The sequence below is a fragment of the Sander vitreus genome, chromosome 6, assembly GCF_031162955.1.
Source record: "Sander vitreus isolate 19-12246 chromosome 6, sanVit1, whole genome shotgun sequence".
Lineage (NCBI taxonomy): Eukaryota > Metazoa > Chordata > Actinopteri > Perciformes > Percidae > Sander > Sander vitreus.
In genome coordinates this window covers 8,352,970-8,416,147 of record NC_135860.1, presented here as the reverse complement: position 1 = coordinate 8,416,147, position 63,178 = coordinate 8,352,970, and the positions used below count along the sequence as shown (strand labels likewise).

The 63,178-nt window shown below is 40.2% G+C and overlaps 5 protein-coding genes across 16 annotated transcripts in view; 2 read left to right on the top strand and 3 right to left on the bottom strand.

The window, feature by feature from the left end:
* Positions 1 to 2,769: 2,769 nt before the first annotated feature.
* Positions 2,770 to 14,558, bottom strand: LOC144519318 (uncharacterized). Of its 9 annotated transcripts, none has more exons than XM_078252364.1 (6): positions 14,273 to 14,293; positions 8,294 to 8,472; positions 7,370 to 7,735; positions 5,416 to 5,655; positions 3,392 to 3,488; positions 2,770 to 3,168 (listed from the first exon to the last, which is right to left on the bottom strand). In XM_078252364.1, the coding sequence occupies exons 2-6, from the start codon at positions 8,427 to 8,429 to the stop codon at positions 3,108 to 3,110; spliced, it is 900 nt and encodes a 299-aa protein (XP_078108490.1). In that variant the 5' UTR covers positions 8,430 to 8,472; positions 14,273 to 14,293; the 3' UTR covers positions 2,770 to 3,107. The 9 variants fall into 9 exon arrangements, with proteins under 9 accessions (XP_078108490.1, XP_078108493.1, XP_078108489.1 ...); XM_078252367.1 differs by having other exon boundaries at positions 8,294 to 8,356; positions 14,273 to 14,291; XM_078252363.1 differs by lacking the exon at positions 14,273 to 14,293 and adding an exon at positions 8,811 to 9,164.
* Positions 13,948 to 26,862, top strand: LOC144519311 (uncharacterized). 2 transcript variants are annotated; one of them, XM_078252347.1, is made up of 9 exons: positions 13,948 to 14,045; positions 14,271 to 14,328; positions 18,943 to 19,293; positions 20,428 to 20,694; positions 21,697 to 21,984; positions 22,338 to 22,451; positions 22,573 to 22,637; positions 22,793 to 24,610; positions 25,021 to 26,862. In XM_078252347.1, the coding sequence occupies exons 2-9, from the start codon at positions 14,289 to 14,291 to the stop codon at positions 25,048 to 25,050; spliced, it is 2,973 nt and encodes a 990-aa protein (XP_078108473.1). In that variant the 5' UTR covers positions 13,948 to 14,045; positions 14,271 to 14,288; the 3' UTR covers positions 25,051 to 26,862. The 2 variants fall into 2 exon arrangements, with proteins under 2 accessions (XP_078108473.1, XP_078108472.1); XM_078252346.1 differs by having other exon boundaries at positions 25,003 to 26,862.
* Positions 26,863 to 44,660: 17,798 nt separating this feature from the next.
* Positions 44,661 to 47,696, top strand: LOC144519313 (free fatty acid receptor 2-like). Of its 3 annotated transcripts, XM_078252354.1 has the most exons (3): positions 44,661 to 44,744; positions 45,404 to 46,348; positions 46,769 to 47,696. In XM_078252354.1, exons 2-3 carry the CDS (start codon positions 45,649 to 45,651, stop codon positions 46,771 to 46,773), a joined length of 705 nt encoding a protein of 234 aa, XP_078108480.1. In that variant the 5' UTR covers positions 44,661 to 44,744; positions 45,404 to 45,648; the 3' UTR covers positions 46,774 to 47,696. The 3 variants fall into 3 exon arrangements, with proteins under 3 accessions (XP_078108480.1, XP_078108478.1, XP_078108479.1); XM_078252352.1 differs by having other exon boundaries at positions 45,404 to 47,696; XM_078252353.1 differs by having other exon boundaries at positions 44,671 to 44,744; positions 45,407 to 47,696.
* Positions 47,696 to 52,769, bottom strand: LOC144519316 (tyrosine-protein phosphatase non-receptor type substrate 1-like). The gene is made up of 6 exons (XM_078252359.1): positions 52,609 to 52,769; positions 51,615 to 51,929; positions 50,050 to 50,481; positions 48,708 to 48,794; positions 48,577 to 48,618; positions 47,696 to 48,423 (listed from the first exon to the last, which is right to left on the bottom strand). The coding sequence occupies exons 1-5, from the start codon at positions 52,661 to 52,663 to the stop codon at positions 48,587 to 48,589; spliced, it is 921 nt and encodes a 306-aa protein (XP_078108485.1). The 5' UTR covers positions 52,664 to 52,769; the 3' UTR covers positions 47,696 to 48,423; positions 48,577 to 48,586.
* A 6,032-nt stretch (positions 52,770 to 58,801) lies between these two features.
* iglon5 (IgLON family member 5) overlaps positions 58,802 to 63,178 on the bottom strand; it is a 101,137-nt gene continuing 96,760 nt past the window's right edge. Inside the window, exon 8 of the mRNA XM_078252355.1 lies at positions 58,802 to 61,756. Coding sequence (XP_078108481.1) covers positions 61,653 to 61,756 — 104 coding nt within the window. The 3' untranslated portion in view covers positions 58,802 to 61,652. The remainder of the gene's footprint in view (positions 61,757 to 63,178) is intronic.

Below are 63,178 nucleotides of genomic sequence, written 5' to 3'. Positions count from 1 at the left end.
AACGCAAGGGGGCACAGGATAGACTATACAATGTAATACAATGGAAGCAGTGCTAATGGGCTTGTGATGGGGGATCTTGGCACAAATCTGGGTGAGGCATGTTCTGCCCTTCTTTTATGCTTAAACTGTCAAAAGTGCTCTTTGGAGGGATATTCTGCACACTGTATGTTTAATAATTTATGTATTGCCTACATTTGAGACTTAACAAACTCACATGAAACTGACATTTGTTTCACATAAAGGTGCATTTAGAAGGTGCATATAAACTCAAACAGTCTGTCTTCAGGAGTGAGTGATCTGTATTCCACCCCTATCACTCTACAGTTTTCATTCCATTTTCATAATATTTCATCATTGTCTTTTTCACCTTGGGATATAGCCCCAGGGATTTTTAAGCTGTAGCTACTATTCTTGTATCAGTTTTAAGGTCTGGCAATATTGAAGACTTTTGTAGTTGCAAATAGAGCATCTTTTTTTTGGACATATTTGAAATTATCGTCTAAGGCAGAAACAATCTTTGGTTAAACTCTCAGAGGCACACCTAAACTTTCATGGCAGATGTTCAATTGCTTTTTCCTCTCACACCCGATATAACTTGTCCTGCATTTCACCTCTGGTTCCTCTGGTCCCGTTTCCTCCATGTGGTCCGATGTAGATCCACGCAGCATAGCCATAACACTGCTGGAGGTTAGAGGGTTCATTTTTTTATGTGGCGGGATGGGTGTACTGTGAAAGTTACCACTGCCAGTGTAGATGATAGTGTATTCAGTGTGAGTGTTGTCTTTCACCGCAACCTGCTGTTTCTGGATTAACACCAAGAACACTTTAACAAAAAAATGAACAGGGATCCTAGGAGACACAGTAAATCACTGAAGTTGTATCCACACTGGGAACATATTGAACTTAAACCAGAACAAATCAAGACGTTCTTTATTAGGAGTAACCCCTTGAGATGCACCATCTCATTTTCAAGGTGGTCCTTAACAATAATTGAATCTACAGTACAATCATAATTGGACACAACAGTTAACAAAAAAAACAAAAACAAAAACATAATCAGTTAGTCATAATCAAGTTTGTGACCAAGCAAGAATGAAACTGGATACTACTCATAATATTAGAAGAGGTGTTACGGTGTTGTAGTGGATTAAGGACAGGTACAGTTGGTACTGTAATAGGAAAACAGGGCATTTTTAAAGGATGGGAAAGATAAAATGGACCGAATATTTACAGGTAGATTATTCCAATCTGAGGGGGCTTTAAACCTAAAGGCTTTCTTAGCTGTTGAGAAACGTACAGCAGGAACAGAAAAAAAAAAAGTTGTGTAGAGTGTCTCAAGTGGTAGTTAGAGGAAAAGAGTACCATAAGCTGTTTAAGATAGCTAGGGTAATTGCAATGTATACATTTGTAAATAAACAGCAACCAATGCTGATGTCTTCTTATTGAGGGTGATGGAAGAGCAAGTTTTTCATACATAATACAATGATGAGTAGTAAAAGGACATCCAAGAACAAATCTACAGATTCTATTGTAAGCAACATTGAGAGGGAGCAGATTAGTGCTGGGTGCAACCTGATATACAACATCAGCATAGTCCATAATTGGTAAGATAAGTTGTTGCACAAGTTTCTTTCTAACAGTAAGAGAAAAACATTTTCTGGATCGGTAGAGAACACCAAAACCAAAATTGATTCTTTTTAAGATATAATCAATATGATACTTAAATGAGAGCTCAGAGTCTATCCAAAGTCCGAGGTATTTGGTGTGTTCAGCTTTTTGCAGTGAACTACCATCAGAACATGTAATTACACGTGTGACCTTTTAATTTGGATTTGATGGTCCCGTGGAGTTCCAAAAATCATAATGTGAGATTTGGTTTTGTTAAGTAATAATTTATTTCTTATGAGCCAATGTTGTAGGCTATCAAAGTCAGACTGCAGAGCTGATTCGATTTGTAATAAATTAGTTTTGGAAGTGTATAATACTGTATCATCTGCATAAAGATGTATTTTAGGACTAAATAGGCAACAACTGATCAATGTAAAGGATTTAACATTGATTTCTATTAGATGCACAGAGCCACCAAAAGTATTATTATTATAGTGCTCAAACACCAAGAAATGTTCTCCAATAAATAATCTAATTTCAGTTCTAAATTTCCATTCTTGCAGGTGTTTTGTATACTTTCATGTGCCGTATACATTTTCTTGTCTATTACTGAGTGATAGAGAGTTGGTTATATCTATATCACTGGCACCCCAAGAGATACAAAACAAATACAGACTCTTTTTTATCTTTACTCTTGTGTACTTGTGTATGTTTACGAGATGAATTACTGTGTTGTACTTTCTACATTTTAGGACTGTTTGGGGACTTGATGTCTTTCACCGCTGATACTTTGTTTCTTCCCGGCATGAGGGACAATGTGACTAATTTGACAGTCAATATACTTTTAAGAATCCATTTGCCTTGTTACTGTACTAATTAATTTTTACAATATGCTCTAACTCTTGCTCATGCCTGTATCTCATTTTTTCAGATTTTTAAATCCTATCATTGAATTTGTTGAAAATTTGAAATACTGTTTTCACAGTTTCATAATTGCCTAATTGTCTTCAACCTTTGTTGAAACTAATCCAACATCTACTGTAATAAGTAGATGTAAGTTGATGAGAAAAAGGATAATAGAGAACACAACTTCATCCTAACCTTATAAAAAAGTTAAGCCCTGTCAAAACAATTTTCAAACCAAAATATCTGCTGAATCAGTTTTGTCACATTCTTTGAAGGGATTTTATTATGAAGGCAACATTTGACGGTACATTTCAATACAATGCACAGCTGATACAAGATAATTACTTTATTAAATACACAGTGTCAGGTGCAGCCCAGCAGGAGGCAGTGTAAAGACATTGCTGGCACTTCAAGCTGAATATCAATTTTTAGATATTTTTTATTTGCCAGCGAGCAGTTCACTGGCCACATTGTTCCAATGCAGTGTAAGGTCATACTGCTCACAGGACAGGAAGTTCCAGCCTCACAAGTCCAGTCAATTTCCTATTCTCCTCTCTGAGTAACAGAAGTGTATCTTGGGCCTTTTTTTCTGTTTAGATGGTGTCATCCAAATGATCGTGCAGCCTCTCTCCTCTGTTACTATATCTGTGTCGCCTGAAAAGAAACAAAGTGTCCAAGTTAAATCAAACAGCAGTGACAAACTGGACACTGGCTCCAGTAAACATGACAATGGTTCATTTTGTACCCTTCATTTTTCTTTGCCGTTTACAACAGTTCCTACCAGTGTCTCTTTTTCCTCTCAGTGTATGGCTTTATTATCACAGCCTGAAATGAGATTTGTGTCTGTGGCCGCCAATGTCTGTGTGCATCACTGTACCTCCACAGCAGATATGCCAGCACTCCTCCAAACAGCAGAAGGAGGAGGGAACACACTACAGCCGCTGTTGTCCCTCTGCCCTCTGTCTCACAAGGTGCTGTCAGCCAGGAAAAAAAGACACCAGATAAGAAGGGCGACATCATCTGACATGGCTCCCTTGCAACAAGTCTGTACTGTCACGAAACTGGCTGGAACAGCAACAGCTAACAGGAGGAATCCTATCCTGTCTTTGGATCATCACGCCTCTTGGCAGATACGAAGAATTGCATTTGTCTCGCCTGTTAAGCAACAGTGGTAGCAGCAGTAGTGACGGTAGTGATTTATTGACCGCACTGTGGAAAATCCTTTATCACTGAAACACCACCGGTGATACAATACACACGAACAAAGTGCAATCAGGACACGGCTCAAGACAGACACAAGGCAGGGTATAAAGAAGTCTGATTTGTGAATATCCATGACACAACACAGTGAGCTGAAGATAAATAAGATGTCAATAGGCACAGCAGCCTTCTCATCCAATCAACTAGCTTAGACAAATAAGCATTACACAATTGTAATGATCTCATAATCTTCCGTGGTGAGATAAGTATTTAGTAGGGGTGTTGAAAATGAACCATTGCATCGATGCATCGCGATGCGGACCTAGATGATTCTGCATCGATGCAGTGACAGACCATTATCGATTATTGCCTGATGATGTTACTTGTTGATTTTCCGGCTGCTGCTTTTTTAGTGGTCAGACTCCGCTACATTCAGGAAGTGCCTTTTTTTAAGAGCAGATACAATAAAAAGAGGAGTTCATATAAATCTGACTTGAATTTGTTGATGAAAACCATGTGTAGCAATATATAACAATAGTGAGGAGGTGACGCATCGTGATGCATCGGGATATTGAATTGATTCGAATCGTTGACAGGATCATCGTAATCCAAATGAATTGTGAGGCCAGTGAAGATTCCAACCCCTAGTATTCAGGTATTTTTTTATGTAAGTAAAAGTAGCAATACAGCAGTGTGAAAGACTTTACAAGTCAAAGTCTTGCATTCAAATATTTTACTTCAGTAAAAATACATAAGTATTATCAGGAAAATGTACTTAATCTTAATTAAGTAGTAATTAGGCATCATTGGAGAACATCACATTTGGGTTAAATTGTTATATTTATTATATTACTGCAGGTCATTATTACTGATATATTAATGTGTATGCAGTATTTGTCATTTTGTAACTGGGACGAAATGGAGTAAATTCTACTATTTCACATACAACTGGTTAGTTTAATCCATGACAATGTGTGATATGCATCTATTTTATAAGATGTCACGTTAATGTAGTGGAGCAAAAAGCCTGATTTTATTCTGGAATTTAGTGGAGTCGATGTAGCATACAAAAGAAATACACAAGTAAAGTAACTACTTCACAATTGTATTTGGGAGCGTTTTCAACAAGCTGTACGCAACATTGACTTATTATCACATTTAAAAAGTTTATATGGCAAACTGTTTCCTATTTACACATCCAGCAGACATGGAGCAACATTATCATTCTCCACCAACTCCTGAGGAAAATATCTTTCTCTTCAACTGCTAAACGCATCACTATGTTCACTAGCTAGCTGCTACCTTTGTGTGTCTGTCATATGGTGTTTGACGTCTACACAGGTTTTTTTTTTTCTTTCAAAGCTTTGTTTCCTGAAAACTGGAAACAATGCTAATATGAATCTGTGAACCAAAACAATAATGCTGTGGGGCTGTAAAACCAAAACAATGAGCGGAAATATGCTTCGTAGAGCTGAGAGAAACTAAAAAAAGTTATGGGTTTGTCACTACAAGTGAGCCCTTTCCTATTATTTTTAATATTTGTTTTCATTGTTAATAATTGCTAATAAAAATATTAATTACTGCAGTTTTAAGTAAGGTGAATAAATGTGACTTCGCTATCACAAACTGTACTCTAGCTGTGCATTTCTAAGAATTATTTCTTATAGAAGAACAGAGAAAAGATATGTTGTCAACTGGTACCTGCAGTGTAAGTGGCCGAACTGTGACCCAGCTTGTTGCTGACCATGCAGGTGAAGTGGCCACAGATAGGAGTCTTGGTCACAAACAATGTCGTTCCATCTTTGGAGACTCTTCCCACAGTCTCCGTGATGGCGACTCTCTCATGGAGCCAGTTGAAGTGGGGGTCTGTCCCCCAGGCCTCGCCACAAACCAGCAAGGAGTGGGACACGTTGATGCTGACTGAGACGTGGTGCACTGCCTCTGTAGAGACAGATGAGAAAAGGAGAGGATAAGGATGAAAAGAGGTGACAAGGATGGAGGTCAAAAACTCAGAACCGCATTAGAAAGAGGAGCCGTGGGCATCTCTCTGTTAAGAAATAAGAATAATGGCACATGGCTGTCCAAGGACGTCTTAGACAAAGAATCATGAGAGAGGTTTAATGCAGTCAGGAGAAACTGGCTCAGTTTCAGAGACAATAATGAGACCGGAGAGTCAGGCGTAATGTCGGTGTATGGAATGATGGAAAGCCCTGGAAGCTGAGAGAGCAGATGTAGAGAAGAGTGGAGCTGATGAATTGATACTGTTAGAGCAGACAGATGAGAGTAAAAGCATAGAAGCTTTGACAGAAAACTATAAAGCTAAGGCAAGACCGGAATCATCTAGAAGCACAGAAACAAAAGGAAGACCCAGCCAGCAAAGCCCACAGGCAAATTTAATTTCAAGTGTTTCATGATTAAATGAGACATCCACAATCAGAAAGAAACAATGCCTGCTGGTGTGGAATTAAAACACATTCATTAAAACATTGGTAATTGTTGGCGTAAACACTATCACTCATATCCAGAGATTTTTTTTTTTAAGACCGCATGTCTACATGAACTACGTTTGTAAGCTTTTCAAAACTTATAACCTTTTTCTTGCCTATTGTGGAGGACACAATAATCTATAATTAGGGCTGCAATTAAAGATTATTTTCATTATTCATTCATCTATCAGCTTATTGTTTTTGCAATTAAGCAATTGTTCAGTCTATAAAGTATCAGAAAATAAGGACAAATGAAAATGCAAGTTTCACAGAGCCCATGTTGTGGTCTTTGAATGATTTATTTTGTCTGAAAAACTGTCAAAAAAGCCAAAGGGATTCAACAGGGAATGTTGTTTCCAGTGTTGTTCCTTTTGAAACTCAACTTTTCAGCCAACATAGATAAAAAAAATGCTTTAAATTATCTGTTGATAAAGATGATATAATATGATTGAAAACTACTAAATGGACCTTGAGGTGAGATGGTTTTGTCGACAAAAAAAAACAACTTGCAAATCTTCTAATTGCATAAGTTTTTGCTGGAACCTTCAAATGTTTCAATTGATGAAGAGTTAGTCCTGCTCACCACTGTCTCCGCTATCTATTTTGCAAAGGGCACCTTCGTGCATCTGGGGCTTAGCGACGCCCAGGACGATTTTGATTGGTTTAAAGAAATACAAACAAGCCAGAGCGTTTTTTTCTCCTATCACCGAATAGATCAACGGTGTAGCTAGACCATACTACAGCGGTGAAACAGCACTTTGGACATAGGTCTGGCAATGCGAGACTACTTAAAGAGCAACATCACTTTCCATTTTAGCCTGAATGCGCCCCTTTCACAAATGATGCCTCCCAATTCAGGGGCGTGTTATACATGTCATAGATTTGTTGTTACGGATTTCTTCTAGACAGAGTTGTTGGGGAAAAGACACTCCTGTACTTCCACTACAGAATGGGACATGCTTCAATTGATAGCGTAATAAAGTGACTGTATGCATTCATTTAAAAAAAATCAAGGTACTCTTTAAAACCATTGATGGATTATTAAAAGTGTTGATTAGTTTTCGGTCAATGGACTTATCGGCGAATTGACTAGTTGTTTCAGCAATATCTATAACATTAACTTAAGACTTCACAATGAATTCCCTCACATGCTGCGTATCGTACTGTACCATATTTCCTGACGATGCATTGTGCACTGGTCTTGGCACCTTTGTGATCCGTCACAGTCACAGTGTACACGGCGCCATCCACTCTGCTGTATCCATTAATCTGAAGTGTAGTCTCCTGCTGCTCCACGTTCACATGGACATTTGGCCTCATACCAGCACACTTGAGGCTTCTGCCAGGGCACGTGGCCAGTGTCACTCTCTCGGGGGAGATTCCAGTTTCGGGCTCCCACTCCCAGGTTACCACAGAGACCTCTTCCAGGGGTCCCTGCTCGATCCGAGCTTTCAGAACCAGACTGGAGTCTGGCATTACATGCACAGGCTCCTCATTGAGAATGTGCACTGACATACACTGGAGCCCACATGGCACTGAGGACAGAGATCGGACCATTTGTTACTGCTTTAGAATGGTGCTTACGTGCCTCATACAATTTGTATTTCTATTCAGATCACACCAGTATGATCCACAGTGTTTCATGTTCATCAGTTTTGACCTTTTGGCTTTTGGAGGGTTTGCATTGTTTGGGCAGAACGGTAAGCTAATAAAACAAACAATGGCATGATACTTCATCCCCGTCCTCAGCAAGTACTTGAATATGTATGGCTGCTTTCTTTCAAACAACGTCAAGCAATGATTTATAGCCCATGACAGCCATGCGTAATGTCATATTCATCAAACCACATCAATATCTTAAAATCTGTGTCAAAACAGCAGTGGACCTGGTACGCCTCCGTGCATTCACCACATGGAGAATTAATCACACGTCTTAACTTGATAGACAAAGGATGAAGGAGATGTAAATAATGCAAGTGCGGCATTAATGAAAAAGGCAGATTACAATTTGCAATGCCGAAAATATTCAGTTTTTCTTCCTGTAGTTTTAAACAGAAATCAGTAGGATGGTGGGTTACAACAAAAAGCCTTACTCAAGTGGAGAAGCAGCAGGGCAACTTTCCAGCTCAGGAAATACTGTCGATCCATAACACCTACTGATGTAGACAGAGAACACAGAGAGAGGAATTTGTCCATGACCTCAGCAACAGTCCGCCATTTCCTCTGCATTTATGCAGCAGGGGTGCCACTGCAGCAAGAATAACAACACCACCTCCAGAGAAAATGTGAAATTAAAATGAGAGCAAAAAACAATTAAAGCAGCATGTTCCTCTATTCCTCCAGAAAAATGTATTCCAAATGTTAAGGGTATTCTTTCTTCCTTAATTTATTTGTGAAATACCCAAAGAACAACAGTATTGGCATTGCAGACTCCAATAAAAGCACAACTTGGAACTATATAGGGACGGGTCTACTGCCAAAACTAAATTGAACCCCCTCAAGCACAGCTGCTACAACAAAACACACAGAGAGGAAGCAGTGATAGCCGTGCAGGAACACAACCCAACCTGCATGCATTAAATGTAACCTGGAATTCCCTTTTCTGTTTACCTTGAAGTCATCCACATCAAAAGGCCCCAGAGTGGGATTCACCTACCTCTCCAAAATTAAGACAAAAAAACGCAGTCGAGCCAGAGCTCCTCCACTTCACTTTCTTAAGGTTAAGGTACAGCACAATTCACTGTGCAGGTAGATTTATGGCCCAAAACAAAACAATATCTTCAAAGCAGTTGCCATTGCATTGTGAGCAATAATCTATTTAGTGACGCCAGTTTCTAGATCTACAGCTGTTGCTGCAAAACATCAAACAAGAGTGACGCTAAATGTTTCAGGACTTTCTTCCCCTTTCTGCTCTGCTTGTTGTCTGCCTGTCAGGTCTAGTCAGTGAGTCACGTAGGCAGTTTTCTCCCCTCCCCGACTCAGCCACTTCCTGTACAGTAAAGTTAACTTTCCATTGTAAAACCAACAACCTGCTCCGCCTCCGCCTTCTCTGACCTGTGTCCAAACACATGCTCCCAATAACAATACAACATGTTTCAATTTTGATTTCCACACCCCTGTTGTTGTACTGTTTGTAAACAGAGATAAAATGCAGTGGTATTCTTTTGAAAGGAAACCAGTGACAATGTTGAAACTCATTATAAAATGGTCTTTGTACTGCAGGCTTCTTATCCAGCATACACACTATTTGCCCTGCAGACATAATACATTTCCCTGACTTTGGAATGTAAAGCAGAGTTAATACATGAATTACTCTATTCTTATTTATTTTTCAATAATTGTCTCTCGCAGGCAACTGATAAACACCTTCAAACATGTAAATGGGAAATGCCAATGATTTTAACTTTGTTCCACTGGGAATATTCAGTCTCGGTGAAATTGGAGAAAAAACATGAAATTCAAAGTCTGCTTCATAGACAATATGAGTCACATTAAAGTTCAAATTCTGGCCTTTCTAAGACATACAAATCAGAATTTCAACCCCAGCTGGTTGCAAGAACTCTCAGAAAAAAAATCCTCTGGCCGAACAAGACTACGTAATAGAATTGAAAGCTCCAGAAGAGCCACTAAATAGACTTTGAGATTGTTAGGCCTGCTGCTACTAGGTAGCTTCTTTGTCTCTCCTCTCTCCCTCGATCTGTCTGTCCTAATTGCAGGAGTGGAGTCTGGTGTGCGGGAGTCAGGGTTCCAGCTGCCTCTCATCTACCACAATCAACATCCGCTTCATATACCCGGTCAATCCTTCACTCTGTGTTGGATCATAGTCAAGACGACCAAAGTCAGGGTTGCGCCTGGCAAACATTGCTGCCTGTTTAGTCATTTGTGTGTTTGCCTGTCCTGATCCTTTCTCTTGTGCCAGAGCTGCCATTGGAACCTGACTTCTGCTACCGCTTCACTCCTGCCATCCACCGGACCAGACAACCACCACTGGATCCCACCACTAGCCGGCCAATTGTCTTCCTCTGACGGACCCGCTCCTTCCCGGAAACCACTGGACCTGTTCTCCACCCTGGAAACCTGGACTTGCTTTTCCCCTCGGAAACCTGAGCTCGATACTTGAGTACTTTAAATAAACCCTGTTAATTCACACTCCTGGCTCTATGTTCTGTCTGCACTTGGTTCGTTTCACCATTCAAACCTAATATGGTGAAATATAACCGAGAGGAGATGTTTTGTCAGTTACACTCCTTTTACACTACTAGAGCAGTGAAACATAATGACATCACTTATTCAGGGGTTGGCTCTGCAGTTTCTCACTTCATGAAACGCATCCTGGGGTACAGATGTAACGAGTGATTTAAAACTGATTATAAATCCATTTGTATTTGCAGAGGCAGGTTTATGAATAATCATGGGAATCGCAGCTGTGGCTCCCACTGAGTTCTTTGACTATAGAGGAGTGCGGTTAGCTGGAATTAACCAGTGGGTGGCACTAATACATCAGCTGAAAATATCAATACTTTGTTCCCACTTGAGCCTTTTTTTTTTTGAGCATGCTTCTGTTTCCATTTGCAAAATTTTTGTCTGGTTTTGCATTAAATGAATCCATAGCATTGCACATGAGCCAATTAAGCAAACAATTGTAGTAATTTAATCAACCACTTCATCAGATCCTAACACTGTAACCAGAGCAAATAAAAATGACCTTCAATCATTAAAAGTCTAAAGGAAAATGACCATGCTGAGTAAATGGGGGGGGGGGGGAAATGATATTCTCTGCAAAGTGATCTGGTCTCTGCATACCTGATCTCAGTGTGACATAAGCCTCTTTCTGACAAAGTAGTTACAGGAACGTAGTTATAGGAACAGTCCACTTCTTAAACAGTTCTAACTACCCCCAAAACTTTTTTTACATTTGCATTCAAAGTGGCCATAGGAACTGACCTTTTGTTATAATCACATCCATCTAACCACCACTATAGGGAAAAGGGAAAGACCCTGCCCTGAAGTAGGAGCTGAAAGAGTTACAGGAACTGTGGCCAGAGGAAGTTAATAATCCCCAAATTGGTCCAGTCGGAACACGAGAAAAAAAGGGTTCTACGAACGTTATGTTCTAGGAACTGCAAAAATCCCTCCGGTCAGAAAGCGGCTATTGTGTCTCATCAATTTGAAGTTTAAATCCACTACATTTATACTTTTGTCTCACACTGCGTTACCGGAACCATCTATTCACCTAGCACTGAGTAGTGACGACTTCATGAGTTTCTTTAATGATAAAATTATAACAATTAGGGATGGAATTCATCACCTTTTGCCCTTAACTTCTAACGGTTCACCTTTGAATGCAGGAGTGCTAGAAAAAACGACAGGACCTGACATATACTTAAACTGCTTTTTTCCGATAGACCTTCAACAATTAATACTAAAGGTCTCTTCAGCAAAGCCATCTACCTGTCTATTAGACCCCATCCTCCAATAAAAATAAAAATCCTCCAAGTACGCTAAAGTTAGCCATGGCGTTCCACAAGGCTCAGTGCTTGGACCAATTCTTTTCTCCTTGTATATGCTTCCTCTAGGCAATATTATTAGGAAACACTCAATTAACTTTCACTGTTATGCGGATGACACCCAATTATACTTATCAATCAAGCCAGACGAAACCAGTCAGTTAGCTAAACTTCAAGTATGCATTAAAGATATCAAATCATGGATGACCTACAATTTCCTGATGTTAAACTCAAACAAAACTGAAGTTATTGTGCTGGGCCCTAAACACCTCCGAACATCATTATCCCAAGATATAATTACTCTAGATGGCATTGCCATGGCCTCCAGCACTACTGTCAGAAATCTAGGAGTTATTTTTGATCAGGATATATCCTTTAACGCCCACTTAAAACGAACCTCTAGAACAGCCTTTTTTCACCTTCATAACATTGCCAAAATTAGGACCATCCTGTCTCAAAATGATGCTGAAAAACTAGTCCATGCATTTGTTACTTCCAGGCTGGACTATTGTAATTCCCTATTATCAGGATGCTCAAATAAAACTCTTAGGACTCTCCAGCTGATCCAGAATGCTGCAGCGCGTGTTCTGACAAGAACTAAGAAAAGAGATCATATTTCTCCTATACTATCTCTGCATTGGCTTCCTGTAAAATCCAGGATTGAATTTAAAATCCTTCTCCTGACCTACAAAGCTCTAAATGGTCAAGCACCATCATATCTTGAAGAGCTCATAGTACCTTATTGTCCCACGAGAGCACTGCCCTCCCAGAATGCAGAGTTACTTGTGGTTCCTAGAGTCTCTAAAAGTAGAATGGGAGCCAGAGCATTTAGCTATCAGGCTCCTCTCCTGTGGAACCAGCTCCCAGTCTGGGTTCGGGAGGCAGACACCGTCACCACCTTTAAGAGTAAACTTAAAACTCTCCTCTTCGATAAAGCTTATAGTTAGAGAGTGAGGAGTTGCAGCGTTCGCCTAGACCGGCGGGGGAAGGTGTGTAGCCACAGTCATGGCGCACCCCCACCCTATCTCTTCTTCTCCCCGTAGAAAGCTTACATATACTTAGGGAGTAATGAGTCGCAGCGTTAGCCTAGACCTGTGGGGGAAGGTGTGTAGCCACAATCACGGAACACTGCCTCCCTATCTCCCCTTCTCTGCAGCTCTTAGTTATGTGGTTATAGTTCTAGACTACCGGGGTACCTCCTTGGACACACTGAGCTTCTCTCTCCTCTGTCTTTCCATCTGTGTGTATTCGTGTCACAGAAATGCTTGTTACTAACAAAGCTCCGGGGAGCTTATTCCCCAGAGTCCTTATGTTCTTTTTCTGCCCAGCATCATCATCTTGGATCATGATGGCACCTACATCATGGTGGCAGCTGTCGCCGTGGTCCTTCCCTACGCCCTGCTGTGCCCTATTACACCCTGCTACGCACTGCAATGCCCGGCTTTGACTTGCTATGTCCGGCCACGCCCTGCCACGCCCTGCTGTGCTCTACTACACCATGAACTATTATAACTATTACAATATCTTTATTGTGACTATTATTGCCATTGTTCATCATACCCCCAACCGGCACCGTCAGACACCGCCTACCAAGAGCCTGGGTCTGTCTGAGGTTTCTTCCTAAAAGGGAGTTTTTCCTTGCCACTGTCGCACTTACACATTCATGCACGCTCTTGGGGGAATCACTGGAATTGTTGGGTCCTTGTAAATTATAGAGTGTGGTCTAGACCTACTCTATCTGTAAAGTGTCCTGAGATAATTCCTGTTATGATTTGACACTATAAATAAAATTGAATTGAATTGAATAGTATGTGGAGCGTACATATCTTATACCTTTGTTTATGGTATTTGCTCCTTGATACTTACTGTAGTGTTATCATTGTGTAGGTGGAGTATTGGAAAGAATCAAGGCACATTTATTCAAGCACTGTACTCAATTGAGGTACTTATTTATGTTTAATGCTATTTTATACTATTATACTTGTAATTTAATTTACAGATTACATTTTATTACAGATATGACACTGCATTGATAAAAATGCACCAACACTATATATGCGGACAAATGCCAGTTTAATCTTTGTTTCGTAAAGTTCATCATGTTTTTATGTTAAATTGTAACGTCTGAAAAGTTACTAGTAAATAGAGCTCTCGTCTCCAGGCTGCAGCCATACACTCTTGGACCTATCGCAGGCTGCGGGCTCTTTAAGAGAACAGGTGATTGTTACCTTGACAGGTAATAGTGGAGAAACAGGAAGTAGCCTCATTTGTTAGCGAGCACAAACCGACACGGTTCCTTTTTTCAGCATAAACATGAAGGCAAAGGGAAAATACTTTGGTAAGTTTCATACAGTTTACTAGTCTTATCACTGCTCAGGAAAGAATGCTAGGCTAAATGTTTGTTTTTGTCAGGTAGGCTATAATCTGAATTGAATAGCATAATGTTATAGCACAGTAATAATGTGTATAGCCTTTATTGGAGAAAGTTGGTTAATAATAAACCTGTTTAAAATCCTCATATAAAAAAAGAGTTTGTATATTAAACAGTTACATCTCTCTGCAGACCTGCCTGACTGAAGACATGAGACAACCGTTGCTCCTTATCAGTCTGTCGCTGGCAGGTAAACAAACTGCACTCACAGTTTCTTCTCCTCCTGCTCCGACAGTGACGTTCCAATGGTTCAAACAAGCTCACAAACGTCTCTAAAGAAGAGTATCGGTTGTCTTGTTCTGTGGGGAAAAAACAGGCTAGGGAGGGGCAGATGTGGTATTCTAAACACGTATATAAAACAATTACATTTCAAGCAAAAAGCTCGCCTTAAACCTGCGCGACTGCATTCCCGTCTGTGCACTGGCTACTGAGCCCTGATGCCTTCACGGGCTCCTACCAAGCTCGTAGAACTGATTTCTTTTGGTAATTTTGAATGACTTGGAGGTGATTGTTTCTCGAGGCCTGTTTGTATGCCATTCAGGGGCGGATTGACCATCTGGCAATTATGGCAAATGCCAGAGGGGCAGATATATATTTTTTTAATATACAAATAAATTGTCTATACAGGCTGACAGCGCGTAGGACGGGTTTTTATCGCTTGCACGATTTCACTATGGTTATAATAATAATAATAATAAATATGAAGCATTTGGCCAGTCGGCAACGGCCGTCGCGTTAAATAGTAGTCTAATTCGGTGTTTTGGTACAGTTGGTTTTAACACCTGATGCGAAGTGTAGGCCTATAGGAGTACACATGAAAACCCTGAACAAGCAGCTCTGTCTTTCTGCTGTGCCCCATTCACGTAGTGTTTAGTTCTGCAATTAATCCCTGGTTCACATGTATGCATGAACTGTGATGGTCTATTACACTGTAGGCTATATTCAACATTACTGATAATTTTTGATCAATAGAATGTAGAAAACATTACACTTCACAACGTTTTGTATCCATAACATGATTGTGTTATTGTACAATTTAGCAGTAAAAGCAGTAACCTCTGTAAGTCAATCCTACATTTTTCAACTTGGGAGCAAAACGTGCTCCTTAAGGGAAAAAAAGTGACCATAATGTTCATGCTATTTTAAACAACTGGACCTTGGGGTCAAGTGTTGTCGTATCCGGCCCATGTCCCAGATGTGAAAGCCCCCTTAATGGACTACTGAATATAATAATATTCCATTATATGTTGTATTTTGAATTGTTACCTACCACCAGAATTTTGTGATTTGTGTTTTTACCATAAATTGGTGCCTAAAAGTGTATCAGAATGTAGGAATTGAAGCCTTTTACCCCCAAAGGCCAATTCTGAGCAAGGAAAAACCCTGAAGTATAATCACAGCCATAAAAACATTTAAATTGCAGAATTAGAGAGTTAAAACAGATGAAAAGATGGAGAACCAGACAGACAATATGTACAATGTCAACAGAGAGAAACACAGACAATCAAACAGACAGACAGTGGCAACAAAGAACAACATACTGTAGAGAATGACAGTATACAAACGGCATAAACAGGCAGTATGTGTAAATTTGTTATAAACGTGTGCTCTTTAAAAAGTAGTAAGCATTGTTTGCCAGTTACTTACATTAAATGTTAAAAAATCTGTTACATAAGGTACTGCTTATATTATTTCACCATCTGTACACAAATGTAATTAGTGAATGTCCGTGGGTGGGGCTGCATCATGGATGTATTAAGAGAAGGGCTGCATGGGTGTGATAATGTGGGCTGGTGTGGCTACAGTGCCAGGGCTGAATTTTTGTCCCAGTCCGCCCCTGATGCCATTTGGTAATTTGTCGATAGGGATGGGCCATACTGCAGTTTTTAAATACAGTTATGATGAGGTTGTTGCTCATGCGTGAACAATAGGCCAACTGCCAATACCGATACTTGGCTATTGTTTATGAAAATATGTAAGCCTTATTATTATTATTATTATTATTATTATTATTATTATTATTATTATTATTATTATTATTATTTTTCAATCCTAGTCAGCCTGCTTTTAATGAAACAAATCACAGGGCATGCATAACCACTTGGTTACAACATAATGAAAATAAACAGAATTACATAAATATACTACAATCAAGATAACACAAACTTTTACTCTTTCAAGAGAATGTTTAATCGGTGTAATACATAGATATACTACATAGATATGAAAAGTAGTCTTGTCATTGGCATAGGATGCACACTTTAAAAATAAAGCTGGTGCTGTTCTGTTTTCATTATTATTAATAAATCCCATGAAAAGAAAACCAAACCAAAACCAACAATGATTTCATCCTACTAACAAGTGCTGTCTGTGTATCTAAAGCCTAATATATCTTATTCCTCTGTGCCATGGACATTCACTGCTGTCCAAAAACAATTAAAAAACACATGAGCAAATATGTATTACCCCGCAGATGAAAATAGTCCCCAACAGATGATTTATTCCTGTTTGAGTAACAACCACAGTGCCCGGCTGCTGGAAATTTCCCCTGAAGAAATGTATTTGTGAGTAGTTTTTAAAGACTTCAGTGACGATCTTGCATACCATATATCAAATGAGTAGTGTATATATTGTGGTATCAATTTTCCTATCCAAAATTAGATCGCTACTCCCTACCCTGGTATAATACAGGGTTGGATGCATAAAAATGATCTAGTTTAGGTGTTTGTGCTGCACAGTAAATTAGCACTAGGAATGTAAATGATATTTTAATATGTTCATTAACTAAGGCCGGTCGTTCATGCATGAAAGATAATAATTAAAGTAAGGATCTGCAACATTTTCATATCATTAAATATTAATTTTGCGGGCGCCTGGATAGCTCAGTTGGTAGAGCAGGTGCCCATATATGGAGGTTTACTCCATATATTCATCAACCTGCACAGTTAAGTCTATTCTAAACGCTTGCGGTTTGGTGGACGTGTCTCTGACAAATGTCCTTTGGTGCACAATATTTTACATTTTACATTTTCAGGAACAGCGGTTAGTTTGGAACAAATAGATTGTTAGAATGAACAGTTAGAGCCATTAGACCCACCTACCAGTTGATCTCTGTGGTTTGTCATCAGTGGTTTATCATCAGTTCAATGTTACTACAGCTGTTGGCAGTACTTCTGGGCCATTGTTCATTCAACGTACATATCTGCAACTAAATCATTTTATAAGTTACATAGTAATTATAGTTATACATTAAATTATTAAACATGACTCTTACAGTCCTACATACAGCTTATTTGAATTACTCTTAAACAATCCAACAGCACATGAAGGCATCACTGTGCTGTATTACTCATGTGTGTTTCTCTCTTCTGACTCATGACTCTTTCTTTCTGTCTCTGCTGAAAAAGCAACAAGGCCAGTGGTATTTTTAATCAGGTACCAAAACACTTTTTGATGTCTTTAACAACTCAGTGTGGGAATCTGAACGCAATCCATCTCGCTGTTGGCTCTTGTCATTTTATACTTTGCTTTCCTGTGAAAATCATGTAAAGGCAGTCCAGCGAGACTGATCAGGACCATATTGATTTGATTCACTGTAATTCCTTGGCCAGAGCATTCTTGCGTGGTAGCTTCATATGCCAGTAAAAGTGCATTGAAAATTTCGCTTGAATCTGTAATACCAACACAAACAAGGGGAAAGGACTGGCAGCCAAATACAAAACACAGTTTTTTTGTCCCATCTTCACTCACATACAGACAACAAATGGACAAACAGCATACAACAGTTTAATGCCTGTAAAATCAATTATTCTTTACAACATTGTTTTTGAAAAATTGCCTGATTCTTGAAAAGAGAGACAGCAAATATGATTTCAACACGGCTTACGTTAAGTCAGGCTAACAAAAACACAAAATAGATGTTTAGCTTAGGATCACTTAAAATCCAAAAAACATGGGGTGAAATCTACGAGGGAGAATAGAGTGTGTACCTTACTAATAGGTTTTTACCCCCTGAGCCCAGTCTGTGTGTATCTATAGATTTTGTTCTCTGCAGTGGTGAAAGAAGCATTCAGAGCCTTTGCTAAATACATTGATTTAAAAATACTCTACAAGTAAAAGTCCAGCATTGAAAAAGTACAGAAGTATTATCAGCATAATGTCTATAAAGAATCAAAAATAAGTACTCGTTCTGCAGAAAAATTGCCTCTGTAACGGATTATTACATACAGTATGAAATTATTACATTGTCAATACTGATGCATCAATGTGTGTAAGCACCATTTTACTGTTGTAGCTGTCTAATGCGAAGACTTTAAAATACACAGTTAGGTAGTTTAATCCTGTGGTGCCCAATCTAGGTGTCGGGCCCCCTCTAAAAGGTCACAAGATAAATCTGAGGGGTCGTGATCGTCGATGCATTATTCATGATATGACAATTTGACAACTCATATTCATTGAAAATGTAAAAAGGGCTTCCCACTGTTCTTTTGGGCAGGCAAAAAACAAGCCAAGAAGTTTGGGGAACACTGGTTTTTAACAATACATTGTATTTTGTATGCTAATTTTATGTTTTTAATGTTCTTCTTTATTAGCAAAGTATGAATAGTAACCTGTCTGTCAGAGTATAAAATACAGTATTTCCCTCTGAAACATGGTTGAGTAGAAGTATAAAGTAACAGTAATAAAATGGAAATACTTAAGTAAAGTATATATGTAACTCAAAATTGTACTATAGCACTTGAATGTATACATGTACCTAAATACTTTCCACTTCTGGTTGTCTCTCCGGTTATTTTCTGTCCAGTCCTCCTCTCTGACAATGTGCTGGCTCAGAGCCCGGTGCAGATCCAGTTCCTGACAGACCCGGTGCTGGTCCAAACTGGTACTGAGATAGTGTTCACGGTGCTGACAGTGCCCCAGGTTTTTTCCATGGGATGGCAGTACCAAGGAGGAGTCACTGTGGGTACTTGGACCGGAGGAGCCGCATATGTTAACCCGGGGACCCAGTTCCAGGGTAGGGTCACCATCGCGGCCACCCAGCTCCGAATCGGAGGCGCCCAGCTCCGAGATGCAGGGAACTACACGGTGGTGGTGACCCCCACTGCTACAACAGGCCTGGCCACTAATTCCAGATCGATACAGCTGAGCGTGTTTGGTAAGTGATAAAGAAGTGTGCCTGTGAGTTCACTTAGGAGAGAAGAAGAAGAAGAAGGTGGGAGGGGTAGTGAAGTGTGCGGTAGAGGATGGTTTTAAGGGAAGCTATAATGTTAAGGAGGAACAGAAGGGAGTGAAGAGAGACAAGGGAGGATTTGGAGAGTAAGAGAATTAGTCTGGGAGGTGTAATGAAATTAGTGACCCATAGTAGGCGAGGTAAAATGAATGAAAAAGGAGGAGGGGATGAAGCTACTGACTCAGGGCATTATGCTAATAAAACCCATTTGATATGCAGTGCTCATGCTCTTAGAGTTTTGATGTTGTAGCTGTCTACACATGTAGCGTTACATTTACATACAGTACATCCAGTATTTGCATTCATTTACATCCAGTACTGTAATGAAGCCTGAACAGCTGGCTCTCTTTATTTTCAGTTATCAGCCCACACTGGGTCTTTCTCATTCCTTTTACCAGCAGCGCTAATAGGGTGTCAGGGTGACCAAATTGTTTGAGGCACTAGTCTATTATTACTGAAAGGTCACATCCTCCAAACTCACAGCAGCTAGTTCATGTCATGGAACATCCGTGTCCTTGAGCACGACTCTCAGCCTCCTACTTACTCACTCATAACTTACTCTGGTAATGAGTAGAAGCTGAAATCCTGAAATATAAAATGCCTCGCTGAATCAAAGCAAGTGGAAAGTCTGCAAAAATGCATGTGATTAAAGCTGTGTGGTGGCTGTTCGAATGTTTTTGTTTGTTTGCTGTTGCTGCTGCAGTTCTCTCTTAGTCACAGCCTCCTCCGTCCGCACGCCCCCTCTTCTCCCTCTCCAATTATTTAACTTAGGCTGCCCGCCAAAAGGCATCTCGGTTACCACTCACACCGTCTGCCCCGTTATTCACCATCTGTGCTTCTATCTGAATCCTGTCCCTTCTCAGCTCTCACTTGCTTTGATTACAACAAATTATCCTCAACAGAAACATAAAAATGCCCTTTATTGTTCTGTCACTCCAGCTTTTGAAGTGAGCTCTCTCATACTCTAATGCTCCATACCCACAGTAAAAGTGCCTTTAGAAACCTTTTCTGGGTAATTCTGCAGCATTTCTGGTAAAACATGTTTTACTCTCCCTGTAGATGCAGTGGCCGGGGTGAGTCTGTTTGTTCCCTCAGTGGCGGTGGAAGGGAAGAATGTGTCTCTGATGTGTACGTGGACTGCTGGGACGGATATTACAGTCCAGTGGGGCAAAGGAGGCGCAGCCATCATTGCTGACTCCAGGATCTCCATCTCAGGTGGCTCCCTGGTCATCAACCCAGCCATACGGGGTGATACCGGGGCGTACACATGTACCGTCAGCAACCCTGTCAGCGCCCAAACCGCCACACAGAGCCTCACTGTCTACTGTGAGTTTGCACTGATCAAGACAAGTGGCAGCTAACCTGCTGTAGCCACTGCAAACAGCAGTAGCTTATCTACTTTATCTACATTGCACTGCACACAGACTGTGCTGAATTGCACCCGGGTTGCACAGGACATTTCTTCCATACGCTTGTTGTACTGCTTCTAGTTTTGTCTTGATCACATCCTTAATTCTAATGTGACACAGTAATAGCCAACACGTCCAATCCCCCCAACGGCATACTAAATTGGCTCCACATGGTTGTTCTCTAACATCAAACATAGTTTTTTTTTAAACCTAGATAAAGAACACACCAGATAGTGGATGTTGGGCTATGCATGCCAAAAGTGTACGCACTTATAGAAATGTAAGTCACGTCTAATTTTGAGTCACCACTTCATGTGGCCACAGAAGTGTTGATCACAGACACCAGACTTTGATTTGCTCATGTAACGTGAATCTGTGATATCACAATCACAGGGGCTGTTGCAGTCCTGCAGTCTGATTGAAGCTCCTAGCACTAGAGGTGCAACTAACCCCCACTTATTTTCATTTGGAGATAAATTGTAGAATCACTGACACCAAACTGAGTTGAACAGCAGGCTGCAGTAATGTATCTGTGAAGTGTCTTCTCATTATGCAGGACTTTGAATGCACAATGCCCCAAGCCTGCCAATCAGGTTCCATTATAAATATGACTTGTTGAGACACATGTTTATGCAAGAGGTGGCAGCCATTGGGATTTTAGATTTAACATCCAACCAGAAAGTGCACAGCTCCTTCATTAGCTCAGTCATATGCCGACCGGATCAAGGAAGGCTCATCAAAATGCTTTAGCCAGACGAAGTCACTTAAACCCAAAATTGCCTAAATGATAAATCCTTAAGCAGAATATATCATCTGTGCATTAGAGTCAGCTTTTTTTGGTATACATATTTTCCTTGTTGTACTTGTGAACCAAATGTTTGATGCTTATAACAATGCCCTCTGATCATCAACAAACCAGATGGCCCTGACACCCCAGTGCTGACCATGGAGACCGGGAAAAACTGTGTTGGGGGAGGGAATGTGTTGGTGGGACAGACGGTGCAACTCACCTGCATGTCTGACTCGCTGCCCCCTGCCCTCTTCTCATGGCAATATGACGGACAGCCGGTCGCGTCCGGCCAGCCGGGCAGCGGGGTGCTCAGCCTTCAGACTTTCTCAACGAATCAGAGCGGCCGGTACGTCTGCACGGCCACAAACGCCATCACTGGAGGCACGTCGCAGCAAGGGACAAACTTGGCTATTGTAGGTGAGTTATGGTGGGCGCTGACCTCTCTGTGACTGATAATGATGACGGTTGGTTTTGGACTCTTTCCCTGTATCTGTCTTCACGACAGGAGAGGGACAGAAAGTATCCTGGGAGATTGATCTGGTGAGAATGTGGGCAAAGTCATTCAGTGACTTTCACACAAATATTCTCCTTCTTTATTTTCATTTCTTTCTCTCTCTGCTGTTACTTTATCATCCTTGTTTTTTTTTTGGAACCTTCCCCTCCTCTCCTCAATCACTTTTTTTTCTTCTTTTCCTCCTCTTGTCTGTCTGAGCTCCAGACTCATTATCTTTATTAATTCTCCCCCTTTGACACCATTCTTTCTATTTCAGCCATATGTCTAAATGTAGGGGAAGTGGTGGGGATTGTGATCGGCTGTTTGGTGCTGATCCTAATCATCGTGCTCCTCATCGTGCTCATAGTCTGTCTCGAGCGAAGGAGGAGGGGTAAGTCTGTGTGTGTGTGATCATGGACATGTCTGTCCACTATTTTATTGTATATTATGCTGAGTCACACTGTGTTGTCTTGCACTACAGTGATTTCTTGTTGTTATTTCTATTATTACAGCACAACCGAGACAAAATGATACTGCTGTGCCTGTGCACAAGACCAACCCAAATCCCAGGCCTATAGTAAGCCACAGTAAAGTTTACATATGATTCACCATTGATTTTGTCTTTATCTTGTCCATGTGATGGTGCTAAAGGGCTTCTCACAAATGAACATTCCATTTTTACTTTGCTGTCTCTTCTCTCCCTCCCCTCGTTTTTCATCTGCTCCCATTAAGCCTCCAGATCCACAACCTAATGGTGCAAGGGATATGGGCCAAGGTCCCGTTCCTCCCCTTTATCACTTGAACACATACACACGCCACCCTGGCCGCTTATACACAGCCCTGCATGAAAGCCGTGGCAACCCACAGACACTGCCACTGCCTACCTCCGACACACACCAACACAATGGTCGTACCCACACAAATGGACTCCTACACAATGCTTCTCAGAACGGCAATTCATACCCACACAATGCTATTGACAACCCTGCTTTCACACAGACTGATGCTCAGAATGCAAACATACTCCCAAACACACAGCAGCAAAATCCTAACATTGTGATACAGACTGGCGCTGCGCAGGGCGGCGCCCAGCAGCCGGCGGTCCACGTCAGCCTTAACACGCTGCCACAAACTGCCCAGCAAAACAACAATGCGCAAATGCCCACCATTCATGTCAATCTTAACTCGTACCCAATCAACAGCCAACAGGCTCAGCAGGACAGCTCATTTCCTCCACAAACCCAACAAAACCTGGAACATACAGGGCAATCACATCCAAGAATGCAAAGTGGGCAGTCCTATCCTAGTGACATCCGGCCGAGTGGTCACATAGAAGCAGATCACCATTCAGATCCGTCTGGACTTATCCCGACTGGATACACACACGTTAACAGTAATAACACCTCTCAGCAAAACGCCAACACACAGACGTACCAACAGGAGCCAGAGCCTCATCACAGGTCTGATAGAAACTCATGGGACCTCCTCAGAGGGACACCACCGTATCCCAACGGCACGCTTCAAAGAGGACAGACATCATCTGAGTATACCTCTGACACTACAGACTACACTTCCTATCCTCCCATACGAGAAGGTAGAAGCCCAAACAGATCCAATTCTCGACCTCGGAACCAAACCACTTCGCGGAGCAGAGCTTCACCCAGACAAGATGCACCATCAGTGGACAGACAGACACAGAGCCGTTCAGCTGATCTTCGACGCCCAAACACTCGCAGTGTAACACAGCTTGAGGCTGAAAACCACACACAGAGAAGCGGCCACACACAAAGGCAGAGTGCTCAGCGCGACATCAGAGGTTCGCTTGGTAGCCAGATCGCCCCCAGGCAGGAAGCCACACACAGCAATAACCCCCAGGCACTGACTCTTATAATCCAGCAGGCCTCTGTCGGCCGCTCTGCTGTGGCACAAGGACCCACGAGACAACAGGGACTGACTGCACCGCGAGGTGCAGATTCAAGAGCTTTGGCTGATCCTAATCACCTTCCGCAGGCATACATGGCCCAGCAACACACAGCAGTACCGATCCAAACACCACCACAACGCCTGGGCAAACAGACACAGCCTGTTATAAATGGAGCCAATCAACCTCGCCAAGGAGGCACTGCTCCAGTCCCGAACTCTTCTGCCCAGAGTAATCCCAGTAACCTAACCCAGGATGCACTTGCAGCCCACACCGAGAGGGCTCAAACATTTCAGAATCGGAAACAACAGACCCAGGCTGCCCTGCTTCACCCTGGTCCACAGGCACGTGTTGGGGATCAGCACCCACCAATTCCTCCTCCAGTTATCCCCCTCACACAGTTCAAGACCCTCCCCAAAAAGCACACCCAGCACAAATCTCCAACTAGAGGTCCTGAGCCCCCCAGGCCTCCTGTTAACATACCTGTGGCTCAACGACGCACACAAATACAACAGCGGCCCGCCAACCATCATCACCATTCTAGAAATGGCCACATGCATGTCAGTGCACAGAGGCATGCCCAAGCCCGTGGAAACGGGCACCCTGCCCACTTCACCCACCCACAGCAGGTGAGTGAGACACAGCTTGATGGTGTTAATTGGCAGCCAACAGTAGCCATATGTTTATTGCAGCACACGGTTTTCTCTCAGATGTGCACTTACGGCTGTCATGTCATGCTTCCTGTGTACTTGCATGTGTGCAGTATTACAGGCCCCGTTTCTACCTGCAACTGTCACCTCAACAGCTTGTGCTTTTGTCTGTAGTGTGCATTTTCTTGAGGGAAGCTTGACAGCACTTGTAAATGGATGTTGCATTTGGACGATTGACAGTCTTCCCGGTGCCATCAAAATTGATTTAGTCTTGAGTGTTTGTGACACTGTGACAGTTTTCAAAAGTAGCATTGTGTGTGTAAGGTTCCTCTTTTTTTCCTCTTTTTCTGCATGACATGTTGGCAATGAAGGGCTTGTTGTCTTTCCAGCATCAGGATCACAGAGGGAGACCAAGATGATGACAGATGTCAGCAGACTACACTTTACAACTGTCCCGCATCCACAGACACAAACAGTTGACAGACGTGATCCAATATACCACCAAGCAAGACCGACTGCAATAGCTGTCATAACCTGGTATCTCTGTCCTAAAGTCAGTTTTTTTTATGAAAGAAATGAACATGTCTCCCATTGGCATGAAATATTTTTTACTTTTTTTAATTGAAGATATAGAAAGAAACGACAAATTATCTCAGAGGAGGCTTGATTTGCCCTTTTTAAAAATGTACTGAATTAAATAAGCTGCATGGTACTGAATGATTTTTTAAATATAAAATGCTACCCAATCAACAATCCTTCCACACACACACACACACACACACACACACACACACACACACACACACACACACACACACACACACACACACACACACACACACACACACAAACCCACATGTATTGCACTATTTTGACTTCTGAAGCACTGGTCATGCATCAAACTTTGCCAAGAGCCTGCTCAGAGTAGACAAGTTCAGTGATCCATAGCTCTTGACCAAGCTCACGTCCCCTCATCCATTCATCATCAAAACTAAACAACACTATCTTAACAAAAAGCATTTGAGGTGCTTGCATGAATATCTGTGTCGGATCTACACTAATAGTGACAGAGAGTAAATGAGAATGGACTTGGCTCATGGGAGCAGTGACAACTATGAAAGTAGAAATTAGACAAGGGGTGCTCTTAATGTACATGGAGCTATTTATTTTGCACCTTCTGTTTACAGATGCCTCCTATGACACTTCTCAATTAAGGGGATTCGCCTCAGTGGCGCTCAGAAGTAATGCTCAGCTAACTATGAAGGGGAACCCACAAATGGATGGGTGCTTTATTAATTTAATGCTTTTATGAGAATTAAATGATTTGGAAAATAATCACACCCAGGCATGAATGAGGTCAGCACAAAGACTTGAGCTGCCATGCTTTCTGATGAAAAAGCACAATGTAACAATTCCCTGAAATATGGGATGTCATTATTACTTTTACAGATAATGTATTTATTGATTTATAATGTGTGTGTTTTTTTTTTTTAACTCAGGAAATACTTGTAAAAATTGATTATTTTTGCGCCAGTTGACATCGATGCTATTATTTATGAATGATTGGTCAATTTATATGGAATTTCAAGGATAAGGCTCTTGATATTCTATATGTTCATTAATGCCAACAAATCCTGAATGAACTGATCCAACTCACAAGGGATATTTCCTCTGTGCCGTAGAGCTCCATTGTTGTCATAAATACACATCAATGAGCCACACAGTTGCACTGGATGACATGGTCCATCATTACCATAAACATGGGCACTGGAGTTTATTGGAGTCGATCGCATAAACACTATCCTGCTGCTGTAAATTCTCACTGGAGCACCAAATGCGTATTAATCCGCAGCTGAAAATAACGTGCACTATTTACTGCTGTGTGAGTAACAATTCTTAAAAGCTACAGTGTCCAGCTGTTACAGGAAATTACACTCCAACATATTGAGTCTTGCAACATAAGTGGGACATATAACAATAAAAAAAAACCTTATAGTATAACATCACAATACAAAAACTCAATATCCAAATTTGAATTCCAACATGAACATCTGGAGCGAGATTTACTTTACTACCTTGAAAAATTTTAGTTTTAGGAAAATGAATGCTTGTATATAGTTGATGTTGAATATTCATGTTAGATGCTACAAGCACAGTATTTATGTATTGTGCTTTATGAATTGTTCCAAGATCTTATTTTCTCAATGATAATAAAAAATGTTTTGTTATTACCTGTTTTGCATATAACCTGGGTGAAGTCTACTGTTGAACAAAACCAAAAGAACTTCCAAATTCGCCACATTTTCTTATTTCTATCACAGTAGAAGTTGTCTATTCACAGCACAATGCACAATCACATCCTTATGTTGCCTCTTTTTTCAAAATGAATGCAATCTTTTGATTTTCAGTACAAAACATCTCCTGCATGTTGATAGTAAGTCAGACCCCTAAAACACATATTTATTCTGGTGTTCCTCTGAATCACAGAGCTGTTTGCAGTCTGAGCATATTTCTGCTCACTGTGTCTATAATGCTAATTATGCATGGTGCCTGTGTACGCCGAGCATCGTTGTGGATTCTCCTCAGATGAATCTTCCTTGTTGTGGAGGTGCAGAGCGTGTGTTTGGATCACAGCTTCATCAGTCTCCCAATCCCCTGCTCCCACTTGTACGTCACCTCTGATGAACAGCACTGCTGCTCAGTATTGGAGACACTTCACGGTAGTCTAGCACTGTAATGAGTGGAGATGGAGTGCATTTGAGTACCTGGTGCTAGAAAAGGTTGTGGCATTGCCTACCGGTTCCAGATGAAAGCTGTGATTTATGAAAAGTTTCGAGCAGTTTTACAAATAGTACTTTATAGTGTTCCTGCTGTCTTTGGAGTGAAGTGTGTTGTTTATGGCCTAAACAACAGAAATTACAAGAACCTCTGTAGTCTTGACACACACAACACAGTAAACCACAAATGCTGATGTGGCCTCCTTCCCTGGGCCAATTTGCATGTAAATCTGCTGGTGATTTACCATGATTTACTGTAACGGCCGCAAGTAATTGTAATTGTTTACGCATCCCTTTGGAGGCATAAATTAAAGGCTAACATAACTCAAGCGTGGTGTTTGCAAATAGGGCATTTTTTTGTATTGATGACTGCTCGTTTTGGTGTGTCAAACTGCAGCAGAGAGCTTTCCGGCCTTAAGTGTTTGGAGAGCCAGTGTTGATTTGACTCAGGAGACTGCAGTAGATTTGCACAGGAAAACTTAATACCACAAGATGTATAATCTTAATAATAATTAATTATTAATTAATCCTAATCCAATTTTAATTTAAATTCAATCCAGCTCAGCAGGCACACATACTTTTTGTAGATTTGATGGCATTTCATAGTTTGAAAAAACATATGAGGCTCAGACAGAAATTGGTCAAATTACCTAACAACTCTAAGTGAATAAAGAATCATGATGCCACCTTTCTTTTGTTCACTGCAGCGATGGTGATTATTCTCCATTACCGGGGAAACAAAAGAGGTCAAGCATGATAGTCCTTATAAGTCCATATCATCATTGAAATTAATTAATTAAGTCCTTTGAGAACTGTGTGTCCATCCTTGTCATAGTGTCCTTGAGCAAGACACTGAACCACTGCCTCTGTGCACTGACCCCCTTTAGTGAAATGTCACATGAATATGAGTCTCAGATGAATATGAAATGAAACAGATTTATGATTAAACTTTACACACCAGGGCAGCTGAACAAAAAAACTCAACATTTTTAGAGTGTGACAGCATGACCCTGAATTTATAGCTTCAGTCTGTGCCACAGCCAGTCAACATGTCCTTGAGCAGGACAGTGAATCCCCAACAGTTCACTGACTGTAAATTGCTCTAGATGGGGGTGTATAAAGTATAAATCATACTACCAAACTGCACTGGGGCAGCCAGGGACTCCATGCTTCATCATCCCACAAGGGGGAGCCATGTGAGAGGATTTTTGAGGTTATCTATTGATCACTTGCCACCATTTTTTGTCCTCAAGGCCTTCACTATCTGTGCAATGCACGCACGCACGCACGCACACAGAGTACAGTAGTGTGAAGCAATAAGGAAATCCTCAGTTGTCACAAGCTTGTTTAAAGATGCTTAAAGGTGAACTGCTGCCTTCAGGGATACATATCAAACACAAGAACTTCAAAGAGTTTTGTGTTTTATCGTAATCTTTTGTTGATTCGGCTGAGCGTATCATGTTGTGTTTCATATTGTCACCATGCTTTCTCTTTTAAATAAAGACTTATTTCTGATATTTCTTAGTGAAATAAATCAAAAACATGCCCGAGGAGTTCTTGTTGAAATTCAGCATTTGAAAGCATTTTCCAATAGATCTTTGATATCCTCTGTGGAGGAAAAATCTATTTTTCACAGATACTGTAGTGTAGATACACATTCATATTTACAGATGTTTTCCCTTGTTTTTTTTTTACAGATGTTTAAAGAAATGGCAATATAGGTTTAGCATAAATGACAGCTGCTTGGAACAGGGGACTGCAGTGAAAGAAGGACTAAAAATGAAACCAACAATAGTCATCACACCCACCTATAGATAAATATATATACAGTAGTTTTCTTTTTTTCAAAGATTATTTTTTGGGCATTTTAGGCCTTGCATGCAGTGACATGCAGCAAAGGGCCGCAGGTCGGAGTCAAACCTGCAGCCGCTGCGTCGAGGAGTGAACCTCTACATATGGGTGCGCGCTCCACCAAATGAGCTACTAAGGCACCCATAGACATAGATTTCTAGGAACAGTTCAGACTGAAACCAGAAGTAGCACAGTGCACGTTATCTTCTGTTTGAAATTCTAAGAAAAGAGAGCAGATACTCTTCTCGTAATTAAGCCATGTGTGCAAAAATCCAAATTCAGCAGAAGGAAAGATAGATGATCGTACAAAACAAAGCAGATGCACAAGTCACTGTATGTGAGCCAAGAACAGAAAGGAAAGACTCACAGTTAGAGAAGAGATAACTTAACAAAATGGGGTTCATGGCTTTTGTGTGTCTGTGAATTTCATGTTCCATTTAAAGCATTTTTGTCCAGTCTGTGTACTTCAGCTCTGTCCATCTACTTGTTTTCTGACATGAACAGAATTAGTTTTTGACGCTTACGGAGGCCTAACATAAACATTTAACAAGGAGGAATTAGTGTTGTCAGAGAAGATTCCCTGTCCAAAAACATGTTAATGGATGTTACAGTTAGATCTTCGACTATGTAACTTCTGCTGAACAATGACCACTTTGACCACAAGTGACATTTACATAACAAAGTAACAAAGGTAAATGCTAAAACATAATTGTAACACCAGCACAAGTAGAAAATAGTCAAGTAAGTGAACTGAGAGAGCTAACATTAGCCACCATATGCTAGTGGTCAAACAGAAGTGAGGCAGTAGCAGTAGGCCCAAGAGTGTATTGACTTGAGCAGGAGTATGTTCTATTGCTGACAGATTTTTCATTTGTAAGTAGAAGTATGTGTTATTTATTCTGTCAAAAGTTACATAGTTCTGCTTGTACGGAAGAGGATTAGGGCCACATGTGAAAAATGTATTTGAGTTCAATAACTTAATGAATTATGAGACTTTTTTCTTAGAATTCTGAGACTTTATTCAAATCAGAGAAATCTGAGAAAAAAGTCTGACTTTTTCTCAGAATTCTGACTTTAATACTCATAATATAATTATAATAAATATAAACAATAATTAATAATATAATTTTTCTAGGGCTGTCAAACGAAAAATCTTTTTTAATCGTGATTAATCGCAGAATTTCTATATTTAATTGCGATTAATCGCATATTTTATTACTTAAAATTCTATTATTTTGCATTTCAGAACTGTTTTTAAGTACATATTAACAATGGAAAGTAATTCTTACCAGTGTATCTTGATTGGGAATCAAATGAATGCAAAGAAAGGTACTTTATGAACTTGATTTTAAGATTTGTATTTGTTTATTATTTATTTATTTACTGTAAACAAAAGAAAAATGTGTGAATCTAGTCACACATTTGAATCTAGAGTCAATATAGTGTGCAGTAACTCCTAAATAATTTGGTTTACTCACTGACATCCAGTGATCACCTTGATTCACTTTGCAGTAGTTCCAGTTTGGCTGCTTTCTCCGTGTCGTACAGGCTGTATATGCGTGAAACTACTGTCCCCCTCGACGGCAACGTATCTTCTACGATGCTGACAGGTCTGCAGTTAGTTGCCACCCATTTTGCAAGAGCGGGAGTCATTTTTGGGGATTTGGTTTCATCCGCAGGTCGGCAAGTAGCACTCTCCAAAATAGTGCTTTGCCTGAGCCTGCTAGCATCAACCTGAGTCACGTTAACTGTACTACTATGCTTAGCTCGTAGGTGGTACCTCAAGCTTGACGTGATTTGGTGATATTTTAATTCGGCTTTACACAATGTGCATATGGCTTTCGACCTGTCCAGGAGTTTTGGAAAATAAAAAGCGCCATTCAGAATTTCGTTGCTGCTGTCTTTCTCCATCATGCCTGCAGCCTGCAGCAGCAGGTTGTGTTGTTACGAGGAAGTATGGCAAAGTGCGGCAAAGGGTCAAAATAGTAGCCTGTTAGGCACGACGCGAAGCTGAGTAAAAATAAATGATTAAATGGCGGCATGCGATTAATGCGATTAAAAAAAACTGAACTCGTTATGCTCGGCCCTTAACCGCATCGCGATTAACGCGTTAATGCTGACAGCCCTAATGTTTTCACATGTGGCTCTAATCCTCTTTCGTATGCGTGCAATGCATGCACAATACACTACAGTATGTTGCAGAGCCTTGTTCAGACTCTGCATTACACCAACATAGCTACAGGCCATGCAACCAACCCACACACCTTAAAGTATACAAGAGATTCAAATATTCCAACATACCAACCAGAGGTGACAGAGATCTGTGTATAAATCCAGTAGGAAAACTGCAGCGGTTGCAAGACAAACAGCTTAGCTGAGTTTCGATAAACTGAGTGTGTTTTTCTGTGTGCTGTAATATGCGCATATAAATATGGGAGGGGATGAAGAAGAAACAAAGACGTTTGCTTTATCAGTTCAGCCTTTAGCCTCCTTTGAATGTGTCACGTGAGTAATGGTGCTGTATGTGGCAGCAGGAGCCTGATTATATGAGCATTGCTGTCCTACATGCCACGCCTGCAGTGTAGACCATATGCCTTTTTATTATAAGGCCGTCAGTTGAATTGCAGGACACAGGCTGTACTCTGCTTTTAGCTTGACTTTTATTGCATGACACTGGTTGAATAGATTTCAGTTACTCCTTCACTGTTGAATTCCACTGGCCTACTTTCTTGTGACCGTAAAGCAGAGCACACACAATCAAAAATACTCATGACTCAGATACGGTGTGTTTGTGTGTGTGTGTGTGTGTGTGTGTGTGTGTGTGTGTGTGTGTGTGTGTGTGTACTGAAGGCAGGTTTTTACAGCTGAACTACAGTATAACTATCTGCACAGCTGCTCTGCCAGCTTGCATGCTGCAATTAATATTAACAATAGAGTCTGCTTAACAGTAATGGTGTGCTCATATGCTGTTCCTGCACTGTACAATGTATGCATTTTTAGCCATGACCCATGCCAATACAAATATCAGTAACCAGTTATCAACCACTATCATTGGTCAAGCTTTTGTGTACAAGCCTACATCCTCATTAAATGCAATATGTGGCCCCAGTATATGTGAATGTGTTATTTGATATGGATGTGTTGCCCCACTTATTTGTGCTCAGCAGCTCAGCCTAACTACGTTTAAATTCTAAATATATCTTTTTACACCCACAGGAGGAAATGAGAATGGATTACGTGACAGATTAGTCAACCGTAATGAATTTATTAATTTTATACTTTCAGCAACTCATTAAACATTTCTGATTACATAATCACATCAAGTCACATTGATTTGCATTTGTCTTAGTCAGTTATAGTCTAAAATAACTTTAGTGGTTAAAAACAATGTATAAAGAAAATATAATAATGATGACAATTTTTACAGGTATATCCTGAAAAAACACTTTATTTATATAATAATAGATATTAATAAAAGTACACCATCATGATTGAAAGATTTGAATAAATGTTGAGAATAATATGACATGCAAAATATAAAATTGCCTATGATTACAGCTGTCATTCTGTGTATTCAATCATTCATGTTCAACTGTGTAGACACCATGACAGATGCTTCAAAGGAGTTTTCAACAAAAGTTATAGTTTATTAAACATAAATATCCATAAACATATTTCCTTTTATCTGCCTACATCAACATTATAATGTGTTTTAAACCAGTATGTAATACTTATAAATGCTAAAATTATATGAAAACTTGTATACTTTTTTTTATACTCTCTATACTTTGTTTTTATTTGGTTTTGCTTTACTATCCTGTCATTTCAGACCTTGCCTCCTCGTAGCCTGTGTGACTGATCTCCTAGTTTTGACCCTGTCTGACCTGTTCCATTAAACTGAACTTTCCTTACAAACTCATTGTATTTGGCCTGTACCAGTGAACATTACAAAAGGGCCTTAAACTGCTAGTATGCTTCTTCAGAACTGCTTGTTGGATGGTGGAATTGTTTACGGACATCGTCTCCCCCTGCACCTTTCCAATGTTGGACTGGAGGGGTAACTTCTGTAATTTTACGAAACTGATAATCCAACATTCACACTTACTTCTCGCAGTCATTGGCCAGCTGTGTGGAGATGAGAAATGAGACGAGTGCAACACTATGTATACCTTTAGGAGAGAGTGTCTGAAACTGTGTGCCACTATCCCCATATACACGATACGATAAACGCCATTCGACTACAACTACAACTATAAACCGTTCATATGAAGTAGTTCTGATTATGCATAACCCGATTCCAACAGAGAGCGATGCAAGAAGATTTAATGTTGATTGCAAAATAGAAACAAACAAAACAACGCTAATCCTGGGCCTGTCGTCTCGGGATTATCGATGTTGATTGTCAATGTCTCCATAAAGGTCATTGTGAGGCCATGTGGTAAATGGACATTGATGGCATTTCGGAAAATGTACAATAGAAGTTTAGGCCTTGGTGGAAGGGGGAAAGTGGCTGATATGTAACTTTTACCAAACATTGCTGATTTTCATTTTAATTTAGAAAATATGAATTAGTTTATTTCCAGACTAAGTCATTTATAAACATCACTTTAAGCTCTGCTAACTTGTGATGGGCTTTTGTCATTATTTCTGGCATTTAATACTAAATGATTATTTTGAGAAAAAAAAGAATTGATAATGAAAACAAACATTGGTTGCAGACCTCGTGAGTACCAACATGTTCCAGCTTATTTTTTGCTTGACCTTATGTTGCACAGTGTGGCCCTTGGAATATCTCTGCCCTTCAAAATGCCACAGTGCCATATTACCTCATGTTAAGAAAGCCTTTGTGGGAGTTAACAGTGACATTTACAAAATGTTTTGGCAGGGTTCACTTATATAAAATTGCTCACTATCATATATTCTTGAACAGCTTTGATAAGGACAATATTTTCTAATGACATTTTTGCTGACCTAAAAAAGTGCTTCTATCAGCCTGAGTAAGCAAAAGCACTTCAAAGAAACACTGTAATATACTGTGTAATATAATTTTTTAATCATCTCTACATTCTGCAGTGGCAAATATTTAAAAGCTTATATATAGAGGCCTAAAAGAGTCTTTACTAGACACTATTCTTTAAAAGATGAAATTAGGTAACGTATGTGCATTGTCAGTTTCCATGTGGATAGGATTCATCAATATATTTATTTAAAGCTGCTCTAATCAGTATTTTTTTTATCTTAAAGGCCCTGAAAATTTATTTTCTAAATCAGTGTCTTTCTATGAGCATTGGGGTCCTATATGAGCCATACGGCCCAACCCATTCTTCAATCCTACTACTTTCACACTAGCAATACTATTTACATTATCACATGTACCATCTGTAACAAACATTACATAGGAGAAACCAAACACACCATACTCACACGCCTCAAACAACATCTTTACAACATTGGAGAAGGTAAACTCACAACACCACTAGTTCTACACTTCCAACAGCACTCTACTAACCACCTCATCATTTCTGGTCTGGAGTCTAATGACCGTTGGACCGTTGGGCTGAGGAAGAGGGCAGAAGAAATTTGGATCAACCTCCTTAAGACCACCGTACCCAGAGGTTTAAACGATATCTAACTTCCCCAAATGTGCCTCCCTTCTCCTTAACTGTTGCCTCAATCCACTCCTGTATCCCCATATGTAAATTTGTTCAAAAACTTTTTTTTCGTCTAATTTTAGTTATTTATGTTGTTACTTTCCCCACGTGTCTTCTCTATACTTACCTTTCTCCTTTCTATCCATAGTCCCATTCCTGTTAAATTTCAAACACTCTGGCGCCCCTTCCATCCCCTCCCAAAAATGGACACCCGTACCTCAACCCAGCCCCAGACCCGTTGTTTTTCCTCTGTCCTGCGGTCCAGTGGATGTACCCTGCCTGGGGTTTGTACCCCTGTCCCCCGGGTTCAGAGTGACAGAGCTTCCTCTACACTACCAACCCATCTGCCCACTGCTCAATAGCAGCCCATTCAACTCCCTCATACCTCCATCTACCTTTTTCCCTCGGATCAATAGGCCAGTGCCATAGAATTATAACCCTTAAAGGGGTGTTAGAATGCAAAACCAAGTTTACCTTGTCATAGTTGAATTACGACAGTTCGGTGGGTAAAAAGGACATACAGAGAACCTCAAAGTCCCATTGACATCTCTTTATTATGCAAAGCTCACAATTTGAAACTGCTGCTGATAACGGGCGAATCTCAACAAAGCTAAAAGTTGACATCAACTCCTCAACTCCTACCTTATTTGGCTCTACCTTCTATCTTTGTAACGCCCAAAAATTTACATAGGCCACTAATAGTTTGTCTTGTGAATCTAGGTCGCGCAGATCTCAGAAATTGTATACATTGTTCATCTGCTATTTCATCACTAAATGAACGGCCCGCTGTGAGCTAGATGGAGCTCCGTCATGGCCGGCAGAGTGTGAGTGAGAGCGTGGTCAGCGAGCTTGTTACGCCTGCAATCTCTTACCACAGGTTCCAGTTAATCTTATAATGGATATGTGTGTTGAGTTATCTAAACAAACGATTGGGGAAATAAACGCCTCTTGTCCGTGAGTCTCATTGATAGAGCCCCCGGTGAGCTGGATGGAGCTCTATCAATGAGAGCTAGCTAGCCTCCTCCTAACGAGACCTCTGAAATTCACAAAAATGCATTAAATTGAAATCAGACAAAAGTGTTAGCTAAGCTTTGTAAGACCTTAGGGTAGCTGTGATATACATGCGACAAAATTTGCAATTAGCCATACATTTTTGTAAAACAACACATATTTGACGTTTACATAGTTGATTTCTCGCATAAAAATGTCTCAGAAGTGAATTTAGTAATGAAATAGCAGACGAACAATGTATAATATTACAGTGTCTGAAATATGAGACCTGCTGTCTCGTCTCCACTGTATGTGTATGTGGTTCGCTCAACCAATCAGCGCGCAGCTCATCTAAATATTCATGAGCATACCATATTTGGAAGAAAAGCTCTTGTTCCAAATAGGGCCAAAACACAGGGATGCATTAGGACCCATAGAATAGCCCCCAGGCCTTTTTCAGCCCAACCAATGTTACATACACTATTAGGAGACCTTAAATGTACAATATGTAACTTTCTGCCGCTAGGGGTCTCTCAACCAAAACAATGGATTGTAAACACAGACTTTTGATGACGTTGGGAAGTTGCGTGGAATTATGGGAGTTAAACACCTTCGCCGGTTAGAATGCATCTGTTCACGGACGAGTTTACCCATTTAAGTTTATTCACGTTACGTTTAGTAACGTTTATTCATGTCATTCTAATAAAATAGCTGCATTTTCCCCAACATAATTTCGTTTTTCTTGATTCGATCTGTATTGGTAGCTGACCAGTTAGCTAGTGAACCAGCAAGCTAACATTAGCCAGCAGCTAAAACCACAGTGACTATCACAATATATTTCACATGTCAATGTCACCTTTTGGATGGTTTCAACACCGAGCGGACGTGGTTTGTTGTAACGCTAGCAAGCTACTCAACGAGGCTGAGAGACGGGTGTGGGTAGGGATTGCCAGGGCAATCTCAGTTGATGGCCGTTGTGCAGCAGCAGAACATCTCCAAGCTGCCCGGAACGATCTCTCCCTTCACTTTTCTTTAATCTTAACTATTCGTTTTGGTGCTAACCCACCTTTTGTCGGGTTAATTTAGCTAACTGTAAAGACAGCTAAACACGAAGAGGGGAGAAATTCGTCAGGGAGATTTTCGGCACGAACACTGGTAGCGCTAACGGAGACATAGCTAACATTATGGATGGCCACTGTTGTGACTCGGATCTGGGTCTGGGTCTGATATGGTCTGTTTCCCCACGTTTCATTAAACTGCCGTTAGCGTCGTAAGCACCCGGCACCGGAGTTAAGTGCTGTATAGTACTGTATGGATTGCTGTAATGGTGGCTGGCTGTTGGCTGGCTATGGGGTAACTGACTATTGCTACATGTCCCGACAGTGTTGTCAGCTCTCATCCCGAATTACGTCTATTTGCGCCGGGGGAGTGAGGTAGACAGACCTGGGTGTGCTAGCTGGCTAAATTAGCATTAGATCAATTGTCTATCTTTACAGCTAACGTTAACATGACTGGTGAACTCATTTGTCGGTTAGCCCAGCGCTGCTTTTATCCATGGTGAAAACAATCATGCTACTAATAACTTTATGAGCGTGTTGAAAGATGTTGTAATCCTATAATGTTATCCACTATATGCATTAGCATTAACGTTAGCTACTTGTCAACCAACACATTGTAGTAACGTTAAGCTGGATCGATATTACGGTAAGGAGTATTTGTTTCTGTGACATTGTATGATTTACAATTACGCTCGAACGTATCATCTGGGTGCCGTGTTTTGACAGAAGTTACGAGTAACTAGAGGGTGAAAGGTTATATGACGCCACTGACAGGCGACTAAAGGAAACGTCCCGTGTCAGAAATAAAATAACAGATTTCTCTGGGTTTGACATTTGGTGGAAACATTTGGGAGAGTGTAACTACACAACTCAAAAAAATATATATGTGCATATGGTCGTTTTTAGACATTTTAATGCAGAAATGTTACATATTGTACCTTTAAGGAACAGTGTGAAATACCCTATATAATCATTCTATTACCCCTTTAACCACAAACCCTAACCGTAACCCTAGCCCTGTGCCCGTGCCCCTCGTAGCACCTATCCCGGGTGCTGCGTTTTAACCCCGACCTAACCCTATAGATGGCCCAGGGAAAACAAAAGGCATTTACCTAGGAAACACGTGTTCTTTCCCGGGGAGTGATGCAATCAGAATATGGTGATTCTGATTGCTTTAACATATTGGACCTGTTTAATGTGAAGCCACTACAACAAAAGACATTAAGGAAGGCATTTCTCAATTATATATTACATTCTTCTCTATAATGAAGCTTTTTTCAGTCCTATCACCTTTTAGTAATTTCTTGTAAATTAAATGAGAAAGAGGAATTATTGGCATTAGAGATACTTCATTTATGGAAGAGAGTTGGTGTGAAGTCATTAGGAGCTGACTCTCATCTAAATACTCTCAAATGTTGTTCCCCATGGCGATCATAAAAATTTCATCTCACCTGAACACAGAAACTCAGTTGCCTCCCCGCCCTCCTTCCTATTACGCCTATAAGATATTAAAGTGTATTCTGCACATCTATTTAGCAATTTTACACTGTAATCAGAATAGTAGTGAACTTTAAGTTTCATCGACCTCCAAGAATGAGTGTGATGCCGCCGTCTCGTGGCTCCAGTCCAATCGGGGCCTCCTTTTATCTCGCCAATCACCCACTGTCAACTATCAAAACCATTGATTTAACTCTCTTTTGCTCCTACAATGAAATGCATTTTATGTGTTCTGCTTTTTGATTTTTCAAGACATTTTTATCTCCATGATCCAAGCTCCTGGTCTGAGGATCAGCAGCTTTTTCAACATCAGTTCAGTTCAGTTTATTTATCGCTCTCTGCAGTTCAATGAAAACTAAATTCTCATTATTGGCTCTGAAGTGACTAAAAACATCTGTATTCAAGACCTTGAATCATAGCTGATTAATTGAGACAGGTTTTGTGTGAAAGCCAGAACCAAAAAGGATCTATTGTACTGTAAATAAAAAGAAGACAAATAATGTAGGCTGGTTTTCAAATAATGGTGACTGAATAGACGGGCGGCGCAGAGCACAGTTCAACAAGCCCTATAAACAATCAACAAGCTGTTGTGCATATTCATCATTTTCAGGCTCATAATGAAGGGCCAATGACGCGAGGGCATTATTGCTTCGGAACCTCAAACATTAACGCTGTATTCGACTGTGATCTCTGACCACTTTGAAAACACATCCATACATCCATCAACCTCGATATCAGCTTTGCTTTTACAACCATGTTGTGAGTTCCCAGCAACACCAGATGACTCAATAAACGCCCACAACCTGGATTCATTATACAGGTGTGTGACTTGGCCTCGGTCCCAGTAGTGGGGAGAAGTTTGAAAAATCCGCACATTGATCATAAGCTTGAGCAAAGTTACACTGAAAACTAATCTTGGTTTCCATGTTTACAAGACTTACGCCAATCATATACAGAGTATCACCACATGCTGTTGGCTGAAATATTAATTGCACATGTTGGCAATGAGAGTAGACTGCACAGCACTTTGAAATGAGACTACACGATAGTTTCCTTTTGGTATTTTTCCATAAAAGGAATTGATGTGATCATTATAAAACTGATTAGTTGGCATGGGCGGACAGCCAGGCGCTGGAAATCTATTTTGCCTCAATGGCTTTTACACTGTCGTCTGTTTTTCCTTACAGATTTCCGTCCGAACAGTTGTTTTTTGGACTCAGGTCAGACTTGATAAGGTTGCCAGCCAAATGTGCAAGATTATCCTTTCAACATAGCAAGCTTTATTTTATGAATGTGTCACTGGGAACAAAATGAGTCCAGCTATATCGGAAGCAAAGTCACTCTTCAAATGGCAATATGGTAGCTTAGCAGCCACTGAACTCTTCTGTCAGGATGGGAGAGTTATATTGTTATTTTTTCTCCTCCGCTACAAATATAAGGAAGCTTATAGGTTCATGCTCTGGGTATTAAAAGAGGGATTAGTGAGGAGGCTTCTGGGACACTCAAGTCCGTGAAGCACAGAACCACAATCTCTTCATTGTTGAGATATCTACTTGATGTAACACAATTAACTTTTTATTTTAAATGCAATGAGGTCCCTGAGGAAGCAGATTTCGGTGGAAATCATTTTATATGTTTTGCATCTGGCCTGTTGTGGCTGTGTGCACAGTCCTTTTGTGAGATAATGGTTTGTCTTTTCTGATGTGGACCAAAACAAATTTGCTGATAAGAAGCAGTTGAGTCTGTCACTGCAATATGCTGCTTATATAAACTGTGAAATTGGACAAATTAGCTGTATGAGCTAGCAAGCCTTGCTGTTTCTAAAGTGTTCAACTAAATAAAAAAAAAAATAGTGTGACTTGTGACAGTTGATTGTTAACAACATACTGTAATAAATGCAGCCCATTAGACCTCTGATCAATGCAATGCAATGGTAAGACAACAAGTTAAATATTCTGTATAACCAGTGGTGGAAAGGGATGATTTGCCGATTTTAATCTGTGTCATCTTTGAGAGGGCAGTGTGTTTAGATGAATGGTGTTTGGCTTTCCTCTGTGGCGCCAATGCACGGAGGAGCAGCGCAGCGAACCTCAGGGACGCGTTTTGCGTCATCCTGCGGATCTCAATAGACCTTGCGTACTTTGTATTTATACTGATTAAAATTTTTTATAGAAAACATATGATAATCTTATAAATTACAGCGCATGCATTGTTAAAGAGTACACCACTGGTTTCTAACCTCTTATTAAAAATCAGTTGGGACCCTTGTCATGTTTGAAAAGTCTGTGATTTGTTAGCAATGCCACAAAAGAGAGATTTACCCTCTTAACTCCAACTCTCTAATATTTCACAAAAAAAACAATAGGTTGGGAAACACTGTACTAAACTACCTAACTGTAAAGTAATTAAAACTAGAAGGGCACTCGAAGAGCGCAGACCTCCATCAAGTTAATGTTAATGTGTTAATTCACATTAACATCTCACAATGTTCCCAGTCAGGAAATCATTTTTTCGATTATTTCGACATCACGTAAAAAAGCAGCACAAACGTCCTATCTCGTAGTGTTAAAGTACCGGTAAGTGAAAAATGATTTTTGTATCTGCACTGTGATTAAGATCTGCTCCAAAATGTAATGGGTTCTTCCCCAGCCCATGCTACATCCTTCTGCCAAGTTTCATGAAAATTGGGCCAGTAGTTTTTCTGTAATCCTTCTGACAGACAAACAAACCACCAAACAAGATAAAACCAAACTGAAAACATAACCTTTTAGGTATTTAGCTCCACCTTGGGCAGCTACAACAGTAAAATGCTGCATACACATTGATCATCAGCATTACCAATTACTAATTTAATGTCATTTATAATGATCAGTTACATGAGCAAATTTTCTGCAGAATGTGTATACGCATGTTTGACTGATAACACTTCTGTTCTTGACGTAAGTAAGATGTTATTGTTCTAATGTTATAATAAGTAGGAGTTTTACTTGTGGAGTAGTTGAATGTTTTTTGCTTACGTACAGATCACATGTTTCTTTAATACAGCAGCAGAGGTTGAGAACAATTAAAGGTTTTGTGCTTTTCTTATGTGGAGTTGCATATGTCATCAGTTGTATATTTAGTTCCTTCCTCTTTCTCATAAGTGTGTTTGTATTTACCCCATTTACAGGAAATCAAAGAGGGGAAGCACACAATCACATTAACTTATTCTACCACTCGGTCATCTCCAACCTCCTCTTTCTCTTCATACCTGCTATTTAAAAGGCTGTTGACGACAGCCAGAGCAGCTCTTGTGTACGCTGCCCATGTTTATGCTCTTTAACAATGTAAGCACACTGACACATTGTTCATAACAGCCATGTCAATTGAACTTCAAAGCGGCCTTTCCCATTGAGCACAAAGCAGAGGGACACAGTGACGGCCAGTTCAATTTCTGTGCAATATCATCAGTATGGTATGGTATCATGCAACAGTATGGTGGACTGGTTCCTAAAGACCAACGTGTATTCTTATATTTTTCAATTCATTATTTCTATAATTCTGTTATTAATTAATAAAATGTGTGTCGGCCACATTTAATTCCTCCATGAACATTCAGAGACTCCATGAAACACTAAAACACTCCTTTAAAATATTCACTAATATAATTAGTTTATAGTTAGCAGCTCCATTAAGCCTTATTGTCCGCCCTCTCTATTTAACCTCTGGGATACTTAAGAGGGAAAAAAAATCAGTGAGGGCAATAAACTTTTAGAAAACAATGTAAAATGTAAGAAGAAAACATCTTTTATAGATTTTTCTCCGAGAAACCTGCATTTGCATTTCGTTTCTAATATTTGAGACCTGATACATTGGCGCACCAATAAATCTTTCTACTCCTCGCTTTTATAATGTATGATATGATTCCAATCCTGCTGCTTCCACATTTTCTCTGTACCTCAACACTGTGCATCTGAGCGATGTTCTTGTACTATTTTGTGTGCACTTTCACAAATATCATCCTGTTGCATCAGCTTTGTCAGACTTTATTCCCTTTGTCCCAAACTCAACTGAAAATTACCTCAGGGTTGTGGGTCTGCTGCTCTTATTCACAACCTGTTTTCACACTACTCAGCCTGTTTTGTGCATTTATAAGCACATGTAACACACCTGGAAAAATGAATTCCCCATGTGTGTTGCCACAGTGCCCTACTATTGCTCCTACAACTGCTACTGCAAATGCTATGTCTACAGTATGCATCACTATTACTCAACAAGTCCTCCAAATTAAACGTCAAAACGTGTTTTAAATAAATAAACATTTGACTATTTTACAAAGAAAAAGTAGTCAGTATTTCCCTGCCAATTTTTTTTCTAGCAGTGTGGATTTGAAACTGCATTTAGACCTTCATGTAGGGAAGAAAATGTACAGAAAATATAGCTGAACAATTATATTTTCACTGAACAATATGAAAAATCTAAATTTGGTTTGGATTTGGGGGTAGGGGAACCCCAGTAAATCCTGGCTACGGCTCTGCTCAACCTCTTCTTATTATACTGAAAATAATTCCAGCAGTTAAAGCTATTAACTAAATGAGGAAATGTTTAATGATCTAACCTTGCATGCTTTATATTACATATTCAGCTCTATGTATCGTATAAAAATTTCCTTTGGCAGTGGAGACAACTTTAATTGACTGTGAAAAATGATATTCTGCCTCTGATATAATTTTAGAAGATAACAAATAGGTAAAATATGGAATGTGAAAGTGCAAAATGGGACCCTGTCTACATTTCTCTTTTGATTTGCTCCTCCGTGTCTTGCCAGGAGGATGAATTGTCTCTGGCTAATTACTGAGAAGGTTGTCCTGTGTCTGTGTCAAGTGTTACAGGGAAGTTTGAGCTCAAACAGCATCTTAGAAAACCCCTGATGTCACTCTGTAAAACCAGGTCTTACGGTGGAACACACCAGCTTGCATAAAACAATGTGACCGTTTTAAATGTATGTGTGGAATACAAATGTGATGATTTCAGACACGAGCACACAGTGCCTGAACCTCAAACATGTACTTCTTTGGGCGTTTGTCTATGGTGCAAAGGCATGTAAGAAGTTGAAAGAATGTTTTTGAATAAGATCAAGAGCAGGGGCAGGAAGTGACTGACAAGGTAAAGGGGACAAATACCATGAGGGATGATGTCAGACGGTAACAAAATATCCAAAACTCACACATGGGAATCAAATGTTTAAGGACTAAGCTCAAGTGAATGTGCCTCAGAGGGATATACATACATTAACCAACATCAAAAGGACTCTTTTTTTACACCTCTGAGTCATTATTACTTCAAAAGCAAGTTTCTCTCACTTTGTGAAATTAACCATGTCTATCTGCGCCTTCACCCGTTTCACCTGTTTGATAGAAACTTGACCCTGCTGTTGTGATAAAAGGCGGTAAATACAAAAAGGCCACTGATCTCCAACACCCCTGGGTGTTTTTCTGCTGCATACAGAGTGATCTCACAATGAGAAGTCTCATCAGTCTCTGAATAAACCACAAGTCATTTTTTTTATATTATTGTGTGCAGTATATGGCTGTACACACAACTGTTTGCCTAACCATATAGCTGGCCCTGCTGTCCTCACCATATGTTGTGAAGGGAGGCACTGCTCTGACAGCAGATCATCGCTTTTGTCTCAAATGCCTTTGCTCTCCTTTTTATAATGAAAGGGCGTCCATGTAGAAGCACTGGGCATGGATAACTAAATATGATTTAATAACCGATGATCAGACAGGCTTGCAGAGACCGTCTGCGCCACTTGTATTGCAAAAAGGCCAGTTGTTACCCCGGAAACCATGTTTGGCGAGCGTGGGAGATAAATAGCAGTATATTAACCCTAATAATAATTTCCATTATCTGCGCTGGATGTTTAGATTATCATGTAAATAGTGGACGTGTTGGTCGACAGCAGGTAGGAGCTGGAGGCTGGTGAATAGAGGAGATCAAATAAAACAGTTGAGCAATCACCACATGCAGCTGTGCCAAGAAACACGCAGTGGAATAAGGTAAGCCACAATTACTTGTCTTTTTGACATGTTTTTTTTCAAAAATGTTGAAATAGGAAGCTTGTAGAGGTGGTGTTAACTGACCTCCACCGCAGACAAGGAGGAAGTCTTCAATTGCAAGTGGGTGGCACTTCTTTGGTTTCTTCACATTTTTCTTAGAACAGTGACAAAAAAAAGTTTCTCCTCCTTTGACCATGGACTATAAAAGTTAAGCTTCTGTCACATACTGTTTACTCATTACAGAAAGGGTAAGACATTTTTCTTAATATTACAAGTTCCTTAAATGTTATTTTCTTTAAAATGAATGAAATTGTTCTTTAGATGCTCTAAATTTTCCTTCAGCCTTTATCTTTTTAATTTCCCTTATGATAAGATGCAGGAATTAGATACAGATATTCTTTTGATGACAAAAGTGTGTTGTAAGGCTGTGCCAGTTAAAGCTTTGAGACACTTATTTCCCCGGTGTAGTTAAGTCATTACGTTTATGAGGGTCATCATTTTAACAACATGTCCAGTATTTGTGCATATACTGAAAATGGGCTGGAAGGTAATGATAAAAGCATCATTGTACTGTATTTACGACACAGAGGAAGAAATAACACAACATTACGGTTTGTATACAATCCCATGTGCCAGACCAAAACACTGGCTCCTCATTAAGAGATAATTCAGCTCTACAATAAACTCTCAAGTATGGATATAAAAATAAATTAAAAGGGAATATGAAAAAAAAAAAAAAAGGATTTAGAGTTTATCTATGGCTTCTTCCTCTGGTCTTTCTGCGTGTCGGCTAAAATATAATGTATATAAAAGCAGTGCAGTCTTAAAACCAGGTGTCAAATGGACAGTATAGGTAGAAAAACTGTGCTGTGCAGTGTGTTAATCTCTTTCCATTCTCTCTTATCAGCAGAGCTCAAAGCCCTCGAGGAAACGATGAGCATTGGTTTATCGGTTAGGACAGGAAAGCCACGCTGTCTCGCCGGGTTTGTTCCAGGCCACTGACCCAATAAGAAGCCTTTGTCTCTTGCGGTTCTGGCTGCCTGACTGATCAAACCTCCTTGTGTCACAGTGTATTCGTTCCCCCTGGAGTCAAGGACATAATGTGACACATCTTGATCCCTGACTGACTGATTGACTTACACCGAGGCCACCATGCAGGAGTGCCATACTGGACTTTGTCTGTCTGTCTACGTCATTACCTTTGTGCTGGGCTTCCCAGTCAATGTCCTCGCCTTCTATACCTTCTGCAAGAAAGTGAGGCAGAAACCCACCCCGATTGATATCCTGCTCCTCAACCTGACCATATCTGACCTCCTCTTCCTCCTCTTCCTGCCCTTCAAGATGCAGGAAGTGATAAACAACATGCGCTGGGACTTGCCCTACGCCCTCTGTCCGCTGTCTGGCTTCATCTTCTACATGACCATCTACAACAGCACCTTCTTCCTCACTGCAGTCAGCGTAGAGCGTTACTTGGGCGTCGCTTTCCCCATCCAGCACAGCCTGAAGCGGCGACCTGTGTATGCTGTCGCTGCAAGCATCTTCTTCTGGATTTTCTGCGTCATCCACCTGAGCATTGTGTTCATCGTGCCCTTTATCGGCACCGAGGACTCGCCGAATACCACCTCAAGCCACAACGTCTCAGCTAGATCTGCCGTTGGTGACGCAAAGACGGAGGTGTGTTATGCGGATTTCACAGAGACTCAGCTTAAGGTCCTCCTGCCTGTGCGTCTGGAGCTCTGCGTGGTACTTTTCTGCATCCCTTTCCTGATAAGTAGTTTCTGCTACATCAACTTCATCAGGATTCTGTCCAAGCTGCAGCACATTGACCGGCGCCGGCGCCTCCGGGCCATTGGTATGGCTTTAGGAACACTGCTGGTGTTCGCTTTATGTTTTGGCCCCTATAACATGTCGCACATTGTCGGATTTATTACATGGAAAAGTCCCGACTGGAGAGACAAAGCCCTGCTGTGCAGCACCTTTAATGCTTGTCTCGACCCTCTTATTTTCTACCTCTCTTCCTCTGCTGTGAGAAAGACTGTGGGTAGTGTGATGGAAGGGGTTAAGAGTCGCCTAAACAGGTGCATATCCTGTCACATGCTCTGGGCCTTGAGGGGTAGGATTAGCAAGACTGCAAAAGATAAGGAACACAAACAAGAGGAGATCAATGCTATCTAAGCTGACTGAAAGGAAGCTGTGAGCAGCTGCCTTCCTAAATTTGTTATTTCTTTATCCCTGGAAGCAGGAAATTAATGGCATGTTTATTTGTTTACAGAATGAGCAAATGACCTGGCATACTGCATACAGTGCAGCACGTCTCTGTTTGACTCTCTGATGAACTTTCTACGAGACAAGAGAGGAAACCTTGAGTCCGTCTGAGCAGGTCACAGCCATTTGTATGCAGCATAATGAGAATGGCACAGAGACAGGCTACTTTGAATCGTCATAAAATGAAAGACATTTCTTAGTTAACAGCAGGATTTCACAAGATCTCCATTAATGCAGTCAGTGTTGTGGAGTGCTGCACCATCAAAATGAATATCGTAGCAACAGCTGCGGACATCACCTCTAAGCAGAGAGAATCTTAAAGAAGACTCAAGCATGTTGAAAGTGACAGGGCCTTGTACACCCTTACAAACACATTCATGCAGCTAATATACAGCTTACAGCTTTTTGTGCAAAGTTATATTTGTGTATTTTGTATTTTGCCTCACATGGCTTTTTCATGCAGATTTTAGTTTACATGATTTTATATTTATACTATTAATAGATAAAACACAAATACTATTTTCATACGCAAATCATATAAACGTGTATATTTTGCATAATGTATGACTCATAGATTCTTTTGTAAAGGCAGCAGTCAGATACTAGGTGGTTCATATGTGAGCATATAGAGAGAGGAAGAATGAAAGTAACATCATAAAGACAAACTACAGATACCCTGTTTCCATTAACAAATCATGTAATAATAATAATAATAATAATAATAATAATAATAATATTAATGATTTGTTTTTTAAGGGTAAGTGATGAATGTGAACATGTACTGTACATGCATGTAAACATCTAATGCATTACACAAATGTAGATGTGATCACCATATCAGTCATGTGTACAATATATACCTTTTTGATATATGCTATATACTGTAAGGACATTCATTAAAGCAGTTTAAAATAAAAAATATTTTTTGATTGTGAGCAACAGCAAGTTTATTGAGTACAATAAAGCCTGTTTTCAACACCACTAGTCTGTTTAAACTGTAGATACATCATCTTTCTCTATATCTAAAGGTCAATATTATTGGCAGTATTTAGTGATCCTGGCAGTGTGGGCAGGCCTAAATTTAAAATGAAAACGTGAATCAAGATCTCACCAAACACACTGCACATGTAAACAATGCTATCACATAAGCAAGCGCTGGCATCGACTGTAATCCTGTTTTGTGAGGATTAGGCCTGTGCGGAGGTTGAGTTGATCACTGCATCTGTTTGACAGGTGGATCATGCATGAAGTATTCATTCTGACACGCAGACCCCAGTAAATGACTAAGATGTGCAAACTACCAGCCACTGGCACAATGAGCAGATCCAAAAACAGCCTAGTCAGCACGCTGTGGCAATAAAGAGTTACAGAGATAAACAGCTTTGATGTACAGAGAGAAATCAGCATTGCATCAATGTTTAGAGGATACACAGTATGTGATAGCCAAGCAAAATGTACAGCAAGAGGTTTGAAAATAGGGGAAACTTTCAAATATAAGAAGGGAGAGGGGATTATATTATATTATATTATATTATTAATATAATTCTCATTTTGGACTCTGGACTTGATTTGTGTGATGTTGTTTGTCAATGGTTGGTCTGCTGAGATGAGCCGCACTGAACACCCGGCGGTCCTTTTTTTCCCCATTTCATTTTGTATTTCCTGGAAGACAATAATTGGTTATTGCGTCAGTGTTGACTTTTTCCTAACAATGCGTGATAGGTTACAGTACAGGGATAAGGCAATAACAAAAACAGCCCTGCATGCATGCGTGCGTATGTGTGTGCCAAAGGCAGAGGCAAATATTGTACTCACATGGCAGACTTCATTCTCCCTGCACGCAGTAATGTTTAACTGCTGTTGAGAGCAAGATCACGTAAATAAAAAAAAAAATGTTTTTTTAACAACTTCCTGTGGTTCTAGCTAGGATGTTTGCTCACATTTACCTTCCAATAAAAAGACCACGGTCATTGCAGAGAGGAAACACATCTTGACAATGTTCAAGTGTGCAATCAGCTCGTTAGGGTAGGCATCTGGAAAAGAGAGCAAACCAACACTGATTAGCACTGACTTATCGTGTTATTGAGCACGACAGAATATAATCAAGAAGGTTGAATTGGCTTTGGTTGATGGACATTTGCCTCCTCGCTGGGAGGAGAGGTGTTTAAACATTGATTGATAAAATCATTAATTTGTTCAAGTATGCAGTATTGCAGGCAATCTGTTGCCTTGGAATGATCGATTTCTGACCCACATTAACAGTCAAGTAGAGCAAACTCTGAAAAAGCAACTTGTGGTGTGTGAGGCCCTGTTGTCCCTGAACTCTTTGTCAGTACAGACTGTGTTATTGGGAAGTAAGTTGCCTATAGACTAGCAAAGTGGAAAGAAGTGTTTTGGGCGTCCAGGTTTCCAGAAATAAAAGTCCTGTTCATTTTCTACAAGGTTAGGTGAATTACAGTTGGAGCACTTCCAAGGCTTGGATAGGCATCAAAATCTCTATCAGTACAAGAGTTGAGCAACTGCATTAGAAAATATTTGGTTGTTTGATAAAAAGTCAAAGGTACAAGCCTGTGTACATTAAAATACACATATTATATTAATAATGGATCAAATGAACAAATGTAATGTGAAGGGAGTCACCTTTAATGATAAACCCACACAGAATTATCAAAATATTCAGTTTCCTTTTTTTTCTTTCCTTCAGCTTTTTTAGTGTTATTCAGTTAATTGTTTTTCAGTTTTCCGGCCCACAACTAATGCTTTCCTGGTGTCCAGCACCAAACAGCGAAAAGACAAAATGTGCGACTACCTAGTGAACATTTAGTCCCGGGTTTAGCAGTTAGAGAGTCAGATATTTCCCTCAGGAGTTGGTAGAGCCCAAACCGGAGCTAGAAGGAGAGTAATTATTGGGCTTACATTCACCAGGTGGCCAAAAGCACAACTCCAAATGAATGCTGATGGTGCTCCTTCACTGCTGGATGTGTAAATTATCAACTATTGCAATCAACTTTTGAGGTGGAGGAATATTTCGGCAGGCTGAAGCTAAAGGTTATACTTTGTATAAACCTGATAATTCATTAAGCAGTTTAAATCTAAAGGAAAATATGTTTTCTCTCAAACAAAGTTAAATATTTAAAACTGATGGGCATAACATAGTCCAATATTGCTGAACATTTAGAATATCATCGAAAGAAAACACATGGGAATTTAAAGTGGTCAAAAATGTTGCACTTCACAACTAATGCCTCCAAGGAAAAATTCTATATTCTATTCCTCTTTTTTATTTACCCCAAGTGAAGGAGGCAGTCAGAGCGGTGGTCATGGCAGGGTGGTCCTGCACCCCACAAGTGAAGGTGATCCCTGTTTCCAAGGACTCCTTCTGTGGGAGGAAAAACACACTGAAGAGAAACACTTCCTGGCTGTTGTTGTCCATCACCTGGAAACACTTTGGGTGGCTCGCAGGCATGGAGTTCACCAACCAATCTCTGGACAGCTGGGCTCCGTCAGCCGGGTGTTCTGAAAGGTTACCATGAGGGTTGATCGCAGGGAGGGTGCAATTGGTGACTGACAGGTGATCGATATTGGCTGCTGCGCTCTGGTAGGTCCAGGTGAGGGTGAGTTCGCTGGGGTGGAATCCCCCGGTGAGACAGAAGAGAGCCCACTGACCAGTCTGTGGGTCCGGGGGAATCTGGAGGTAAATCTTGGGAGCAGAAGGTGGTGCTACAGTAGCAGTGGAAAAAGGGCAAGAAACAAAGTAAACACATGGGATTAGATAATTCCGACTGTAAAATTAGGCCATTGCAACAGTAAATAATAATATGCAGCAAGTGAAAATACAGTAAATACGAAAGGAGCAAATGTAGTGGCATTAGTCATACTCATAATGCAGCCATTTATTTAAAAACAAGGACAAATTAAGAGGAAATATGTTGATGAAAAGTATAGGTACATAAATTAAAGTATATATGCATTTGTAAAGCTATGTGAGCCATAAAGAAAAGGATGTAAAATAGTACATACAGTACAGTAAATAATAATATGCAGCAAGTGAAAATACAGTAAATACGAAAGGAGCAAATGTAGTGGCATTAGTCATACTCATAATGCAGCCATTTATTTAAAAACAAGGACAAATTAAGAGGAAATATGTTGATGAAAAGTATAGGTACATAAATTAAAGTATGTATGCATTTGTAAAGCTGTGTGAGCCATAAAGAAAATGATGTAAAATAGTACATACAGTACAACAATTAAAACATGCACTATATGATAAATCCTACTACTTCTATTTCAAATATCTATAATTACCATTATAGGCAAATGTTACATTGTTTTTTACCTACAACAAATTAAAAAGCCATTAAGGTAAAATAAATATATATTTTTTTAAATGGTATAAAATGGAATGGAATAAAACTATTAAACAAGAATAAAACTGTTATTTAATGGAGGCAACATTGCATCCAGAGAAAATCAAAAGGATGCTTTTCTTCCACATGAAGGATTTCCACATAATAATTTGGCCATCCCTCCCTGCCTTGTTTTCTGGTGAGTTTCAATTCCCTGAGGAAAATCGATACAAGGCACTGCGTATGGTGCCGGGGTGATTATTTCTAGATGTGTCATGAAACTGCTCAGGCAAAAAGAGGAACTCTGAGGGAATTTCACATGGCTTGAATTTTTATATTGAGCTTGGCCGTTCCTGCTTTGGTGAGTACGGTCCACCCCGGCGCTTGTATCAAGCTGCCTCAAACTAAACACTGTGGCTCTGGTGCACAGAATATACAAATGAGACAGAATTACCTGCATGGCATCCTTAATTAATTTTTGAAACAAGCAATTTTGTTTCTCACCCAAGATGAACAGCTCGGTCCCGTTGCCCCACTCTGGGTCTTTCTGCAGGACGTTCACCTCACAGTAATACCACCCAGAATCCTCCGGTGCTACCTCAGTGATCACCAGGGAAGAAGTCTGATTCTTCTCTACGACGAACTGCCTGGACGACTTTGGGATGAGCTGCTTTTCCGACTTCATTTTGAACCACTGAACCCCATACTTGAGGGATTCAACTTTGAAATGACAGGATAGGGTTGCCGTTTCACCCCGCATCACACTGGCAGAGGGAGGGTACTGTCTAACCCTCAGTCCCTCTGGGGTTGCTGTCAGGGCTAAAGACAGAGCCATTAACACAACATGTCATACAAGGAACTTTTAAAAAGTCCAGAGCAGACACGCGGATCAACTACAAATACTTTAAATGTGTGTTTAGTATGCCTGGGTGACAGCTGGGAAAGACGATCAGACAGAAAACTCTAGTACAATTTTACAACGCACCAAACAATTACTGAATGGCCACCGATGTAAGAAACTTCACCTAAAAACAAATTCTGTTTTTTTAAACTTTTTCAAACAAAAACTAATGCAGACACTCTGGTGTACAAACGATTTTAACAGCCTTGGAGTGTCTGTTTGATTGTGACGACCGCTGTCTAGCTAAGTGTGATGAAGTGATTATTAAGTGTGATGATGAAATACTGTAGATAAGATAAGCAAAACACTCAGACGCCTACAATTGGGGTGCAGATGACAAAGAAGATGAACAAACAGAAAAACGATGGTTCAAAAACAGATTACGTCTCTCTACCAGACTACTTCCATTCACTAAAGGAGGAGCAGAAGCATGCTTTTTGCACTAATTCAATACTTTTTATCATGCAAATAGCCTATGTACATATGAAAATACATGGGAAATGAACACTCAAAGAAATTAATAAAAAAGACAAGCTTAACAGAAATCGAACTTTGGGTGACCAACACATTTTGTAACATGATTGTATTCGGACTGACCTGGTACTTGGCCTGCCAACAAAAGAAGCAAACACAGGTGATGCAATTTTGCCATGCTGCTGTTGTTCCCCACTCCAAGCTTAAGTGGTGAAATAATTTCTTAGGCACTCTTAAGTTTGAAGCTTGCTGCACTTTAAAATGTGTCAGCTTGTTTTGTTGCACTCTATGGTTACACGTGATGGTTCATTAATAGGTCATTCTTCAAAAGAAACCTGAATCTCAGAGACTGTTGGGGTAAAAAAAAAAATGTCAGTGTCTAGGCAAACAATTAGGCACTCTTTCTGCATGCTGACAGAAACCACAGTGCAACAGTAAGCAAATGCTGCTGCCATTATTCTACAGGTTTCTGTTTCTGAGGCGCAGACGCTCTTTAGATCATAAAAACTATTTGATTTGAACGAGATTTGAACGAGATTTTCAAAGTGATTTTACTGGAGGAATTTTTCCAAAACGCCTTTGGGCACTGAAGGTTTATATTTACATCCAGTTACTTGAGAAACAAATGCTTAAAAATACCCATATCACAGAGAAACCTTGAGACAAGTAGATACAAGTAAACAACTCTGTATTTTGAGTTTTGAGCCATGACATTTTTACAAGCACTAACAAATTCTTTCTTCTACTTTAGATAATTTGCAGCATATTACTGAATGTGTTGATGTTATTCCAAAACTCTTGTTTTGATTTGGGCTTTTTGAGTTTTTGTGTAGCTGTAAATATGAATTTCCTGAGTGGCCTAATGAGCTGCAGTATAATGAATCCAGATCTGCGTCCTCCGGGGAGGAGAATACTTGTGATGCTAGGTGTAATCATCATCATCAAAGCAAGACACAAGTTTTAAAATGTGAGTTCAACTTGAGGGAAAAACAGTCTACCTAAACGTGTCACTCTAAATTGAAAACTACAGATGATCCACTCTGTAAAAACACTACAATTGCAATGACTTAAAGGGGCATAACGTAAGTCAAGGGGCTTTACAAACAGCGACAAATGGGACCCAACTTAAACAATCAATTCTTTGAGACCGTTCTTCCCTGAAAAACGCTCCTATAAGTATAGAATATATAAGTATGATGGGAGCAAAGCAGGAAGTAATGTGACGAAGTAAGAGTGCCTAATTCCACAGAGGAAGGTTCAGGTGGTGGATGGGTCAAACAAATACAGGACTTTCACCCAGGACACTGTGGTTTGAGTCCCGTTTGAGAATGAAAGCAAATAGTGAGGTTTATTTTTAAACTTTATGGAACAAATGGAACTACGTCACATTCTGTGTCATGTGCGTTGCCAGAAGTGAAGCAATGTGACAGATGTATTCATTTGAACCCAAACCACGATCTTTTTCTAACCCTAACCCAAACCCTAACCATTTCAATGTGACAAAAAAATAAGTAACCCAAACCACGATCTTTTTCTAACCCTAACCCAAACCCTGTCCAGTGGTTCTTTTAACCTGCTTTCAATATCTTGGTTTCTTTTATATAACCAAACTTGTTTTTTAAGGAGGTTTTTAAGTGTTTTATCCACATCAGCGGTCCAATGTGCCCGTGCCCTTCGTAGCGCCCATCCCGGCACTGCGTTTTAACCCAAACCTAACCCAAACCAAGATCTTCTAACCAAACTGCGACTGTTTCACAACGTTAACGGCGTGTTTAAAACCCCGACCGTTGTGTTCTCTGGTGTAGAGGAACAGAAATACAGAATACTGTTAAAATGTTGTCATTACAATGAATTAGAGCAGATTAGCTCCCGAAATAATAATGACTAAACATGCGGAGCTGTGTTGAAGTGTTGAGGATGAGGAGACACAGATGTTTCTCACTGAAAAGTAGAGAGTTTCCTCCCTGCAAAAAAATCAACATCAAATTGGACATTGACAAACTAGTTAAAAATGACTTATTTTCATATTAATGATTGGTAATGATTTCATCATGAAGTTATCACCCACTAATAACATTTAAATCATTTGTTGGCTGAAGTGATTTGATATGAGCCATTTGTTCGGACAGAGTTGTATCAAACCAAACATTCTGACATTTTAATAAAAAACCTGCAAAATAACAAAAGCAGAAGCTCTTTACTCAGCAGGAAGCAAAAAGCAAGCAGAAGCAGCTTGCCTGACCTCACCTCCTTTCCAACCACAGGGGCCAACAGAGAGCCTCGCTTCCAGCAACAAACCACACACAGCAAGTTCTGTTAAAAACAAAACTGATTTTTATTTTTTTTTGTCTCCCTCCACTTGCTATGATTTTTAACTCCACTTCATGGATTTAAAAAAAAAAAAAAAAAAAAAAAGACACTCCAAAATTAAAGTCAAAGAAGACAAGTTCAGCAACTAAATGATTAAAAAACAGAAGTACAATCATCATTTCACAGCACTGAACATCTGTCAGAATGGGAGACAAATATTTTTTTTCCTTTCATTGTTTTTTTTTCCTCTATATTTTTCTGTGTTTACGTTGATGAAACCTTGATAAATGTAACAAATGGCTGTAATTCAGATCTGTGTTATGAATGAACCAAACATGCCTCAGAGAATACACACACACACACACACACACACACACACACACACACACACACACACACACACACACACACACACACACACACACACACACACACACGCACGCACACACAAAGATGCTTGCATGTGAAGTCCCTTGAATTACTCATACTCATTGTGGAGGTCTACACACACTTGCACATACGCACAGATGCAAAGGTACACACATTTACTCACTCACACACACACACACACACACACACACACACACACACACACACACACACACACACACACACACACACACATAATAACACATCATTTATATTAGCAATGTCAGAGTGGGGTAAGTGTCACAAACCTAGATTACTGAGGGGTGGGAGGGCAGAACTTTTACAGGTTATCTCCACACAAAAAGAAACAGGACAGGAAGAATGAAGGAAACTAAATCTCTTTATGCATGCGTCCATGCTTGTGTGTGTGTGGGCGTGTGTGTAGAGGGAGACAGAGCAAAATAAAAATTAGAAGAGGAGAGAGAGAGAGAGAGAGAGAGAGAGAGAGAGAGAGAGAGAGAGAGAGAGAGAGAGAGAGAGATGGGTCCAACATTCAACACTAACCTAAACTCATTCCCTTAATTATACACGGTGGGTTCTCTTCTGGTAAATTTTGTTATTAGTTACCAAATGAGACATTTTCCATTACTCTGCAGTGAGGGTTCCTGCTGTCTGTTCACTGTTTTTGCCCTCTTGAGACACACAGCACATACCCAGCCCCTATACATCCTTTCATGTATCTCAGCCTCCAGCGCACCTTACCCGGTAATAAAACACTTGTAGCCCGTATCGCCGACTTTACCACAGCCCTACTGTCTCATAACTGCAATATAAATCAGCACAAAAACACCAGTTGGTGCTGAAATCCAAGTTCCCCCCGTCAGTTCTCAGCACCACAACCAATATTTACCCCTCGGTTGATTGACAGGAAAATGCCAGGCGTAGGCTGGTGATTCAGACAGGCCAAGTAATGGGACTCTTTCAATGTTGAAGATGTGAGGTGGGCGACTTAATGACTAGGGGAGACATGGTGGGCGAGATGCCTCCATTGTGTTGCCTGCCGGGTCCATGCGAGCGTTGCTGTTGCTCAACTGGTGGAGTGCAGCACAGTGTTAATTAGCCTCCTGTTCTTAGAAAGGTGAGTGATTGACAAGACACCATCTGTGGTCGCAGTGAAAAGGAGGGCGAGGCTGGCATCTCTGTGGCCCACCATCTTTGCTGCAAGCTGAGGTTTTAAATATATACAGAACACCTGAACTGAATGATATGTATAAGGAATCTATTTAACTACTCTCAGCTAATTACTAACACTAAACACAGCATATCTATCTATCTATCTATCTATCTATCTATCTATCTATCTATCTATCTATCTATCTATCTATCTACCTACAGCAAATAATGAACACTAATCCTAATCTAGACCTACACCCTGCAACTGTCATGTGGCTTTTTAATGAACGAATCTGATGCCATTTCAAACACCTGACGTGTGCTCATGCTCACTGTTATGGAGACTTTCTTCATCTCAAACCCGTCTAGCATGTTGTATTCTAATGCACTCATTAGCTGCTGTAATGGAAAGGTACTGAGCTTTAATAGACTTGCAACATGGACTTTGCCCATGAGAACTGAATGAGCCTGTAGATAGTTGTTAAACAGTGGATAATTAACGTGAGCAGGGGATTTAGAGCAACGATAATCATTCATATATAATTGTCACTATGCGTAGCGTAGCCTTTTGGTATACTCACTCTGGTGCTGCAACGTTTGCAATTTCTCGCATTATATAATTATAATCTGTTAAATATAATTTTGTACAATTGAATTGCGCGCTCACACATTTATCTTTGTGTGTTTTACATCCAGACATAGGCCTCTAGATACACAGTGTCGATAGCTGCTGACACTGGCAGTTGTGAAATAATCCGGGTTACATCTCTGTCATTACTAATAAAATATAATGTAACTTTACAGCACCCACTAAATTGCACATAGTGTAAAAGCCCAGGGAGCATGTATGGTTAACAATATATTATGTAGCAAAACAAACACCAGCATGGCTTGACTTAAAAAGAAAAACAAATGATTAATTCTTCATTCCCTGGATCTGAACCGTAGCTCTGAACACATAGTTTACTGAGCTGACATTACAGCTTGCCCAAATAGTTTCAGAGAAGGGTTTAAAATCGATGCGCAATTAGGGGTGTCTTGTATCAGGCAAGATGAATTATGCTCTCTGTTCTAAGGCTGGTCTATAGACACTTGATCAATTTAGCTTCTGGGGACCTGGTAAGGCAGGCCGGGGAGAAATTGCTCTATTCCAAAGCCATTCGGTCGAATGTATTGATTAACCATTGCATTCTGAATTGAAAGTCGGTCCGGGATCTGTTCTATGTAGGGAGAGTGTTGTAGGAAAAGCTACAGCATGAGCCTGCCACATACGAAATGAAAAAAGCAGTACATTCAAACATTCTCTGGGCCTAGCTTCTTTTGCTATTATACAGTCTTTACTTTGAAGCACCATAATTATTTTACTATATCACTGCGACAGTTCAAGAACGACGTGCGCCTCTGTCCTTACATCCAGAGCTTAATTAACTGACTCCTCTCAGAAAAAGCACAGTGCTCCAAAACTGTTTTTCAGCCCTATTCCTAAAATCCATGTCGAAATACTGCACAGATGTGGTAACAAAAACAAAAAGTGCCAATAATTTACAACTATATACATTCACCTCCTTTTCCACCTGTATAAACCCATTCATTAAATTTTACCATAAACAAATGTACAGCTATTAAAGTGCAAAACTACGCTATACACTGTAAACTGGCACTACGAGCTAATTTTGGGAGCTTAAAACAACAGCTTCGTGGCACCTTATTAACAAAGATTCTGTAAACAGATCATAACCTTCAGCTGCAGGAGCCAATCAACACTTTCTCATCAGGGTGCACCGAATGTAATTAGGGGCTGAGCAAACGTCTTGTTTATATCACTGTAAACTCATTGATCCCCAGTTGGGATGTTATTTATACACTTGAAGTAGGCCAGACTGTGTTTGTGATCAAGGCTATGTTAATGCTATTCATATTACATAGTGCAACCATAAATAGTGTGTGATAACACCTTCCCCTGGGAAGGACCACAGCGCTCAAGTTTGGAAATGCAATATGAGCGCCTGTCTGTCTTCTTCCCCTAACTGGAGGGTTCACAGTCTGGTGAGTGTCATCCCATCTCCCCCTGGCTCTCAGCTTTTGGATTTGCATTGTCAGGGTTTCCTCCCACAGGCCTGTCGGACCGGGTGCTCTCTCAACAGCATCCTCTTCTACCCTCAAGATGTGCACCCAGGGGATCTGCTGCCTCCTTGCCCACACCCTCTCCAGTTCTCCTTACTCACACCAGAAGTGTGATTCATCTACATACATCATGACTCATGAAAACATGTTCTTTTGCTGCTTGTTTGTACAAATGCCCACATACTGTTTATTACTACTCCACGATTTCAAGTCAAATTGCCCGAATTCCCCTTCCTCTGGACCCTTTCATAACATAACAACATACAATGTTTGTTTGTTTCTTTTTTTTTTTCAAAATCCACCCATACACGAACATTGACGTGCTTTTTTCAAACCCACATTGAGAAACATGACAGTGTTATTTTTTGTCCGTGTTTTTTCATCTTCTATTTTTTGTTTTTTTTCATCATCAAGGACAGATTATGTACATACATATGTTATATGCCACTGACAGACCCAGTGGGACGCTGAAATGGAACAGTGTACAGTATTTGAGTGGGAAACAGAAAAAGTGAAAATAAAATACAGCATGAAAGACTGCGATACTGAGACGTAAAAGTGACTGAGACAGAAAAAAAACGACCTGCTCTTGTGCTTGAAATGGTATCCGTCATTATTTTTGGAACAAGATACATGCACAAACAGTGTGTTCTGTCACAGACAACCCGACTACATCGCAGAGGGCAAGACTTTTTGAGTACAACACGTAGTGTTTTAGATTAAGGGCCATTTAAACAGAGCTTCACAATCATTTCAGAGTACTGTACACCGTAAAAGTACAACAACAGACTTATTTGATATACCTTGTTAATGTAATCTTTTCAGATATTACACCACAGCTTTAACCATATTTGATACCTCTTGCACAGTAGGGGTTATTGCTGGTTTGAAACAAAATCAAACAAAACACATTCAGACAATTGATTCAATACTGAGTAATTCCCCTTTAAGGTCGCAGTAGTCAGGGTTCAGCCGGGGTAAACTCATCTCTGCGTGCAGGCTCATTATGGCAAATTTGCATATAGTCGCTGCATGTGAGTGGAACAGTGTTTCAGTGGAGAAACGAGTGCCACCATGTTGAAAAATGGGCTTACCTCCCACTGTTTGTGCTGTGCGGGGGTAGTGGATGGATAATTGTGCCATGGGGGTTTTGTAGTGCCCATGCCTGCATGTCACAGGTACACATTGGAGGGAGGACCGGTGCACCAAGGCGAGGTTGTCCTTGAAGAGGATTCCTGTCAGTGGCAGGATTGAGCTTGATTTATGGGGGCCATCACTGGCTGGCAGGAGGGACAGGTGGTGCCCAGGCTCCTTCACTTAGCCAGCCACAGGTAATGGCTAATTACATCTTTATCTCCCTGTGGTCTGGACGAACAAGAACCGACTTACAGCCACGATCTCAGACTGACATGGATCCAAATCATTTATCTAGCTGCTCGGAGAAAGACACACTATGATAAGTGGACAAATATGCTGTAAATGTGTGTGTGTGATGCAGTTAACAGCATGACAAAAAAAAGAGTCCAATACGCAAACTGTTACAAATGATAAATTACATCATCATTCACTGCTTCTGGACTTGGATGACATAATAATAATAATCCCTCACACTGTTTCAAATGTGTTCTTAAAAAGCTTGTCATGGCAAAATAGAGCACATCACTTCGAAAACTTTACATGTGTTTTTTTTTTTCTTCATTGTAGTCGTTCAATGTGTGTGATTTCTCAGAAAGTACAAAAAACATTTTTCCCACGCACGGCTCATTACCATCAGATTTTGTTCTTTTTTTTTCTCACATGAAATTACTATTCATAGTTATTCAAATACTTATTAACATCATCATCATCTGTACTATTATTAACACCAAAAAAGTAAAAGCAGGTAACCTTGCAGAGTAAAACAGACACAGTGCAGGGAGGGAGAGAGAGAGAGAGAGAGAGAGAGAGAGAGAGAGAGAGAGAGAGAGAGAGAGAGAGAGAGAGAGAGAGTGAGTGAGTGAAGGGAGTATGGACTCACAACAGGAACATTTCTAACCGGTACATGCTATCAACAAGCGACGAAGAGGATGGAGTCGCAGCTTCAAAACAGAAGATATTGTTGTCACTGGACAGTCTCGTGCTGCTTCAGAAAACTGGAGCGTATTTGAGGCTGATGGGAGAAGTTGTTCAGCGCCAGGCAACTTGAGGTTGCCAGCGTGGCCTCTGTACTGCATATATTTACACTGGGGAGGAAGACGGAGGGAGGAGAGGGGTGACACGGAGCAGAGAACACTATAGCGATGCAAAGGGCGACTAGACAGAGCACATTGAACAGAGGGGGCGGGGCAGGGGGCTAAAAAGGTTTGGGTAGTGAGGGGGTCTACATGCGAAACCTTGGTAATAAACCCCCCAAATTACATAAAGGGGTAGTTAAGACCGACGCCGTCACCACCCACCCTTTTGTTTTAAATACATTTTGACATCATTCATAGCAGCTTCACTGCTCAACAGTTAAAATCAAAAAGCCATACATGTCTGTGTGTGTGTGTGTGTGTGTGTGTGTAGGTGTGATCAGAGGGTGACACTTCACATGGCCACCAATTGGACAATTTTCAAAAGGTCACGCGACCGTCAGTACCACATTATAACTATAATTTCCATAAATATCCACCATAATATTGAGATTTTATGTATCATTTCCATAAGGCAAACATTGTAGGTCAGTCATTAGTCTATGTAGTATATTACATTAATGATCGTCCACTTGTTAGATTATCTATTTTCTCATTGATCACTGACACAATAATCAGTTAATATACACTCTCTATCATCAGGCCAGTGGTAATAATGAGGGGGGAAACAAGATGAGCAGGGAAGTACCAAGTCAGACAAATCTGCAAGGCATTCTGAGAGAGAGACACACAGTGTGTATGTGAGATGATGACAATGGTTTGACCTCATATTAAAATGAGGGTGAAGGGGTTTTGGGAGGGGGAGGGGGGGGGGGGGTCAGTGGTTAATGTGGTCATGTGTTTGATGCAATGATTCAATGGCTCCTGGAATAATGCATATTCTTTTTGTTCACAGTGATGGGTTCGTAATTAAAGAATTTAATTTCCTTCTTCCTTCCGTAGAGGGGGAGAGAGGGAGGAAGAGGGGGTGGGGGGCTTTCAAGGACGTTTAGGGACAATTCCAGGTGGAGCTCTCGATCTTTACACCTTCAGCAGAAGAACAGCAGAGAGGGAAACCCAAACACTCACGGCGACACTCATCCCTGCATGTAAACCAGTCCCTCGCCCTTGTATGGCCCCTGGCCCTGGACGGAGACAGATTGACCAAAAGAAGAGAGGAGGGAAGGGGGGAAAGGAGACATGTGTATAGTTAAATAAACACAGAAATCAATTATTATTATTATTATTATTACAACAAATTAACCAATTTAATTCTGATACCTTGACATTAAAAAATAAATGGACAAAACATATGAAGGGCTGTGATGTCGTGTCTAGTCATTATAAGGACGTTTGAGAGCTTCAGGGCTGACATTTTGACTTTGGTCAAACTAATAACAATAATGATGGCTGTGTTTCATTTAGGTGTGCCAGGAACCCATTCTACTAAACCCTACATGCACAATGCAAGCACACTGGAACTGGAACGCCTAATTGGAATGCAGCCATTATATATATTATTAGTTACACCTATTTGATACGTCTAAATGACCACAGCGAGAGAGGTCTATTGAATTTCTTAGTAACATGTTAACATGATTGATCTCAAGTTACAAAGCCATACAATGCTACATGTTATAGCCATTCAGGGCGGACATTTTGACTTGTCAAACACAGGTGAAACTATTGACTCTATTCCGTATTCCATATTCCGTGTGCCAAAAAGGGCAAGCCACTTAGCCTGCATGCACAGTACAAGCACACAGCCATTATTAATGTAGCGAAAATGGGTGGTTAATTAATTTATATTTAATGACCATTGAATGCCTGCAGTCTACTTTGGCTGTCAGCAATAATTTGTTTAATTTTCAAAAGAGAATACGTTCTGGGCATCACTCTCCTAGGAGAGAAACTGATAGACATAGATATTTCAATCTCATAAGCTGAAGGTCTGCTACAATAGTAAATGTATATCTCAATGTACATTTGCATAATAAAGTCTACATACACCTGACATAAATCTTTCTAAACTAATCTCTCCCTTTTTTACATTAAATATTCTAACCTTAATCTCCCATAATTAACACTAAGTAGAATACAAACATTATTATTCAGCATAAAAACACAATACATATTGTAACATCACACCATGGAAAAGCATCACATTATCAGGGTTGAGGTCACATAACAAAGCATCAAGGCATAGATATACTTTATATTTGTCTCACAGCAGGGGTGCTGTGAGACAAACCTTTCCTGTTGTTTCAGTGTCCTTTGGGCAGAGGTGTATAAAGTACTAGAGACCCATACTTGAGTAAAAGTACAAGTGCTCTATCAAAAAAGTGACTTGAGTAAAGTAGAAGTGCTCTTTAAGCACAACACTTAAGTAGAAGTATTCAAAATGTTTTGTACTTGAGGTGCAACGATGAATCGATTAGTTGTCAACTATTAAATTAATCGCCAACTATTTTGATAATCAATTAATCGTTTGAGTCATTTTTTTATTAAAAAAAGCTTGTTAAATGTGAATATCTTCTAGTTTCTTCTCTCCTTTGTGACAGTAAACT

Excerpts from the sequence above, each read along its gene's own strand:
- LOC144519311 (XM_078252346.1), top strand. The coding sequence starts at position 14,289 with ATGAGACAACCGTTGCTCCTTATCAGTCTGTCGCTGGCAG. Across the intron at positions 19,294-20,427 it reads GATACAGCTGAGCGTGTTTG|ATGCAGTGGCCGGGGTGAGT; the intron begins GTAAGTGATAAA and ends CTCTCCCTGTAG. Across the intron at positions 24,611-25,002 it reads ACTTCACCCACCCACAGCAG|GGCTTGTTGTCTTTCCAGCA; the intron begins GTGAGTGAGACA and ends TTGGCAATGAAG.
- LOC144519318 (XM_078252364.1), bottom strand. The coding sequence starts at position 8,429 with ATGCAGAGGAAATGGCGGACTGTTGCTGAGGTCATGGACAAATTCCTC. Across the intron at positions 5,656-7,369 it reads ATGCATCGTCAGGAAATATG|AGGCAGTGCACCACGTCTCA; the intron begins GTACAGTACGAT and ends CTGTCTCTACAG. Across the intron at positions 3,169-3,391 it reads CTGGCATATCTGCTGTGGAG|GCGACACAGATATAGTAACA; the intron begins GTACAGTGATGC and ends GTTTCTTTTCAG.
- LOC144519316 (XM_078252359.1), bottom strand. The coding sequence starts at position 52,663 with ATGGCAAAATTGCATCACCTGTGTTTGCTTCTTTTGTTGGCAGGCCAA. Across the intron at positions 51,930-52,608 it reads GTTGGCAGGCCAAGTACCAG|CCCTGACAGCAACCCCAGAG; the intron begins GTCAGTCCGAAT and ends CTCTGTCTTTAG. Across the intron at positions 50,482-51,614 it reads GACCGAGCTGTTCATCTTGG|CACCACCTTCTGCTCCCAAG; the intron begins GTGAGAAACAAA and ends CTGCTACTGTAG.
- LOC144519313 (XM_078252352.1), top strand. The coding sequence starts at position 45,649 with ATGCAGGAGTGCCATACTGGACTTTGTCTGTCTGTCTACGTCATTACC.